This window comes from Nuphar pumila, chromosome 2, assembly GCF_984573655.1.
Source record: "Nuphar pumila chromosome 2, dmNupPumi1.hap1.1, whole genome shotgun sequence".
NCBI lineage: Eukaryota > Viridiplantae > Streptophyta > Magnoliopsida > Nymphaeales > Nymphaeaceae > Nuphar > Nuphar pumila.
In genome coordinates this window covers 48,991,982-49,064,070 of record NC_143250.1, presented here as the reverse complement: position 1 = coordinate 49,064,070, position 72,089 = coordinate 48,991,982, and the positions used below count along the sequence as shown (strand labels likewise).

General features: G+C 37.5%; 1 protein-coding gene across 3 annotated transcripts; it reads left to right on the top strand.

The window, feature by feature from the left end:
* Positions 1-35,248: 35,248 nt before the first annotated feature.
* On the top strand, positions 35,249-69,843 carry LOC149845430 (transcription factor KUA1-like). 3 transcript variants are annotated; one of them, XM_089995746.1, is made up of 4 exons: positions 35,249-35,634; positions 37,140-37,348; positions 37,867-37,938; positions 38,028-38,509. In XM_089995746.1, exons 1-4 carry the CDS (start codon positions 35,334-35,336, stop codon positions 38,046-38,048), a joined length of 603 nt encoding a protein of 200 aa, XP_089851872.1. In that variant the 5' UTR covers positions 35,249-35,333; the 3' UTR covers positions 38,049-38,509. The 3 variants fall into 3 exon arrangements, with proteins under 3 accessions (XP_089851872.1, XP_089851871.1, XP_089851870.1); XM_089995745.1 differs by lacking the exon at positions 38,028-38,509 and adding an exon at positions 69,674-69,843 and having other exon boundaries at positions 35,250-35,634; positions 37,867-37,983; XM_089995744.1 differs by lacking the exon at positions 38,028-38,509 and adding an exon at positions 38,565-39,208 and having other exon boundaries at positions 35,254-35,634; positions 37,867-37,983.
* Positions 69,844-72,089: the final 2,246 nt, after the last annotated feature.

Genomic DNA, 72,089 nt, shown 5'->3' with positions numbered 1-72,089 from the left:
GTCCAAAAGATCTACCACCTAGGACAATATCTGGTAGTCTCATCCCCTAACTCTGATGACTGGGGACACCGAGTCTTTGCTTGTAGAATGGTTGTTAACAACCTGTCCATCGAAGTGTGTGTACCAATCCGTCCTCTACCTTGACAGACAACAAGAAAACGAATGGGTGTGTCAGGGGTTACTTAACCAACAACCCATTCTATATGCTCTGGTCCCAATCGAGCATCATAACTGTGAAGGCAATAATCAATCAATCTGTAATGTGGTTTATCAATGTGCTCATAGCACTGGTCGAGGTCGAATGACCGTCTCAACATCTATCGTATTACTCGCATGCCATGCATGTCTATAAGCACGTTACGAGGAAGGGTTCTAGGTCCTCAATAGGGGCTTTAACAACATAATTTGCAAAGATATAATGTCATCATTCTAAACTTTTGAAATGACCAATATCATGTGCCAACTTATGGCATGTGATTTTCTCGAATCTCACATTCGTTATCGTAGTGTCAACATGCAACACCAATTTGACACTGATAACGATAAACGATGAATGCAAATTTCGCATAAGAAAATTACGCTCACCAGCTTGCTCGAGTCCCGGATTTTGGGAAAACTTGAGATGCGCCAAAAATACTAAACAGAGTAGAAAAACTACTCCTTCCGAATGCTTGATTCAGGATGATCCACTGCGATGCTTCAAAACCAACATTATTTGCAGAACCATATGTTTGATACAAAAGGACTCCTTTCATCCATCGAGATTGCAAATTTTAAAGACAGAAAGTAGCAAATGCGAAAGCAAAAGCCTGGGCGCAAAACGCGATGACAAACATAGAACAAGTAATGCGAAAGCAAAGGACAAGGATCGCGAAACCGCGTCCTTGAGCTAAAGACAGAAAGCAAGAAATGTGAAAGTAAAAGCCTAGGCGCAAAGCGCGGTGGCAAATTAAAGACAGAAAGCAGAAAATGTGAAAGCAAAAGCCTGGAAGCAAAGCGCGGTGGCAAATTAAAGACAGAAAGCAGGAAAATGCATAAGTAAAGGACAAGGACCGCGAAACCGCGTCCTTGAGCTAAAAGCATACTTATATACTTATACGTATATAAATATATATTTTTTGTTCTTTCAGTCTTTAATTATTTAAGCTAGCTTCAGTTATTTAAGTCATTGTGCAATTTCCCCTACCTTAAGGTATTGCGAGAAAGAGGTCATCTACGAGCATAGGTAATTCTCGGTTCGGTTTGCAGGGCACGAACAAGCTTCATTGCGCAAACTGCAAAAGTACGTTGTTTAGCATGCATAACACGAACAAGGACAGGGAGAAAGGTAGGGGCCAAAGTTCCCTGCTGAAATGATACGAAGGGCAAAGGCCGATGGCCTCTGCCATGAAAATGAGCAAAGAGAGAGAGACACAGAGGCCTAAGGCCGCCTGCAGCTTATCAGGAGAAGAGGCAGGGGCCAATGGCCCCTGTCGAGCTTTTGCTCGACAGAAAAATGAGACAGAGGCCAGAGGCACCTGTCGGTCAAGAGAGGGGCTGGGGCCAACGGCTCCTGCTGGGTTTCCAAGAAATGAGGCAGGAGCCGAAGGCTCCTGCTTCCTTTCTTAAGGGAAGGGCAGGGGCCATTGGCCCCCACTCGAAAGAGAAGGGCAGGGGCCATGGCCCCTGACGGAAGAATAAAAAGGGCAGGGAGCGGAGCCCCTTGCTTGATGGAAAAGGGAAGAGGAAGGCACGACAGAGGCCGCTAGCCACCTGCCGGCCTTTCGACGAACCCAGAGGAAGAAAAAAAAGGGGGGGGGGGGACGAGAGGAGAAAGGGGGTTACGTGGGCTGCCGAGGGGAGCTTGTCGGAGGGGAGGGAGGTCGTCGAAGAGGGGCTCACCGACATCGGCAATGAGAGAGAGAGATGGAGTCAGAGAGATGAGAGACAGGGACAGAGGGGGGAAGAGACGAGAAAGAGAGAGAGAGAGAGAGAGAGAGAGAGAGAGAGAGAGAGAGAGAGAGAGAGAGAGAGAGAGAGAGAGTCGGGGGAGATGAGAGACAAGGACAGAGGGGGAGAGGCGAGAGATAGAGAGTCGGGGGAGAGGCTCAAACGCCTCTCCTCCCCCTCTCTCGCTCCTTTTGTAGAGGCCGCAGAGGTTGGGCTCCCCCCTGTATGCCGCCTCTTGCCAGCCCCTGAAAGCCTGTTCGATGGGTTGGGGCTTGCTCGGGTATGGATTCGGGTCAGGTCCAGACCCAACCCTAGTCCTTTTTTTTTAAACACTGGGTTTTACATCCTACCCTCCTTAAAATAAATTCGTCCTCGAAATTAGATTGAAATTATCGCTCCAAGTACAAGTCAGGGTATTTCTCCCTAATGTCAGAATCTGACTCCCAAGTATATTCTTCTATCCCATGGTGCTGCCAACGCACCTTGACAAGGGATATCATCTTTGACCTAAGCATTTGATCTCGATGGTCCAATGTTTCGATTGGTCTTTCTTCGAAAGTCAAGTTCTTCTGAATGTCTACATCATCATAATGGATGATGTGGGACGGGTCGTGCACATATTTCCTCAACATGGATACGTGAAAGACATTATGGATCTGAGCGTATTGAGGAGGTAAAACCACACGGTAAGTTGCTTCACCAATTCAATCTAGGATCTTGAATGGTCTGACGAATCTGGGTCTTAGCTTTCCCTTTTTTCCGAACCGAAAAATGCTTTTTGTGGGAGATACCTTAACAAAAACCATATCTCCCGTCGAGAAGGTGAGCTCTCGACGACGATGATCCACACAACTTTTCTGTCGGCTCTGGGCAGTACAGAGTTGCTTCCAAATCAACTGTACTTGCTGAGTGTAGTGTTGTAGCACTACCGGAGAAACCAATCTTCGCTCGCCGATCTCGTCTCAGTAGAGAGGTGATCGACAGGGCTTTTTGTATAAGGCCTCGTAAGGGGCCATCTCGATGCTAGCGTGATAACTGTTGTTGTATGCGAATTCTGCTAGATTGGTATGAGAATCCCATTCTCCTTTTCAATCCAACATGCATGCACATAGCATGTCTTCCAAAGTCTGAACTGTGCGTTCAGACTGCCCATCGGTATGAGGGTGGAAAGCAGTGCTAAACTTCAATTTTGTACCCAAGGCTGACTGCAATTGTCCCCAAAATCTTGAGGTGAACCTAGGGTCGCGATCGGAGATGATGGACACTGGAACACCATGCAATCTTACAATCTCTCGAACATAGAGGTCCGCCAGACTGTCGAGTGACTGACTGAGGCGAATAGAGAGGAAATGTGCCGATTTGGTAAGTCGATCGATGATCACCCAAATTGCATCATGCTTTCTTCGAGTCTTTGGCAAATCGACGATAAAGTCCATAGTGATGTCTTCTCATTTCCATTGTGGGATTTCAATCTGCTGCACTACTCCGCCAGGTCGTTGATGCTCGATCTTAATCTTTTGACAAGTCAAACACTTGGTGATATACTCGGCCACGTCTCGCTTCATTTCACTCCACCAATAACCTCGTTGCAGGCCTTTGAACATTTTTGTGCCTCCTGGGTGGATCGTGTATCTGGATTTGTGAGCCTCTGCAAGAACCTCGTTTCTCAAAACAGGATCATTTGGGACCCATAGGCGATTCTTATGCCATAAACTTCCTTCTTCCTTCAGACAAAAGAGGGTATCAGGTTGATGTGCTTGAGCCTTCAGCTTTACGTATTGCGCATCAATCCTTTGCGTAGCAAAAATCTTTGCTAAAAGCTTAGGTTGGGCCACTAGGCTGGAAAGTCTGATAGAATGCTGCGTGACCGCAAATGGTTTCCAAGAAACTAGATCCTCAAAAAGCTTTCAATCAGCATATAATAGATTGAAAGAAACACCGGAAGCCTTGCGACTGAGAGCGTCAGCCACAATGTTTGCCTTCCTTGGATGGTAGGAAAGAGTAAAATCGTAATCCTTTAAGAATTCTAACCAACGTCGTTGCCTCATGTTCAGCTCTTTCTGTGAGAATAATTACTTAAGGCTCTTATGATCCATAAAAGCCTCGAACTGTTCCCTGTATAAATAGTGTCGCCATATCTTCAAAGCGAAGACCACGGCTGCTAACTCCAAATCATGGGTCAGGTAATTCTTCTCATGGATTTTGAGTTGGCGCGAGGCGTAGGCGATTACTTTCCTATTTTGCATCAGAACAAATCTCAAGCCTGTTCTTGAAGCGTCCGTATAGATCACGAAGCTGCCTTGTCCTGAAGGCATGGCCAAGATAGGAGCGGTAGTAAGTCGCTCCTTCAGCATCCAAAAATTGTTTTCGCATGTATCGTCCCACACGAACTTAGCCTCCTTCTTTAACAGTTTTGTCATAGGTAGAGAGATTTTGGAAAAGTCTTGGATAAATCTTCGATAATATTCAACTAATCCAAGGAAACTCCTGATGTCACGAACATTCCTCGGTTGTTGCCAATTTAGTACGGCCTCCACCTTGGCAGGATCTACAGATACTCCTTTCTCAGATATAACATGACCCAAAAACATAACTTTCTTGAGCCAAAACTCGCTTTTAGAGAACTTAGCGAACAAACACTCCTTCCGCAGGGTCTCCAAGATTATAATCAGGTGTTTGTGATGTTGATCTCAGGTCTCCAAGTACACCAGGATGTCATCGATGAACACGATTACGAAGGTGTCTAAAAAGGGTTTGAATACACGGTTCATGAGGTCCATGAAGGCTGCAGGAGCATTGGTGAGTCCGAAAGGCATGACAGTAAACTCGTAATGCCCATACTTGGTTCGAAAAGCTGTTTTGGAGATATCATCTCCCTTAATTCTGAGTTGATGGTATCCAGATCTAAGGTCAATTTTAGAGAATACCCTAGCCTTCCTTAGCTGATCAAAAAGATCCTCGATGCGAGGAAACATATACTTATTCTTTATTGTGGCCTGATTGAGCATTCGATAATTAATGCACAATCGCAACGATCCATCCTTCTTTTTAATGAATAGGATAGGAGATCCCCAAAGCGAGACACTAGGGCGAATGAAACCCAAATCCATCAACTCCTGCAATTGCTTCTTGAGTTCCTTGAGCTCAGCTGGGGCCATTCGGTATGGAGCTTTAGAAATCGGTGTGGTACCCGATAGCAACTAGATGTTGAATTCCACTTCACGAGGCGAGAGAAGTCCTGGTAACTCCTTTGAGAAGACGTCTGGAAAAATCATGAACAACCTCTAAATCTCTGATTGAAACTTGCGATGACTCAGACTGGACAACACTGACTAAAAAGGTAGTGCATCCCCTTCTCAGGTAGTTTTGCGCTTTTAACGAAGAAATTATCTTGCTAGCTCAAACCGGACTCACGATCTTGAATTCTACCTTAGGCATCCCTGGTGGAGACAAGACAATTCTACTATACCGACAAAAGATTTTGGCATGGTACTTGTACAACCAATCCATGCTTAGGATGACATCAAATTTTGTCATCTCAAGCAGGATAGCACGAGCGGAAAAGTGTCGATCGACTAAGACTATGTCAAGAGCTGGTACGTAGGTCGCACAAACTGGATTATACACGTCAAGAACATTGTTCAAAGGACTAATAGGTAAGTGCAAGTGTTCAGCAAACCTTACGAAAATAAAGGAATGAGTGGCACGACAGTCAAAGAGTACGAAAGTTGCTTGGTTAGCAACCAGAATGGTACCTTGCACGAGCTCGCCCATGGTCAACTGCTCGACCGTGGCGGTGTAGACGCACCCTGGTGTCTTCTTCTGACCGTTGGATTGCGGATGTTGTGGTTGTTGCGGTTGCTGCAGTGGTCAAGGAAACAGAGGTGCTTCGTTGTTTCGCCTGAGATTATCAATCACCTTTTTTGCGGCATTCACGGATGTAGTGGCCCATTTTGACATAATATAAGCATCCACCAGTCTCACGAGGGCATGCATGTCCAGGATGGGGTCGCAAGCACTGGGGGCAAGCATCACTAGTTTGCTGCCTAACTGGAGGGTTGCCTTGAAAGCGCTGACGCTTGTGAGGAGGAGTCTGCCTCCTTCCTCCCTCCCTTTTTACAAAAAAGGGCGTCTGCTTGGCTTGGCCGTCGGAAGGGGTCTTTTTCTGTTCTCCACCTACAACAGGTGGCTTCTTGGCCTGGGTGCTCTTAGAGTGCTCCCAGTCTTCGCTCAAGAGGGTGGCAGTCGCAACTGCCGCGGAGAAGGTTGAGGGCATGCTGGTGAGGACCCTAGGTCTGAGTCCTTCCCTCAATCCTCGAACGAACTTGCCGGCCTGTTCGCATTCACTGTTGAACAGGCCGGGGCAGTAACGCTCCAGCCTTTGAAAATTGGCGATATAGTCCGCCAATTTGGAGGTTCTCTGGCAGAGTTCCAAAAATTCGAACTTCTTCTTCTCTTGTGCATGAGGAGGAAAATAATTTTCCAAAAACGCTTTTTTGAAGGCTTCACAAGGAATCACAAATGAATTTGGGAACTGAACATCTTGGGTCGTGTCCCACCAATTGCGGGCGTCATCCTTCAATCAGAAGGTTCCAAACAAGGTCTTCTTGTCATCTGGGACATCCAACACTCGAAAAACTAGTTCCACCTCTTTAATCCAGTTTTCTGCCAAGTCTGGATCAGTTTTGCCAATGAAAATGGGTGGATCAAGTTTCAGAAATTTCTCATATGTGACCGTCGTATGATGGCTTGGCTTGGAGGAGGGTGCATGAGCACGCATTTGGCCTCAAATTGCATCTGCCAAAGCACCGAGGGAATCTATGACAAATCCTCGTTGATCTGACCAATCATCAGACGAACCTTAGTTCATACCTTGCACCATCCTTAATATAAAAAGATAAGTAAGTCAAGATTCAAAGAGACATAGTGAAGAACCCAAAATATCGTAGTATTTATAAGTGTCAAAGTTACAAAAACCCAGCAGTGCTGGTACAAAAAGACACTTTACAAAAAACAACAAAGTACACAAACTCTGGTACAAAAAGTTACTTGTTAAACAAAAGGACAAGCAAATAATAAAATGAGTCCTATATCCTTTAGGGTCGTCGAGAGTACTTCTTCAAGTACGCTCTTGTGATACCCAAATGTCTTATCCCTCACAGAGGGAAAAAATGATGCAAGTCTTCATTTGAGACTCCTTGACCGTAAGGAGGGGTCGTGGGAGTGTAATGCGGTGAACCATTTGGCGCATAAGGTGGCGAGGTCAGAGTGTATTTCAGAGAATCGGCTGAGTATTGGGATGAGTAGGAGACAGATGTGTATATTGGCGAGTTGGGCGGGGGTCTATAAGTGGGCGAACAATTGCCCTGAGCACCCTGGATTGAGGAAGTTGTGTCTTCCAAATCTTGGGCTGCAGACACCCTCTTGTCGTATGCTTCTCTAAGTTGGCAATTAGTCATTGTGTGCCCGTATTCACCACAGAAAATGCATTCCATCAAAGACCGCCAGGAAGATTCCACTTTTGATTATTCCAAAGTGGTACGATGGTTAAGCAAAACGTGTCTTAGTATGTGACCATTTAAGGGAACCCGCATTTCGAGAGGCACTGGCTCATCGGGATGGTTAGCATAAACGTGCCGTGGGACGTGGCCCCTATCCTGACAGTGCACTGATGCCCAAGTAGTGGCTAGTGGTGCTTGGTAAGCATTTGGTAGAGTAAAGCCCCAAGGATCCGCAAAAGTAGGAGGATTCAGCATTCTCGCCCAAAACATAGCTCAGGACCCTTCACGGTCGTGACGAGAAGTCGTAGGGTTCCTTCCCCTTCTTGAATGGCAATGCATCTGTCGTGTGCCTCTGCCTGGTACATACTTTGCACCGTCTGAAGGTTTCATATTCTTTAAGAGATCCCAATTACCTATGTAAGGTATGCTAAAATTTAATAGTAAAAACATAAAAAAAAGGATTACTTACAGCGCGATGCGGATGTCAGTCCATGCAATATCTAACATAAACAACAATTTCTTAGACATCATATGTAAAGCAAAGGAAGTGATTAAAAATATGGGTGACCATCCTACGGGGGATGCGTTTCACATTATTTTTTTATGATTTGTGGGGTTGAAAAAATAAAGGAGAAAACCGAAGAAAATGACAAAAATTTGTCATGTTCTATTTTTTTTTTTGAGTTACATTGCACAACTATTTATATAAGGTAACTTAAATATGTTTACCAACCAAATATGTTTACTAGTATGAACCAATATTTTCATTAAGTTCTTTTACTTTTTTTCAAAAATTTTACCGTACGGATGTTATCTAGACGCATGGTTTTATAGAAACATACTCCTGGATAATCCAACTACGATGTATAAGAAAGATCTTTTAAGAGTTGACAATCAATAGCTTAGAATTTTTATAAATATTCAAGCATAAAAAATCTCATTTATAGATCCAATTATGACGATCCAACAGTCGATTCCTAGCAAATGAACTACACCGAATGCATTAAAATCATTCATCAATTAAATAAATTAACAAGTATTTTAATTTAAGACTAATCTCAGATCTAGTATTTGATTCTTGGTACCACCCACAGCATCCCGCCATCGCTCTAGCTTCTTATTTATTACCTAAATGTTTGTAACGTAGGGGTTAGACTCAGTAAGTCTTAGTAAGAACACAATAACATTGCATATGTATAAAAAAATAAATATACATGAAACATACATCTTTCAAAATTCATAATTATATCATAATGCATTCAGTTGGACAAGTATAACAAATAAATGCATTTAACATATGACCAAAACATGCATGCATCAAGATGATTAAGCATGTGAACGATTATTAAGGCATGTTTTTAATACAAGTTTTCATAAAATAAATATGTTCAAGTATAAGGTTTATATTTTTCTTTCTTGCCCTCTTCAAGGTAAACCCAAACTAAATGGGTTATCAGGTCCTCTTTATTAATAGTAAGATTCATTGCATTTTATCACATGTGTCATTTTGCATTCGACCCTTCCTGGCCAAATAGTTCGAGTACTTTCGTCTTTCGCTCCAAGGTAACTTATCAACAATTTATTTTTCGGCATAAACATCCTACCCCCGCATATCGATCTGAGGTAGTTTTTAATATACCCTCACTTACTACTCTAGGGTATTGACTTTCAAGGTATGAGCATCCTACCTCTGCATACCGCTCTGAGATAGTTTTTAGTATACCTTCACTTACCACTTTAGGGTATTGTCTTTCATGACATGAACATCCTATCCTCATATACCGCTCTGAGGTAGCTTTTAGTATACCTTTGCTTACCGCTCTAGAGTATTTTTTACATATTTTATTTGCTTATTTATGTTGATAACTCATTTAGAATGCTTTCGGCATGCTCTTCTCTGAGGTATCTTTATATTATTTAACAACTTTGTGCACTTTTAGCATTAAATGGGTTCTTTCAACCGTTTATTTAATCATGAGTGATTTTGTGTGCATGCATGCTTTTTACACTCTATATTACATTAACATCACATGTTACATAACATATTTGTGCACTCATGGCACTACATTAGTTCTTTTGAACTATAAACTCATTCATCAACATGTGCATGCATGCATTTCATGCATTACAATACATTATAATATAATCGTATGCAACATATTATATTTATGCACTTATGACACCACATTGGTTAATTGAATTATAAGTTCATGCATTAACATTTATATATACATGCATTTCATGTCTTATATTACATCATAACAACATATAATATCATGCTACATATCATCACATAATGTGACACATTAACACATCTTGTAACCCATTATAACATTATAACAGAAATTTATAGCATAACATTCATAACATGTTCACAAGTGATGACACAATCACACAACCTTAGTAAGCCCACACGCGGTACGCCAACAGGTCATGTGTTCATCTCGTTTGCTTTCAGAATCAAGTCATATTTATCCAATTCACTTTTGGAACCACAACATGCATTCAAACACAAATTCCCATTTTGAAACAAATAGGACATAATTTCTTAGTCATTAAAAATTCTATCATGAATCATAAAAAATGGTTTTAGCTCCGGAATTTTTACTGTAGATTCATGCCATGTTTACTGTCTATAGAAAAAACCCAGACCTAATATGATTTCAGATCAAAAAATAAAAATTCCAAAAGCACCGACTATTTTTTGTTCACAGAACAATCTTGTTCGGTTTAGTTTTTTCAAAGAAATTGCAGCCACCAATTATACATAATGAAATAAATGTTGCAGTTTTTATTGTAGTTAGCTTGGTGTGTCTAACACAAGATCTATACAAATTAGAACTAAATTACTTTTCAGCAGAGAATTAAAAAATATGCAATACAGTCTATTTATGTTCTTTGGCAGACTATGTTACAAAAAATTTAGGTTCTAAACCGATCTTTCATGATTTTTAATTTCCAAACCATATTGAATCAATATAAAAGATTTCTATCATGTGTTCTTCAATATACCAACTAACAAACACAAAAATCTTAGTCATAAATACTGAATATTTTGAGAGCAATAAAATTTACAAAAACATGCAACATACAATAGATTTTTGTCGAGACAAAAAATCTGTGTCAACTTATAAATGTCATATCTTTCAATCCGTAACTCAGTTGTGTAATGCCCCAAAATTTCGAACTAGTAAACCTTTTGAAAATGGTTTAAAGGCTAGAAAATCCTTTTTCTTTTCAGAGTTTATTTATAAAATCAGCGGAAGCATTTCTTTTAAAAGAAAAGAGGGCAAGTCGACAATCTTGGGCATGTTAGCTAAAAGTGCAAAACGACAAAGGCATAACTTGCAGATATCTGGATGAAAACATTCGTATTATAAATAGTTTTTAAGTTGTACAAAAATTGGATTTCCTTAAGAAATCCGTATCAAAAACCCAAAACGATCAAGACAAGAGCTGCCAGTGGTAACAGTGGATCCTGAAGACATCTCGCAATCGCGCCATCGCCTGCTAAGCACCTAATCATCACCTGTACCCATAAAATGGGTTAGTTTCGTGAAAAACTAGTAGGTGCACAAGTAGACAGAAATGTCTGAAAGAAGCATAAATAATTAACTATGTGTGATGAGTAACTAAACAGTTACTGAACTAACATGAGCAGTTTATTAGCATAAGTGAAAGTCTAACTAGCACATGTTGCACGATGTAACAAAATATTTAATAATGAATTGAGATCACTGAGCATAAAACACAATTCTATGATTCATCAAGTGGAGTGCACAAGTTACTTTATGTTCCATCATTAACTTGCTTGCGGGTACGCGCAGACGCGACTCGTAGAAACAACTGAGACTAGTTCGGGCGTCTATTATTCTATGTATTTTGAATAACCCGAATAGCTAGTTGAGTCCGTTCCTAAGGGGACGGCCGTTAGCCGAGAGAGGATTCCTCAAAGGCGTTTCTGGCTACGGATGCATCCTACTTCTGCAAAAGTTCAAAAGGTCTACCACCTAGGACAATATCTAGTAGTCTCATCCCCTAACTCTGATGATTGGGGACACCGATTCTTTGCTCGTAGAATGATTGTTAACAACTTGTCCATCGAAGTGTGTGTACCAATCCATCCTCTACCTTGAACGGGTGTGTCAGGGGTTACTTAACCAACGACCCATTCTACATGCTATGGTCTTTTGACCCAATCGAGCATCTTACCTGTGAAGGCGATAATCAATCAATCTGTAATATGGTTTACCAATGTGCTCATAGCACTGGTCGAGGTCGAATGACCGTGTCAACATCCGTCGTATTACTCGCATGCCATGCATGTCTATGAGCACGTTACGAGAAAGGGTTCTAGGTCCTCAATAGGAGCTTCAACAACCTAATTTGCAAAGATATTGTAATATCCAAAAATTTCTAAGTTCTTTTCTATAACATTGTGAAATGTCTTGAATTTTGTGCCAATATAGAACCCTAATTTCTTTAAAAATTAATGCTCGAGTATAATTGTAAGGCTTAGGGGGTTTAATAAGGTTGAATTGTAGTAAATATAAACCCTACATGGTTTGAATAATTGAGAAAATCCTAAGTGATGCCTAATTGAAAATGTCTCTCTTAAAAAGAAAATGTTGAATTTTCTTTAAGTAAAGATAATTAAATAATATGAATTAACAAAAGTAGGTTGTGAACATATACATATTAATATGCTTAATAATTTTTAATTAGTGGATAATTAATGTCTTTACATTTTATATGATTTGTGCTTGTATAAAACAAAAACGATTTTTGTTGGAATTCTATGTTTTTGTTAATTATAGTTTAATAAAATAGATTTTTGTTATAAATTAAACCCATTTTATTAGTTTAGTAGGAGCCAATAGGTGGGCCATCTCATCCTATGTGGCATCTTACTTTAAATTTATTTTGAAATTTAAAAGTCTAGTGAATTTTAAGTTTATTTAAAACTTGAAAATCAAGAAGGAGATCAAGGGCTCCAAATGGAGTTTCATTAAAGTGATCAAGGACTGGAATTAATTCCAGCCCATAACCTAGCTTAAGAGGGTTATAAAACCCTCTCATATCCCACGCCCCCCTCATTTGAGCTGGAAAAAAAAAGGAGAGCTTCTCTCTCCCCAAAAAACTCTCTCTCTCTCTCTCTCTCTCTCTCTCTCTCTCTCTCTCCTCTCTTTCCCCTTCCCTACTCTCTTCTTTTTAGAGTTTCTTTTGGTCCTTGAGTGCAAGATCCAGACCTCAAGGGGTGTGGTGAGGATATCTAAGGTCCTCACATTGCTGGAAGGAGGAGTTGATCGGTGGATCGAGCGAAAAGGGCCGTTCATCCATCAAGAAATACATTTTTTTCAACAAAAGGTAGGGTTTCTATGCTTTTCTTGCAAGAACAGAGTTCTTGGCATGAATTTTGATGTTTTTTCATGAGTTTAGATCATGATCAAACCCTCCTAACCGTGGGTTTGATTCAGATCTAATGATTCATGGCAAAAACATGTTTTCCTTTAAAGAAAACCATTTTTGAAATCAGGTTTATCATAAAAATTGGTTTCTTAGAAATAGATTCGTAAAATATATTTGTATTTGATTTATTCCATGATTTTTATGCAAATATTAGTTTGGATTGATAGATTATGAAGTGTTCCATCTATTGTGAATATTTTAGAATTTTTAGAATTTTATTTCATGCGTATTCCCTATTTCTTTTAATTTTTCTTGGGATTTGGGTGACTCGGTTTGATTCACCCAAATGCAAATCTCGGAATTCCAGGTTTTCCACTTGACCTCAGTTCAGTAAAATGGTTGTTTCTCCCTCATCCAGAAGAGTTTTGACAAACGGATTATTGCGTTGGAAAGCTAACTCCATTGTGCATCTACTGTAGAAATTGGGGCTCTGTTCATGGACCGAGAACGTCTCTGTGATAGTCGAAACAAAAACTGATAGGTTTGTAGTAAAACATGCATAACTCTCTTATACAAAAAAGTTTTTACAAACGGTTTGTGGCTATGGATAGATGACAACAATTACTATATACTGTGAAAATTTCAGCTCTGTTAATGGAGCCAAAAATTTTCTGTGAGCTCTGTACCAGTCGGACAGAGTTATGAAATTGGAAAAATTAGGGCAAATTCATAAATCAAGGCTCAAAGGGTGCATAGTATATATGTTTTTATTCAATTTCTTTATAGAATTAGTATGCATTATGTGAATGATTATGCAGGTCTGATTTTATCCAATCTTATATGATTATGGCATGAATTGTAAATGGAAGGTTACACATTAAAGATTTAGGATCAAAAGGTCCAATGAATACAAGTTTATGTTTTAAATTCTAAAAATGTGTTGACTACATGTATGTCCATGATATCGTGATGATATGATTGTTTCATTGATATGGATGTTCATATATATTCTCCTTGTTTCATTGGCCATGTACATGCATATGCATTATGATGTGTGAAAATGAATAAGATGTTTATGCTACGCATGTGCTCAAATGTCTGTTACAAGTTTAATTATATGACTTTGTCCAATGCTTTATAAGAATGCATGCATGACCATAAAGTGGTTTAAGTTTGATGTTGCATAAAAAGTATGACTGTAATCAAGTAATCATGTGACATTAAACTCAAGATACTTGCTTGGAGAGTAGCAGGTGATACAAAACTTCGTGGGGCAAGTTCTGTTACGGGCACGGAAGGTTGCTCCTCCCCTCCCACGATTTTAGGGGGAAAACTTTTGCATTAGACTGTAGCGTAGAGGTTATAGTACTCATGAGGAAAAACTGATGCATCGGGTTGAAAGGTGTTGGGAATCTCTCTCGTATTAACGTCCCTCACCCCGTCTTAGTGAATGGACCTGGCCAGGCTAAAGTCACCCCTGTATATAAAACACGTCCTGTGTCATGGTCCTGATCTGAGAATGTCTGCCTGTGTCGTATCAGCAGGACTAAGAAGTGATAACTTAAATGGTGTGTGCATTAATTTGGCATCGCATGCATCATCTAATTAAGAAAATATAACTAAAGATAAGAAAATGTGCATGCATTGAAAGAGCTTCTGCATATGGTAAGTCGTGCATTTTGTATTTTGAATGTATGGATTTATGTTTTTCTGTTAAATATGAAAATTCTAAACATGCATGATTTGTTGTATGATTGTTTAAGTTAAATTAAATGTTAAACCATGAAATTTCTATTGAAATCCTTATCTTGTTATTCTGTCTTACAAGTTTAGCATAATTACTCTACTGAGACATGTTGTCTGACCCTATATGGTTTAAAAATTTGCAGGTAATGAGTAGGTACTTACGTGCGAAGGCGAAAGGTTGCGACGGGGACTGAGCCTACCTTTCCTCTGCTTCATGAATTCTGAACTCTGATTTTACTTTAATTCAATTCAATGACAAATGTGATAAATTTTGGATATTATGGAACTTGATTTTATTTTATGCATGGTTAATTAGTTGTTAAAGTTTAAATTCCATAATTATATGGTTGCAAGCATTCATCTGAAGTAGCACGCTAAGTTTTATGCCCAATGTGTTTTTCCGTTGTTAACTGCTAAAAGATTTAAATGTATTTCAAAAAAAAAATCCACCAATTTTGGGTTATAAAAATTGGGGTGTTACAGATATAATGTCATCATTCTAAACTTTTGAAATGACCAATATCATGTGTCAACTTATGGCATGTGATTTTCTCGAATCTCATATTCGTTATCGTAGTGTCAACATGCAACACTAATTTTGACACTGATAACGATAAACGATGAATGCGGATTTTGCATGAGAAAATTACGCTCACCAGCTTACTCGAGTCCCGAATTTTTAGAAAACTTGAGCTGCACCAAAAATACTAAACAAAGTAGAAAAACTTCTTCTTCCAAATGCTTGATTCAGCATGACCCACTGCGATGCTTCAAAACCAACATTATTTGCAGAACCATATGTTTGATACAAAAGGACTCCTTTCATCCATCGAGATTGCAAATTTTAAAGACAGAAAGCAGCAAATGCGAAAGCAAAAGCTTGGGCGCAAAACGCGATGACAAACATAGAACAAGTAATGCGAAAGCAAAGGACAAGGATCGCGAAACCGCATCCTTGAGCTAAAGACAGAAAGCAGAAAATGTGAAAGTAAAAGCCTAGGCGCAAAGCGCGGTGGCAAATTAAAGACAGAAAGCAGAAAATGTGAAAGCAAAAGCCTGGAAGCAAAGCGCGGTGGCAAATTAAAGACAGAAAGCAGGAAAATGCATAAGTAAAGCACAAGGACCGCGAAACCGCGCCCTTGAGCTAAAAGCATACTTATATACTTATACGTAATTAAATATATATTTTTGTTCTTTCGGTCTTTAATTATTTGAGCTAGCTTCAGTTATTTAAGTCCTTGTGCAATTTCCTCAACCTCGGGGTATTGCGAGAAAGAGGTCGTCTACAAGCGTAGGTAATCATCGGTTCGGTTCGCAGGGCGCAAACGGGCTCCGTTGTGCAAACTGCAAAAGTACGTTGTTTAGCATGCATAACACGAACAAGGACAGGGAGAAAGGTAGGGGCCAAAGGTCCCTGCTGAAATGATACGAAGGGCAAGGGCCGATGGCCCCTGCTGAAACAGAAAAAGGGGCTAGGGCCGATGGCCCTTGCCATGAAAATGAGCAAAGAGAGAGAGAAACACAGGGGCCAAAGGCCCCCTGCGGATTATCAGGAGAGGAGGCAGGGGCCAATGGCCCTGTCAAGCTTTTGCTCGACAGAAAAACGAGACAGGGGCCAGAGGCCCCTGTCGGTCAAGAGCGGGGCAGAGGCCATCGAACCCTGCCCCTGTCGGTCAAGAGCGGGGCAGAGCCAATGGCCTCTGCCCCTGCTCGACAGAAAAATGAGACAAGGGCCAGAGGCCCCTGTCGGTCAAGAGCAGGGTAGAGGCCATCGGCTCCTGCTTTCTTTCTTAAGGGAAGGGCAGGGGGCATCGGCTCCTACTCGAAAGAGAAGGGCAAGGGCCATGTCCCCTGTCGGAACTGTAAATAGGGCAGGGGGCAAAGCCCCTTGTCTGACGGAAAAGGGAAGAGGAAGGCATGGCAGGGGCCGCTGGCCACCTGTCAGCCTTCCGACGAACCCAAAAGAAGAAAAAAGGGGGGAAAACGAGAGGAGAAGGGGGGTTACCTCGGCTGCCGAGGGGAGCTCGCCGAAGGGGAGGGAGGTCGTTGAAGAGGGCCTCACAGGCGTTGGCGTCGGCAATGAGAGAGAGAGATGGATTCGGGGAGATGAGAGACAGGGACATAGGGGGAGAGACGAGAGAGAGTCGGGGGAGAGGCTTGAACGCCTCTCCTCCCCCTCTCTCGCTCCTTTTGTAGAGGCCGCAGGTGATGGGAGGCCCCCTGTATGCCGCCTCTTGCCAGCCCCTAAAAGCCCGTTCAACGGGCTGGGGCTGGCTTGGGTATGGATCTGGGTCGGGTCCAGACCCGACCCGGGTCCAGACCCGACCCGGGTCCAGACCCGACCCGGGTCCAGACCCGACCCGGGTCCAGACCCGACCCGGGTCCAATTTTTTTTGTTTTAAACACTGGGTTTTACAGTTGAGTTTAATTTTTTTTAGATTGCTTCCATATGTCAGAAACATTCTCAAAATTTTTGAGGATTTATAGGTTCACCATTTTAGAGAACCGTATTTATTTTTTAGGCTAGTCAGAAATAAAAATAGAGAACATGTAATTTTCAAAGAACATATAAAGAACTTCATGTTTTTTATTAAAAACACAAAAAACATGCATCTAACTATTTTGATTTATCATAAACACATCATATACATACTTATACACATCTAATCATGATGAAAATACAAAGATCTAATTTATATCATGAATCAAACACTAGATCTAGTATTTTTACTTAATAGAACATGTTTTTCTCAAAAACAATTTTCTAAAAAAGGATTTTCAGTTTATTAAAAACTGTCATGCTCAAACCATATCAATTCCTAGGTGGATCTAGAATGATGTGCATGTTGATACACATCCGAGAATCATCTACAACATATTCATGTATCTAGCTTCATAAACACATGCACGGTTATGTGTACCTACCTCAAAATTAGAAAAATAAATCAGAAAAAAGACTCTCTTGCAAGCGTGAACACCAACCGAATCTTCTTCTACGTATGCACCACCAAGATGCAGTCACACCAACACCAACACCTTCTCCTTCCAAGAGAGGGGCATGTGGGATGAAGAAGGAAGAGAGGAGGGAGAGAGATAGGAGGTAGAGAGAGAAATAGATAGAAAAACCTAGGGGGCATGTGGGAGGAGATAGTTTAACGACCTAGAATTTCTAATCGAAATTAAGTGTAAATTTTTTATAAATTTTTTTTAATATATAATCCAACTCAATGAGAGTACCAGTAAACAAAAAAATTTGTTGTGGTTTAGATTAGACAACTCTGGGTAAGTTATAGATACTAACAAACTAAACTGGACTAGATCAAATTCCCTTTCGAGCTTGGATCCATGTCCATACACAAGGGATTTCGTGGAGAATCTGACTCCCAACTGACATTCCAAACTTAAGTTAAAAAGCATCAATATTTAACATACATGTTCAAAATATAAAAGATAAAATGTTTTTATCTAACTGAGATTCAAAATTCCTAAGATCGAAGAGTTGATATAGTATGATATCTCGGTCTTGCCACTATATTGCGTCATTGCACCATTGTTCACTGCTCACCTAAACAATCCCATAAAACGGGCCAGACTTGTGAAAGTCTGGTAGGTGAATACACCAACCACATGTGAATATCACAATCATGCATCTCACATTAGTGCATAGCATAATTATGCAATTGACATGCAACAAGATACTCAAACATGTATATTTAAACAAGATATCAACATGCATCTCATCATTCAGCAACTTAATTAAAAATTGTGCTACTAAGTCATTATTTTTCTCAATTATCTATCCTGGGTACTCAAGAGTCAATCATTAGAACAATTGAGACTACAACAAGTGTTCATTATGCAAAATATTCTTTTATTTCTTGAAGTATCTAACTGACCATATATCTAGAGTGGGCGGTCCATAACCAGGACTATTTCCCACAAAGGCATTGTTCAGAATAGGATTGCAATCTAGGACTAGCTGCAGTAGTTGGGATCCATCATCTAAGATATATTTATAGCCCCGATCTCTTAAACCTCTAAATGCCTGGAGATCATCTGAGATGTCATTGCTACTATAAAACATGACATGTCACTAAGGCTATACCACCTTACCCCTCCAAGGTAGGTATAAAAATCTAAATGGGATATTGGGTTATTAATTAAGTGAAACATAATCAAGTTTGCCTTAAATCATGAGGCAAGTCAGGGCTCCTTAGCCCAAATACCCCCTTAAGGTAATAAGTGTACGAGAATGCATGCATATTTACCTAACCCAATTCAGTATGGTCTGGCACCTTAGGCCTATATGAGCACTTCACTTGTTAAGGCCAATCCCAAGTTATGAGTAGGCATAAAATAAATAACAAAATTGGGTATAATTTACACCCAAGGGTTCGTCTTAGAACGAAGCTCGCATGAGAGCTAAACATAGTACAAGCATGCTAAATGACTTACAGTACAATATAAAGTATAACTTTTCATGCCACACACACAGAGAGATACATGTCCAAACATTATAACATTCTTGATGTATACATAAAACCTTTATATCAAATGACATTTCACTAATCAAGTAATGTTCACAATGTTTATGGTCATACCAGACACAAGCATGCATTTAATCACAATAAGACAAGAAGAATATATTTTTGATGTCACCTCACTCATATACAATCTCATACATAAAGTAATTCAAATCATGAATTTATAGAGTCCACATACACATGATGTCCGGATTTGATCAAAACAATTATGTATGTTCGCATGTAGTCTAGTCTTGACCATCCATCATATTTTCAGTCACTTGCTTTGGTGAATTACGAACTTAGTTTTACCAGTGTTTATGTGGTGTGGATTTAAATAAGGGCATGCATATACGCTTTTTTTCTTTCTCATCATGCATTTAACTGTTCATGAATATGTCTTTCACATGGATATGGTTCATGAAGGATCATACCCTTAATATATTTTTTTCATGCATATGGCTCAATAATAATCATCAACATGCCTAAATATATTTTTCACATGTATATGGCTCATTCACATGCATAAATATTTTTTATATGCATATAGTTCAATCACATGCATATAGTTCTCACATTTATAAATATATTTTCATATGCATATGGTTCAACAATAAACATAAACATGCATAAATACATTTTTCATATGCATAAATATATATAAACAGGCATAAGTACATTTTTCATATGCATATGGTCCATAAATAAATATAAACATGCATAAATACACTTTTCATATGCATATGGTTCAATCACATGCATAACTATATTAGTTTCGCATTTTAATAATTGGTCTCTCACAAGTGCACTTGGTTTCGATACATGGCCTAAATGGTTATGCAAGGCCTAGCTGGTTTTCTTTTTGAAACACCGTGGGCATAATAAAACATTATACTATGCCTAAGTATTTCTTTTCAAAAAATCACAGTTATACGAAAATAACTTTTTCATGGCTTAAGTGTATTCTGAAATATTGCAGAGCTTGAGGAATATATTTTTTTTCAAGGCTGAAATGTTTTTCGAAAAAAAAAATTTGTTGGACTAGAGATGATCCTTCTACATGGCTTAAACCAATTTATGAAAAGGGTAGATATAGGAAATATATACTTTTTTTTCAACCAAGTATGGCTCAACAAATTTATGACAATCGCATCACACAATACAATTGTTTTTGAAAAGGGCGTTGGCTGCCATGCTCGGTTCGACAAAATGGACCATGTATGAACCATGGCTTAAAAAAAACTGTCAAAACCATGTATGACTCATGGTTAACAAACAAGAGCTAACGTTTTTACAAGGTTTATATAAAAAAATACGGACATTAGGAGTTAACGTTTTTACAAGGCCTATACATTCTTAAGAAAACTTAGTGGGAAACGTGCATATGCTTAACCCAATGCACAAATTATAACAAAATGGATTACATGATAACAAGCCTAGGTAATTAATCTAACATACACAACTCCAAATGAACAATGGTAAGAACCTTACCCATGCTGCACAAAAACCAGGTTGAAATATATGGTACTATTCTCACGTTAACTACTTTAAAAAAAATATATCTAGCATTCAACGGATTTCGTAAACCTTACTTATGATGCACAAAATCAGGTGGACTATGAATATGTAGCATCTATTCCCACGTTAGCAGCTTTCAAAATAATTTAGCATTCATGGAATAGAATAGATAAAAAAAGAACTTTAATACAATGTAACATATGAACATCTAAGAAAGCATTCTCTATTGACTTCAAACAACATAAGTGAACCATTCTCATTTTAAAGTGTATCTTACAAGCATAAAATGTACTTGTGAATCTACATGAGGGAAGTGTAATAAAATCTACCTTTGAAGAATCAAGAAACCAATGGATTCAATACAAACTTTTTCCCTCTAATATATGCAATGTGAAGTCCCTAAGTGATAACACACACTACACGAAGGAGGCTGGAAGTGATGCTACTCAAAAACCAAAGAAAAACGTTGAGAGAGAGAGAGGTGAGGAATGCCTCTTGCTCTCTCCAATTTATAGGCCTTTAAAAGGGAAAGACAAGATGAACGGCTCACCTTGCTCAATGGAGACGAGGGTTGAGGAAAGCCAAGACCGCCTCCTCTCAAAAAGTGAATTCAAAAGGAGTTTCCTTGCATCAATATGGCAAGGACAAGGGTAGTAAAAAACATAAGGGTTTTCCAAAAATGAAAATCTATTTTTGAGAACCAAAGGGGTTCCTTGGGATCTATGGAGGGTCTCTTGGGACTACCTCCACACAAGTCCCAAGGCCCTTAAAAAAATTTATTATTTTTTATATTTGTCATTATTCTTTTATTCTCTCTATTCTTTTTTACTAAAAACCCTTCTTAATTTTAAATAATTCCATGCTAGTACATTGGGTTCCCAATTGGGTCCATACCCAATCCATGAATGATATAATAATAATAATTTATTAGCACATGGCCAATACTTTTCTTATTTATTATTATTATTTTTACATTCTCTACTAAGCACAGTTAATTAACCTTAACAGAGTAGTAATCTAGGTTAAGTTAGATCACATAATTGGCATATAAAACCAATTAAAAAAAATTCTAGAGATTTATCTAAAAACAAATTACGAACATACCAATATTTAAATCTCATAGGGCAAATTTTGCCAGAAACAATACATATATAATGTTTGGAAAATCTAAATTCCAAAAATTTTATGGGTTTTAAAGATAGAAAGACCTTTCTTTTATAGCTTTCATATGGGGTTTCCCAATCTCATAAGAAAACTTCCTCAAGTCTTTTTTTTAAATTACTATTTTCTTTAAATTAAATGTACATTAAAAATCTTATGCTAAATTGGATTCCTACACAATAAGGAAGCTTTTAAATATCTTAGTCAACTAGGTTCCTTAATTAATTATATAAACTTTTTATCTAGTTAAACTTTGGCCAACATGTAAATTTTATGAAAAGTAGGTAGCACCCACATGGTTGGGGGGCGGGGGGGGGGGGGGGGGGGGGCATCCCAACCTATGGATCCACTTTTCTTAATTTATTTAAAATTATATCCATATTAAATTCAAATTCAAACTTAAATTTTAAATTAAATCCACATTGAATTTCATTCTAAATCAAAATTTAAATTAAGTTCAAATTCCAAATTAATTTTAAAATTGAAATCCAATCTAAATTCATTACCCAATTAAATTCACATTGTAATTCAAATTGCAACTCAAATAAAAATTGGAATTAAATCTCAATGTGAAATTTAACTCTAAATTGAAATTAAATTTCAAATGAAATTTGACTCCAAATTAAAACTAAATCTCAATTGAAATTCAACTCCAAATTGAAAATAAATCTCAAAAGAAATTCTACCCCAAATTGAAATTAAATCTCAAATAAAATTCAAATTAAAATTCAACCCAATTTTGAGATATAAAATTATTCTTTATTCATTAAATAATTATAAAAATTTCTTAGGTATTACAAAAAATTCCATTAAAAAAGAATTTCAAAATGTTGCATGTGTCCCTATGGACCATATATAAAAAGATAAAACTTGCATATATTGGTAATTGACTGTAGGTAATGATGGGCCTTAAGTGCATGTGTTGTGAGAGCGTATGTCATCGAGACATATACATATGGAATGTTTGTGATGTGTATTGATATGTATGCAATGACTACATATACATGAGAATGTTTGTTTGTACGCGTGTGCCCGAGGTGTAGATTTTTATTGCACTCATTTCTAAAGTCAAGCTCTTGTTATGACTTATTTTTTTTTGTGAATTATGTCCAAGTAGGCTAATATACACTCGCGCATGTACTCAGGTGGCCCTTCTACTAATTAGTTTGATTGATGCATCACCTTCGATAAGACTTGTTTCATTAGAAAAAATAGAGTGAATGAGGACATTCATGTGGTACATGCAATTAGGGTGATTTGCAAATATTGAATATCGTTGTAATATGATACGTACGTATGCATTTGAGACATACGTACAATAGTTGATGTGTTATAATTGATGCACAGGCAGTTGAAGCATACATATGAATGTTGTTGTATTATGATTCATACATGTACATTTGAGGCATACATACAAATGTTTTTGTATTGTGATTTGTGCATGTACAGTTGAGACATATGTTCAAATACTTACTTATTGTGATGTGTGTGTATACAACCGTTATGCAGACAAATAAATGCAATGTATGCTTATTATTATATACAATTTATAGGGTGATGTATGAAATGAGACGAAATGTATGGATGCATGAATTAGAATTAACTGCATAGGGTTGTTTGCATGCATTAAAAGATATTTGTTAGGGTATATATATATATATATATATATATATATATATATATATATATATATATATATATATATATATATATATAGGGATGGCAGTGGACCGGGGGACAACGGGGCTTCACCCCGCCTCGCCTCGTTTGGACCGGGGATGAAGGGCATGAAACGGGGATGGACTTACGCCTTTCCCCGCCCCACCCCGTTCCCAATCCTTTAAGGAATGACTATAGACTAAGGAGAAACGGGGCCCTACCTCGCCCCCGTTTGGACCGAGGATGGAGGACATGAAACAGGGATGGAGGCGGGGGTGGAGGTTCGGATTTTGAAACGGGGTAGGGGTGGAGACCGTCTCCCCTGCCCCTGCCCCGGTCCACTGTCATCCTTATATATATGGGTAGATGACATATCTGTATGGTTTGACATTTTTATGTAACAGGCATTGATCCCTTACAATGGTTTTAAATATAAAACCTTGTGATGCATGTTTGACATTTACGAATGTGGCAAATGGTGGGTTACAAAGGTGATGCATGTTCGAAAGACATGTTTCATATTTGATATTGACCCCGATATTTGTTTCGTATACTAAAACTGTGTTCTATTAATTAAATCTTGCAAGTATGACAAATTTGATTTATGCATGGGTTGCATGATCGAATAGTATGAATTTATGGGCGTTGACCAAAGTTATTGTTTGGTGTGTTAAATTTTTGTTATTCATGTTTTAATTTATAATTTTTGCATATGTGATGCATGATATGTATGATTGAATAACGTTAAATTTATGAGTATTTATCTGAGTGTAATTGTTGACAAAACATTGCTCAACATGTACGTTTACTGTGTGAAATGACATGCATTGAGAAAAAGTTTTCAAAAATTAAGAAAGTTGCATTATGCACCACTCTAAAAGATGGGGTGATATTGACTCGTATTATTAAAGTCGAGCAAGTATGTGAAATGTGAACCTACGTTTGCACCAACCTTGTGAGAATTGTGATTTTGTCAGACATGAACAATTGTAGTCCCGTTGGATCAAATATGAACTCTTCCCCTACCACGGTGGTTTAAGGAAACTTTGTGCTCTGATACACATGGCGTAATTTGAACTACAATTATATGTCGATAGTAGTATGCCTACGTTGTTGCAGTCAGAGGAATAACGTATCTTAGGCTCTTATGCTAGTCTCTTATTTTCTTGGAGATTAAAATGAAAAAATACAAATTGTATGAATGAACACCCCTAGGGAGGACTGAGTACCCATAGTTATCCAAGTGTGGTGCCCTAGGTTAACATGATGAAATTTAAGTTTTGATGTTTGTAAGCATATCATGAATTACAAAACAAGGTTAATTAAAAGAAAAAAAACTACTTATGTATGAAGTAAGTTATGACATGACTGCATAGTTGTATGCATGAATTGTTTATGAGTATGTTTGTATTTTAAATTTGATACATGCATAATTATATACATAGAATACGTGTGAGCATGACTACATGCTTAAATGAGATAAATGCTTAATTGTTTGTATTGATTGGTATGTGAGAGTAAGTTTACGCTCGAATGACTTGTTTGCATAATTATATGCTCGAATAGGTACATATGATTATATGTTTGAATTGCATGTGTACTTACACAAAGATATGCATAAGATTGTATGTTTAATTACACATAATTGTATGCGTGTATTGTATGCTTAATATACACACGAGAGCGTGTGTGAACGGTTTCCTTACGAACTCATCAAAGCATGCATGCATTGTATGTATATGATTTTATGCTTACATCATTATAGGATGATGTAAGAGGTCATGTAGATTATACTATAACTGTTATCTATTGTATTGTTTAATTATTGAGATATAATAAGGGTCCGTGGAATCGTGCTAAGACATGATGTGTCGCATGCTTCATTTCTTTTCTCTTTTTAGTTTCTCTGGAATAGGCAGATGGATGTCAAGGGATACGAAGGCTGTTGTGTTGGACTGAATTGTACCCTTATGTTTCTTTTTGTGTTTTGTGTATAAACTCTGAAATTTCATTTATGATATAGATGAAATCATTTTGTGATATTTGAATTGTTGTAGTTTGATTTTAACTCTATGACGCATCCGAGATTGGGATGATTTCGAATTAGTTCAAAAAAGTCTTCTGGTGTGTTTCAAAAAAAAAAATCTTCTTGTCGAGGCGGGTCATTGCATAGGTACTGTGCGAGCACTCTATCTTTACTAATATATATATATAGGTTAGCATTTGCTCATGTCGCTATTACCTATAAATGAGTTTTCATTGGTATTTTATTTGTATTTTTTATTTTTCATGAAATTAACAATGCACATATGATCTACATGTTTAGGTTAGTGGAAACTGGTTCTTAGATCATCTGATTACAACATGTACGCATGATTTTATGATCATTCGATTATGATATTATGACATTATATATATATATATATGAGAATTGAACATATTAGGCCTCTTTTCTTATTCGGCCCAGTTAGACCCCATAGTTTGAAGTGTTTTATAATATATCTAAATAGTTAAATGTGTTTAGCATGCTCGATTTAGTGTGAATCGACTCTTAGATCATGCTTTTTTGACAAAAAAAAATATTTTTATGAGCAAAAAAAATTGATGCCTTCATAGCCATTGATTTTAGATCACTGAAAAAACCTATATACAAGTCAAATTTCGTTGATCCAAAAGCCGGTTCTCACTAAACAAAACCTATAGATCACATATATGGTGTTAGATGTGAGAAAAAAAATACAAAAAAACTATGGTTTTTTAAGGGGCCTATTGGGATAGAACGAGAAAAGGGGGCAAAACCAACACATTACTTGCTATATATAGTCACCTATATCTTTCAACGTAATCTCTCGGTGATGGTTTTTTTGGAGACATTTTTATAAGTGTGTATTTCTCCAAAAAATCTCCGGAGTTTCAAAATTTTTAAAAAATACAAATAATAGTGAAAAAAAAAAGTTTTGCAATAGTTTTTTTTTATATAAAAAACAAGTTTTAAAAATATAAAAGAAACAAAAACATAAGAAATGAAAACTTAATATATAAAAACAAAGCTTTTCCTCAAAAATTTCATGACATTTTGACTTCTATCAATATTTTAAAAATATCGCATGGTATTCTTAATATTATCGGTTACCTTGAAAAAAATGTTATTAAAGCGATATTTTCAATATATCACCAGGTAACATTGATATGGCTTGATCGTCTGAATCAGCCAAAAATTATAGGTGCAAATCATATTTGACTTAATGGGACCTCATAGATGGATTTAGCATGATCCAAATACTAAGGATCAACTATTGGATCGTGTTCTCTGATGAAAAAATATGATTTTATAAGTCAAAAATATATTACCCATGTAAGTCATTGATTTTTCAAAGCTCACAAAATCATACCAACATATTGTAATCCAACGATCTAAGAGCTGAATTTCACTAACCAAACCGTGTAGATCACATCTGCAAGATTAATTTTATGGAAAAACAAAAACACAATAAACAATAAAAAAATTCATTCAATGTCATGGCAACCTGCCCAATATACATGTTCTTTAGCATATGAAATTAACATGCAAAATGGGTTTTTTTTGGCACTTTTTGAAACCCAATTCTATACATATGTTCGGCATGATCCATTCAATGTCATGGATAATTTGTTTATGAAAATTGATTTTTTAAGCCTTGAAAGCTTGTGACAAACTTTTAGGCTGTTGATTTTCATCAAGCCCTATAAAAAGCTATAAGAATCGGATAATCCAAGAGCAGATCCCTATGAAAGCAACACTGAGATTACATCCGTATATTCATAGTAAAAGAGAGCAGATCAGGTGATTTGCACCCTTCACAAATTGCATAATGACTGTGGGTCCTCGTGGGATGAAGCAATGGACGGTAAAGATGTTTGCATATTTCATTTCACATAAAAACTGCCTCTCCTAAGTCTCTTGATTAAGTCAAATCCTTGCTCAAAACCGAAGATTTGTAGCTGTACAAAATCATAATAGCGTAAATGAAAAGTGCAATCATTTATTTCTGTCAAATTAATCATCGTGCGATGAAAACGTGACAGAATAGTACGGATCAATACCAAACCATCACGTCAAGCAAATAAATTTTGAGAGAGAGATGTGATTGGGAACCAAATGATGTAGAGAAAAGTTTAAAATTATAACGTAGGTGGAACCAGACTCAAATCAGATTTGAGATGATGGTATCAGGTCCAAACCTGGGACTAATCGGGCCCATCATAACAGAAACCATACCCGGATCCTGTAAAGACCATGAACCAAACCCAGTAAAATAATACTTTTTATCATTTACATTGAAAATTATGGATCTTAATTGGAACCCGGGTCTGGTATAAAATTTCACAAACCATACCCGGCTTCATGTATTAATCGGACCCTTCGTGTCTGACCTGGATTCTAATCAGGTCTTCTTATTTATCATCAAACCCTGACCCTATAGGGTTTGGTACCAGTCAAACCCGACCCGTTGGCAGCCCTATTTCTAAGGGTGTGTTTGATACTCACACGGTCACACCTGTGGGGTGACCGACAGTCCATACCGGAGGCTGCCCCTTGTTTGATATGTATAGCGTTCAGTATAGGACAAAACAGAGTTCAGTACAGACACTTTATAAAGCGTTTCACAGGATGCACCAGCGACTGGCAAGTCCATTCTGCCCACATGGAGAACCTAGACCTGGATCTGAATGGTTCACAGTCATCTGAAAGGGCATGTAAAGCAGAACACATTTTTATTCTGTTTGGTATGAGTCAGGTCTATCCTTCTTTGCCCCAGTTCCTTGTGAGGACTTGATTTGCTTGGTTCAGGGGGTGGTGAAGATTGACAAGACTGCATTTTAAAATCGAGATAAGTTAATTATTTGCCTGACTTGAACATGTCTTCCTCTGCAGTCTAAGATTAGTTTATTGTTTGGCCCAAACCATAAAAGGCAGACTGAGTGCAAAGGCAATCATGTAGACTAGCTTCATTCAATGTCCTGATCAAGTTTCCACACACCATGTCCATGTGCCTTATCTGTGCTATCATATATATATATAATTTTCTGATGTTCTTTATACGAAAGCTTTTATAGTTTCCATTATCGATATTAAAATCTTTAAGATGTATATGTGTGGGCATGAGAGAGATAAGGGTGTCAACGATGAGGACCAAACCGTATAAGGTCTGGGTGACAAATAAGAAGACCTGAGTCAAGACCCAAAGCTCCAATTAATACATGAATCAAATTATAGTTTGTGAAATTTTATACAAGATCCGGATCTGACTCAAGTTTCTATGAAGACCCATAAATTTTCAATGTAAAAAAGATTAAAAATTTATTATTTTACCAGGTATGGTCGAGGTCTAGTTCATGTATTTCTTATCGGATCCGGGTGTTATTTCTCTGATAATAGACCCGATTAGACCCGGGTTTGAACCCGATACCATACCTAAAAATCTGGTTCAAGTCTGGATCCACTTAAAACACCAAACCCTACCTGGAAAGAGAGGTCTCCTGCATGGTCTTAGCTCATAGACAGGAGTGTCTCACACGCCTTTTGCAAGGAAAAGCAGGAGGCTCTTTCGACGTTGAGACTTGGGAGGGCACTCACGAAGCTTTATGCCATTGGAATGACCTCCTCAAAGGGGCGTTTGATGGCACCGAAATTTCTCTTTCTCCTGGAGATTTTTTTTTTTTTTTTTGCTTTTTGTGTGGGACCCACGCACGCCATGTTTACTAACGACCACAACTAGTAAACATGCTTAGATGTTGCAGAAAATTCGGATCTCATTATGGAGACCAATTTTTACCATTAATGGAATCCAGTTTCCCAGGGAAACACACAAAATCCAGTACAGATTCAACAGGCCCCACCGTGGCATGGCAAACAAGGGATGCCACTGAAAATGCATAATCTCTTGGACGTTTCAGTGGATATCCAAGGTTATTTTTCATCGGGTTACAGTTTAGATGATAAAGAAGTTTCTAGATTCAGAGCAACTCCTTCGAGAACTCTGGTGGCTACGATGGAAATGCTGCCATATAATTGTTGAATTAACGGAGGTGGTAGTGGACCGAGGGAAAATGGGGCCCTGTCCCCCCTCACCAAATTTGGACCTGGGGTGGAGGACATAAAATGGGATTGGAGGTTAAAATCAAAACTCGTGCGGGATGGAGACGGGGATGGATTTACGAATTCCCCCACCCCCACCCCAATTCTCTTAGTAAAATAATTAAAATGCCCTACGACGGTTTGACCTTCTTATTTAAGGATGGCAGTGGATCGAAGAGAAATGGGTCTCGCCCTATTTGGACAGGGGATGAAGGAGATGAAACAAGGATGGAGGCAGAAATGGAGGTTAAAATCAAAACCCGTGCAAGAATGAAGGCGAAAATAAAAGGCAGAATTTTGAGACGGGGCGGGGGTGGAGACCTCCACCGCTGCATTGGCCAGGTCCACTGCCATCCCTATGTAGCTCCGTTGTACAAGCTGCTACAGGGCGGGAGAAGAGATGTTTGTTTACTAATTTACCCCCAAACCACGATAGGAAATACGGTTTGACTGACCGCTTTCATCTCTGCTGTTTCCAACCTTATTCTACCAAACTGTGTAAGCAATCTCCCCCGTTATTTTTCTCGTAGACTAAAATGCCTTCGGTCCCTTCGTCAAACATCTTAACCTCTGGGTAGTTGATCCCGTACCTCAGCCAACTGTATTCGCGACAGTTTTTTCGATAATTATCTAGTAAGGTAAGGGAGTTTTGGTCTTTTACAAGGGACGCTTGTCCTATTTTTGTAACGCAATGCACCGACCACATATACATTTAATTATTTTTTAAACTGTGGCTTACCAAAATATGACCAAAATACCCCTGTTGTATCTCAAATTGCCTATAGAGTTTAGAGGTAAACGGTTCCGATTAGGATTGGATGTGATCAAATACCATATTCGACTAATTAGATGTTGGCTAGTTGGATTGGAGTCCATATTCAGATTCAGATGGTAAAAAACTCATACTAGATCCACATTTTTTTACTTGTAAATGGATTCGAATATCCTATAATATTTGTCAGATTTGGTAGTAAAAACTCAAAACCATATCCACATCAGCATCGGATTATAATCTGATATGGTTTTGGCTTACCAAATGCAACTAAATGAAATTGAATTCCACCGGATATTGGATAAAATCTGATTCACTGACATCCCTAGGCTTTAGTTGGTGGCTGGGTCAAACTCCCAAGTTAAAAAACATTACTTATGGGTTATGAACTTATGATTATTTTGGAAGCTTCAAAGTTTTATATCAAACAATTTAAATGGATTACAATTTTATAAAAGTTAAAATTAACCTTTTATATCAAACAATTCAAAAGCTAGGACTCTCACCTTGAGGGCCTATGCTGAGCTTCAACTTGTGCAAAGGGTAGTGCCCATAGGAGTCAAACGGGCAGTCGAGCCCCCACTACGCTATACAAAATATTTGTTTAGTAGGAGTAGCTAGTGTACGTTACCTTGTGTTGGGATGTTACAGGTTCAAACCCCAATGGTATAATTGTATAACTCCAGCTTGCCTTTTAAAAAAAAGAATATTTGGATTTGAGTCAAGTTGGATACTCACACAAACTCGAATAGTTGAGGCTACTGACTTGAATTAGGACCTAATCTCATTCTTATAGAAAAGTTATAGAAAACTAGTTTGTGAACACTTTATGCAATAGCAACTAATACAAATTTGCATATATACTTTTCTCAATAGCTACAAAAATATATTTATTTATTCTTAAAACATAATTCGAGAAAAGACTTGTCAAAACACATAGTTAAGTTAAAAATTCATGAAAAATAATAGTGCAAATAAAAAATACAGCAACATTGGTCTAACTAACTAATACACAAATGATTTGGGTTGGTTCCACCAAAACCCAAGCATATCAGTAACAAAATTGTACATATTTTATGTATTTTATTGCAAAATTCACTCAAGAGTCAACTCTCCCAAGCTCTAAACTAAATTGAGCTCTTGGGCTAACTGCACTTTAAACGACATAAAGGAGTCGACTCTCCACTTCATAAGTTAACTCACTGCATAAAAGAGTTGACTTTTTTTATAGAAAGAATTAAACTTTTACACAAGAAAGTCAACTTTTTTTTAGAAATCAACTCAATCACGAAGGAGCCGACTCTTTTGCTTCACAACAACTCTAGCTAGAACATGCATGACCCTTGGGCTAATCAGAACATGAAAATGCACAGTTGTTGACCTAAAGATGCATCCTAAGGCATTTTTAGTTTGATTCCTAACTTTTAAAACTTAGGGTTCGAAGCACCTAACTCAAATGAAACTCAACCCCAACACATCTAGGGGTGTTTCAAAACGATTACACACATCTTTCAACAAAAATAACACCCAAAAATGATCTTTTCAACATATTTAGAACATTTTAAACATGATTCATCATAAAAACCACAACACAAACTGCATGCAATCCTAGCATGCTCACTACCTACGAAACGGAGATTAAGCACTTACTTTGCAATGCTATTTTCGACAAGAATACATTCACTGTAACACAACTGGAACACTCCCAAAGTATCTATACATGACTCCCATTCGAACTATGGAGTTGTCCACACCGAACACCTCCCAAACACGGGTTGGGACACCTCCAAATGGCATTCCAACTGCGGCAAACCTCCCACAAAGGTACAACTTCACTACAGGGCAGAGGTGGAATAGGTTGGTCATCCACCAAGGGAGAGAGAGAGCAAGAGAAGAAAAATGACAACTCGTCTCTCTTGAACTTAAATAAGTTTTTAAAAATCCAAGATCTGAGTTAAAGTAAAATGAATCCAAAAAGGTCTAGATCTGATTGAGTTTCAACCAGATCCCAACAATAAAAAGGTGTGGATTTCTAGTTAAATCACTAGTTGTGTTAACTAGGTTTTCACCTAGTTGACCTAACCAAAAGATAAACAACCCAAAAGGAAAAACAACCAAGTGACAAGGTCCAACTAGCCCTAGTAAGTCTGACCTGCTGTGGTTGGCTGAGCTGAGCACTAGCTGCCGTTGGTGCCCTAGCTAAAATAACCAAATTATCCTTAAAAAATAAAAAGAGTCTATTTTGTCCTTTTTCTCAAACTTAAATCACAAGAATGCCATTGAACCAATTCAAATAATCTCAGATATGTTACTTCACCAAGTTCATTCGCCTGACCAACTCAGAGTTGGACAAGTATGTTCTTCAAAACAAAAATACCCTCAAAATAATCTAAAAATAACCAAAATGCCCTCAAAACTTATAGAACGTGCTATAAACTCATTTTAACTCCGATTTCGATGAAACTAAGATGGTTCTTAGTGAAAAAATCATAAGAACGTTACTAGACATGTCAATTGTATGGAAAATCTATCTATATTATTATTTTTCAAAAATTACAACAGTAAAAAAAATGACGATATTAAAGATAAGGTGCGCATGAAGGCAGCTGAAAAGCACGACAAAATCTTGGAAATATAAATGGAAAATCCAAAATTTCCATATAGTTGTTCTAGGACCCAAAAGAAAAAGAAAAAATGGCTTTAATAATTGTCATCCAAGTGAAGAATATTAATGTGGCCAAGAGTCCAAGATTTCCTAGATCCTTAATATTCCTTGTCACTATCATTATCATCATCAAAGGCTTTTCCCCATCATCTATTTGGGACATTCTAGCAAAACTTTTTTGAAAATCTAAGCAAGCTTGAGACTTTCGCATTACCCAAAGTCCAAAATAATAGCTTTGCTGTTCATTATAATACTGATTTAAATCATGGAGTCCGACAACTTACTACTACACACGTCAGGTCGAATGAGACTGCTGGAGGGTTAGGTTGCACTATCATAACTGAGGAGTCTCAGTGTTCAAATCTCACCGCGGGCTATTCCCCCAGCTTGCTTATCAAGAAACATACTAAGCATGTTAATATTATATTCCTTCAAGAATTGTTTGTTCGTGGCTGCTTTGGCAGCAGATAATTTTGCAATTCTCCTCCCAACATTCACAAACTGCACATTGCAAATTTTAACCTATTAAAAAGTGCATCTTATAGCTGTGAAAAAAAACTTTTAATTCCTTGGTCCAGGTGAGAACATGGACCAGTTCAGGCTGGATTAACTTATATTTGTTCAACCATCCGGCCCATTAAGTTACCCGGTTCTCGGTGAGGGTTTTCCTTCGTCATCTAAAACATTGATAAAATTTCATGTATTCAAAATGCGGTCAGGTTGGCCCAAACCAGACCCGTACCAAACCCTATAGGGTCCGGGTTTGGTGATAAATAAGAAGACCCGATTAATACCCAGTTCCGGACCTGAAGGACCGACTAATACATGGATCTGGGTATAGTTTGTGAAATTTTATACCAGACTCGGACCCGACCCGAGTTTCGATTAAGACCCACAAAATTTTAATATAAAAATGATAAAAATTAGTATTTTACCTTGTATGGCCTGGGGTTCATGTAGTTCTTATTGGGTTCGATTAGACCTGGGTCTGAACCTGATACCATACTCAAAAATTGGGGCTAGGTCTGGTTCCACCTGGATCCGAATCAAACCCGACCCGTTGACACCCTTAGATGTGGTTAATATTAGATCGAACTAAATAGATGTTGGCTAAAAGGATTCCAATTCACATTTAGGTTTAGATGGTAAAAAGCTCATACCAATTGGATTTTTTACATGTAATTGGATTTGGATATCTAACAAATTCGGATATACGTCAGACTGGGTAGCGGAAAAACAAAACAATATCCATATCTGATTATAATGGGATATGGTTTTCGCATACCAAACCCAACTAAACATAATCAAATTGATATCAATAAAATCCAACCCATAGACATCTCTATTTGCGTCTTGGCTTTCTACTACCTTAAAAGAAAAAAAAAAGGTTGTAGTTGGAAGCTTTCGTTACTCTGTTATTCTTTAGCCACTCTTGTTCCCTCGTTTTTTATAGAAATTTCCAATTCGGAGCCCCAAATTTTGATGCAAATGAAGTGATATGCCAAATCACCAGTCCTCTATGTTTTACTATCAGCACCATCCATTCAAATGATCAACAGCATCCAGTGGACCACAGACGATGGTGTAGTGCGAGCCGAACAATATATGACCCACTATTTGCACAGTGAACGTCTCATTTTGAATGTATTGGACGGTAACGTTCCCCAAATTAAAAACACCGGCAATCGGTGATTCAGCGTATCACCTGATGCAATCCCCCAACATGCTGTGGGCGATAGGCTGTCTCAATATCAACGGGAGCTCCTGGTAGGAGCAGCTAGTGCACGACACTGTGTTGCGACGTTGCAGGTTCAAAACCCAACGATATAACTGGAAAAGAAAAGCTGCCTCAAAATATTTACCGTGCCCTGGCCTACAAGCGCTCCGCTCTTATGGTAGGACAACTTGTGAATGCCACCAAGTTGACGGAACGTCACAAGTTCGTCACACTGATAGCGTATCTTGCTGTAAGGTCTAAGCTGGGTGCACTTTATGGTATGCAAGGAAGCCTCAAAGTTTTATCAACTGAAGGTCTGCCATTGTGCGGTGGGTGACGACTAAGGGGTTTTTTTTCTTGAAATATCTAAAGACATATGTACCAATGTAAAGGGTTTTTTTGGTAATTTCGGTTACGGATGAGGGATTCGGGGGATGGGGGGGAGGCAATTTGATCAACACGAGAATTACCCTTAGTACTACTACCAACCATATTAACCCAAAAATCCAGGGGCATTTTGTTGGGGACCCTCTCAATATATGCCCCCACCGTTTCCGTTCCTCAGAACGGGTTCTTGCTTCTCCCTTTCTCTCTAGAGAGAGAGAGAGAGAGAGGATGGCGAAGGAATCGACGGTGAGGAAATGTTCGCACTGTGGGAACAACGGCCATAACTCGAGGACGTGCAACACCATGGGCGGTTGCGAGAAGGGAGGAGGTGGAGGAGGGGAAGGGCTGATGCTCTTTGGCGTCAGAATCGGTGGCGGAGGTGGTGATGGCGGAGAGGGCGAGATGATGAGAAAGAGTCAGAGCATGGGGAATTTGGTGTCTTGTGTGGAGCAGAGTTCCGGTGATCATGGGTATCTCTCCGATGGTCTTGTTCATTCCTCCACGAATCGGAGGAATGAGAGGAAGAGAGGTTTGTGCTCTCTCTCTCTCTCTCTCTCTCTCTCTCTCTCTCTCTCTCTCAAACAGTTTGCCCTTGGTTATTTGATCCAGTGATAGTTTTTATGGTTGTATGTTTGGTTGGATTTTTCGTGAGGAATTGTATGTATTGTTGGAAATGGTTCAATCTGTTTATTTATTTGGTTTCTTCTACGTGTAATTGAGAGATTGGAAAATGGGTTAACCATCCTTTTTAAATTGGTGATGGTCTATGGTTTTCTTTATGAGCGTTTTAGTGTGATGTGGAATTTTGCGAATTCTTAGATGGTATACGTGTTGGTAATTTTTTTTTCCATTTATAACTCGAAGAAGAAACCGCATCGGGCACGGAGACCTGGTCGCCCTGGCTCAGCCTGCCATACCTAAGGTCGTCATGCTGGAGGCGTAAAACTCCGAGGCTAGGACCCCTGCCCCTGGGGCATATTCTGGATTCTTAGATGGTATGTGTTGGCATTTATTATGGGATTTGTTTATATGGAACTTAAAGGATGTAAAGTTTCCAATGCTTTTTATCTGGCTTCTTTTTTTTCTCTGAAAAGTAATATTTTTTTCTTGTTTCCTTTTTCGTGCTTGTGTTTCATCTGTGTTGATCAACGCTAAATCAATGTGTTTCGTTCTTTATAAATAAATTGTTGAAATGGGTCATCGGAAATTGATTCTTTACTCCGCAATTCCTATGGGTGTTGAGAAATTTTCTCTTTTTTCTTGTGTTTTCCTTTGTAATTTTGGGTTGATGAAATGGTGCCCCCATCTGTTTTGCTTTACTTGACGAGGACTTTTGTTTGTCTAATTGGTTTGATTGTACATGGGGATTGAATGTCCATGAGATTTCCATCAGCATTTTGGATCTCCTGTTTTATTTCTTTTTGGTGTTATAGAATTGTGAATTGATTGGACTTTGGTTTTTTTCCTGCCGGTGGAAAGTTATATTTAGCGGTTAGATTGAGATTCTTTTACGATTCAATTAAATTTGTTAATAAGCAAGGTTATGTACTTTCTATATAAATCTGGTGATTGCCCTTTTTATGCTTTTATTACATTTTTTTGTTGTTAATTGTCTGTTGAACTTACCAATGACTGGGGGCTCCATTTATAAACAAAAGTATGAATTAATACAAATACTTGGTAATTTATTGATGTGAACTCATGTTGGACCTTTGTTGATTAATATTAAAAACAAAGAAGTGCAGGAATGAATGAGTGGAAGTGGTGCACGCAAACATGAACTTTTCTGATGGAACGGATGTGTACATTCTTTCTATATAGGGAAAACTATTGACAGAACGTGCTTCTTAATCTGTTTATTGAACAAATTCACTTTTGATTCCAAATTCTTTTATACTCTAGAGGCTGCAGCAATTAGGTTGGCTTATCTTTTGCAACCCACTTGTTTCTGTTACCATTTATTGAACTCAAAAACTTTCGATCTTGCTTTGTTCATGTTATTTAGGCTTTGAAAATTTTCTCTTCCTCTTTCAGGTGTACCGTGGACAGAAGAGGAGCACAGGACCTTTCTTGCAGGATTGGAGAAACTTGGAAAGGGAGACTGGAGGGGAATTTCAAGGAACTTTGTCACTAGTAGAACTCCAACGCAAGTGGCCAGTCATGCTCAGAAATATTTCCTCAGGCAGGCTAGCTGTAAGAAGAAGCGCAGATCCAGCCTTTTTGACCTAGTGCCAAGAGACATTGTAATTCTCCTCCCTTCTCTTAGAAAGCAGGACTCCACTATTTTTGCTTCCTGTCCCTTCTATTCATCATCGGCTGCTTCTGAGACTTCTAATGGAACGATCGCATGCTTTCCCTGTTATGGAAACACAACAAAGATGTCGAACTTTATAAATCAAGGAGCTAGCAAGGGAATGTCTTAGGATATGAGGCAGTTTTTCCCCTTGCAATTATCAACTCATTCTTGGCATGACCTGGTTTTAGTTGTTGAGCTGGATGGATCTGTTTTTCCTGGTGCTTTTGTCTGATTATTAACTCCTTGTGTTTCCTCTGGAGGAATTGCATCTTTTTCGTTAAAGTTTCTGTGTGATTTCTTTGTACTGATGTTACTGCATCACATAGTTACATGTTTTCTCTGGAGGAATTGCATCTTTTTCGTAAAAGTTTCTGTGCGATTTCTTTGTACTGATGTTACTGCATCACATAGTTACATGTTTTCTCATTAATCAACAAAATCATGATTTATATTATTATTCCGCAGGGTGGATCTTCAAGTGGCGTGAACAATAAAGCAACAGATGCAGTCCCAGATGCTTTCCCAGCCTTACCTTTGGTCATGAATTGTGAAACTTTTGATCCTGATTATACAAAGTTGATGGTAAAATATCTTCACATTCCTGAAATTACATTTTCTTATTGCAGATTTGCAGTATCATTCTGTAGGAGTCATACGTATGAGCTGATCCTGTCTTGACATTATTGCACCTCAACTGTTGTAAACACAGAATTGTTCTGGGCTCTAGCTATAAATACGAGGGTGGCTGAGTGTCCCTTTTACCGTCTCTTGGGGCCGGGAAAATGAATGCTTTTGCCATCATTGTCTCATTTGGGCAATGAACATTTGAGGGGGGAGCGTTCCCAGTGTTTTCTGTGATTCTTTGATTCCAGCACATTTTTGTGGATTTTTTTCTCCCCTTCACGTAGTTGGAAGTGCAATGTTGTTAATGCAAGTTCAGTTGGGCTTCTTGAAGGATGTGAAACTCTAGGATGAAATCATCTTATATGGAACTTAACGTTCCCGTGCCCCCTTCCCCCCCCCCCCCCCCAAAAAAAAAAAAAAAAGCTTGCTGTGTATAGGAATATCGAGTACTTGAGATTGTTGAATGAAAACATGTGAAACTCTAGAATGGAATCATCTTGATTATGTAATTACTTTTGCTAGATTTGATGTTTTAACAGGAGGGATCATCTTGTGGATCTGAGGCTTCGCTGCCAACCTTATCACTTAATTCAATCGGAGAATCTCCCAGCCAAATAAGTCCAATTTACCAGAAAACCTGTCACCAATCCTCTGACTTCACCTCCAATCTTCTCCAGCCTTCCTTGAGTCTACTGTCACTGCCCTGCCCGGAAACAGTGACAGTTCGGCCACCTCTGGCTGTTTCCAGCTTTCTTCCTGCTTTCTTGTCCAGTCCATCACCTGTCGATGCTTCCGATTTGGAACTCAGAATCATGCCTCCGCAACCCCTTGATACCGACAAGTTTTCTTCATCCAGCGGTAACTTATCTGATGCCATCAGAGTTGTATAATCCTTGCAAGGATTGAAGGTGTGTCAAAAGGCTGATGGAGCCTCTGTTTTATCTTCTATTACAACATGAACATGTATAAACACTGGTTAATGGGTTGGTGTAATGAAGGGGTCTAGGTGGGGGGGCTGCTCTTTTTTCTGTAATCCTGTGAGGTACAGTCAGAGCTGTCAGTGCTGCTGTATTTGGAGGTGTTGGGGATGGAAATAAAGAGATGGGGTCCATGTCTTGACAAATCTGTTCAGTTTTGTTGGGTTCATTGCCTTTCTCTTAAATCTACTCATTTTCTCCAAAAAGTGCAGATACCCTGTGTTTTCTTTTGAGTTTTGGTTATTAGGTTGGAGGCATTTCTGAATTCTGAGGATCCCCACCTGTTATGACTAATTCGGCAGGATTCACTATATTGAGTGGTCCAAACGGTGGGAATTCTGTGGCTCTCTGTTGCTTGGCCTGCAATGAAGGGTATCATCCTTTGGCCGAGGTGTTTTGTCTTATCATTGAAATGTTGAGCAAATACGACGTAATATAAGTTCGTGCAATGAAATAGTGCCAGCTGGGCAAGGATAACCTCTTCGCAGATACTGATCTTAAAATTAGACGTGAATCTGTGTTCGGACAGGCTTTTCATGAATCTGGATTTTGATTTGAACAAACTTCTCCTATTGGATTTTTTGTTGGTCCTGGATTTAATTCGATCTATTTTTGCGCTTCTTTCATGTCATCCAATATTGCTACTTAGAGATCGGATGTGTATTCAGCTCGGTTATATTGGATCTGGTTTGCATTTGCATTTGGATTTGCTGGTTAAATTTTGAAGTTGGTTTTGTATTTGGATCATGTGGTGGGGCACGTGTCACATCGGGAGGGGTATTCCATGGATCAGATGGCAACATTGGAAATGCTTGTTTGGTGAGAGCACCATACTTTTGAGGCGGGATGTAAATGGTTCGGATTGGGATCTGATGTAGCCAAATACCATATTCGACTAATTGGATGTTGGCTAAACGAATTCAATTTCGGATGGTAAAAAGCTCATACCAGATTCTTGTTTTTACGTGTAAATATCCATCAAATTCAGATATTTGTCAGATTGGATAGCAAATAATCAAAACTGTATTTACATCGGATTTGATTATAATCAGATATGGCTTTGGCTTACCAAATGATATTACTGACAACATTGAAGCCAACATTCCTGATTGATAAAACACGTGAGGTCCTCCTGCCCACTGGATAGCACTCTCCAATTGATAAAACCTTTGAGGTCCCATTTACATGTAATTTAGCCTATAGTGACAAAAGTTAAAAACGGCAAAATCTTAGGAGTAAAAAACTCGGGAGATTTTGAAAATTTTCATAAATCTTGTGTTTTTTTCGGCAAAATCTTGGCAATAAAAAAAATTAAAAAGAAATTTTATAGAAAACTATAAATAAAACACATTTAAAAATGAAAATTTTGTGATAAATATCTGCTAAAATGGTAAATATCGTGATATTTGTCACAGATTGAAAATCTCGCGAGAATTTGCCATTTTAAACTTTCAGGCAATTTCTCATGATATTATCACGAGATTTTTATAAATCATATTATCGCAGGGTTTTTTTTTATAAATCTCGTGGTATTTGTTTCAGAGCTTTGGCGTGTCCATTTGACATAGGTTGCCAGTAAATCCTGACCGTGTTGGATTTTAGATTTTGCCAATCACCATTTCACTTGCTCATCTCAACGTACCAATCATGCTTCAATGAGTAGTCGATGCCCACCATGTGAGGTTTTCAAACTTTAGAAGACCAAACTGATCGGATGTATAGCAGCAAGCAAAGCAGGTTATATGTCCCCCCCCCCGAACAGGGTTGGTACTGAGATCTCATGTTCGGGGGTTCCAAATAGCGCCACGTATAAGATCCAGACTGGCATGGATCCCGATGTCTGTCCGCATCATACTGCATCGTAATTTGGTGCCGCAACAAAGACTTAAGTACCCTTTACCGCCATTCGCTTCATCTTCCTCGAACGGACATAAATGCCCTCCTTCTAGAAAACTGAACCGTCGGTTCGTGAAAAAGACAAAACTGTCCTCCATCGTTATCGCGCCAAAATGTTTCGCAGAGTTTGCGTATGTAGCAAGCGTTATGTTGTAGGATTCAAATAGTTCAAAACAATCCATTCTCGCTCTAAGCACTCTACCGGAGATTCTTTGCTTTCATCTGGAGTCGTCAGAGCATCTTTTTCCTTTGTTCCAGAGCATCTGTTTCCGTCTTACGCGTAACCGCAACATAATAACCATCTTCTGTTGCGTATTAGTTGTTACCACTGCTTACTCTACAGTTGAAATATCCAAATTCTCATTGTTTCGGTGAGTTTCGTGTAAGGTTTCTTTCTTCAATCTGAAGATTGTTTCTTATACAACGATTTGTTTCTTATGAACCCAAATATTTCGACGATTTCTAATCATGATGATCGTGTAATGTGTTGTGCAGGTTAGCAATGTCTGTGCCTCATCAGATTAGAGATACCCCGTCGTTCTATGGGTTGTCTATTAGAGAAGTGATCCGCCAATCCCATTTATCTAAGGTTTTTGAAAGATACCAAAATATACTTAAGATTGAGAATGATGAAAATAGGGAAAAAGCCTTGGAATCGTATTATGCGGAGGATTATCCATCAGATATCGAGGCTGCGGATCAAAGGAAAAACTCTGAATTACGAAAGATGCAGAACAAGGATGACGAAGAGAAGGCAAAGGCAAGAAATATTGATGAGAATATAAATAGAAGGCGGAGGATTAACGCACAGGTGATGGAAAAGATGAAGAAGAATGTGGAGGAGTTTCAAAGTTATGTTAGATATTTAGTGGATGAAAGTGTGGCACAATGTAAGAGGAGAGACTTGGAGCGCAGTGCAATGTTTAACAAGGCATAGCTACTGAAGAAGGAGGAGGAGAGGCGAAGGCAAATGAATAAGGAGGAGGAAGAGAAAGAACAGAATATTCCTCAGTATAAGGAAGAAAAGGAAAGGCGAATGAGGGAGAAGGAGTTTGAGGAAGCTAAGGAAATGCAAAGGCAGGAGAAGGAGGAAAAGAATGAAAGGAAACGGAAAGAGAAGGAGGATGAAGAAGAAAAGGAAAGAGAAAGGAAGAAGCAGGAGGAAGAATTTCATGAAAGAAGGAAACAAGAACTGGAAGAGAAAGAAAGGCGGCGGAAGGAGAATGAGGAGGAAGAAAAGGAAAGGGACAGGAAGAAGCAGGAGGAGGAAGTGCAGGAAAGGTTAAGGAAGAAGTAGGAGGAAGAGTCGAAAAGGCAGAGAGAAAGGAAGCAGAAGGATGAGGAGAGAAAGCAGAGAGAAAGGAAGGAGAAGGAGGAGGAGACGAAAAAGGAGAGAGAAAGGATGCAAGAGCAGAAAAGGGAGAGAGAAAGGAAGCAGAGGAAGGAAGAGGAGAAAAAGGAGAGAGAAAGGAAGGAGAAGAAGGAGGAGGAGAATAGGAAGAGAGAAAGGAAGTAGAAGAAGGAGGAGGAGAAAAGCGAGAGAGAAAAGAAACAGAGGAAGGAAGAGGAGAAAAGGGAGAGAGAAAGGAAGGAGAAGAAGGAGGAGGAGAATAGGGAGAGAGAAAGGAAGCAGAAGAAGGAGGAGGAGAAAAGGGAGAAAGAAAGGAAGGAGAAGGAGAATGAGAAAAGGAAGGATAGAGAAAGGATGGAGAAGGAGGGCGAGAAAAGGAAGGCGAGAGAAAGGCATGCGATGGTGGAGCCGGTAAAGATGGAGATTGAAAGGCAATTGGAGGCAGTGGACCCACCAGAAAGTCACAGGTTGAATGGAAAACAGGAGAAAATAGCGACCAAGGTAAATATATCCGTTCTGTCTGTGAAGATTTAATAACATGTTTAGCGATTTTGGTATAGCGATTACTGTGTTAGGTATTAATATGTATAGCGATTACTGTGATAGTATGTCTGCAACCAATATTATTTATAGCGGTTAGTAGAATAGTATTTATAAGTACAAATGGAACTAAATTACAATTGGTAGGAATAATATGTTATTTTGTGTTACAGGGAGTTCACAGGAGAAGTAGAGCACCAGGTGAAAAACTCGGAGGTCGGTGTCAATGGCCTGTAGTTCTGTCGTGGTATGGTCAGCTGAGTGCATATCAGAAGGACCGATTACGAAATATGCACTTCGGTGGCCTTTTGGACCAGCAATATTTTGAAACTTGCTGGAATACCATGACCCACCTGGTAAATAAATGGAATGATAAGACAAACACATTCTGGTTTGATTCTTTTGAGATCACCATGACTCTAGAAGATATGGCGAGGATCACTGGCCTTAAGTGCGATGGCAGTGTTGTCCTGTTACGACATTCAAACTATAACGCAAGGGAGAAATGCACGGCCCTGTTAGGAATGTCGATGGACGAATGAAGTCAATGTATTTCTGGTGGAATAAATTTCACATCAATGAAAGTCTCATTTTTTCGTAATAAATGGGAAGGCCACTCCGCTACTTGTGCATCTGAAATAGCTGACCAAGAGTTGTGCGGCTTCCTTCTATATTTTTTTGGTCTTACATTATTTTCCGATTGTTCTGGTTCAAGAATAAGTTTCATGTGGCTGCAGTACCTGACAGACTTAGACGAAGTCAATAACTATGCCTGGGGTGCCTCTATGCTCGCACACTTGTACAGTCAACTCCATCGTGCGAGTAACGGTACGAAAACAATTGGTGGATTTTGGCCATTTGTTCAGGTATTTGTTGATTACATACTTAGTAATTGTAGAACAATCTCATTGTAGGTTGTGGTGTTACTAATAATATTGTTTTTGTTAGGCCTGGGCGTTGGAACATATTATCCCATTGCGTCCACGTTGTGGTCCTCCGATTTGTGGTTTTCCAAATATCGGTCACTGGGCTAGAATAAACGTCGCAGTTTATAATGCTAAGTCCATTTTAGATGGGCTGCAACTAAACGAGGTAAACGTTCTAAAATTGTTTACAATCGCGTCAGCATTTACCATTAAGTATTATAAATCGTTGTAATGTTCAGCATTCTTAAGTATCCATCGCTGCAGGATTGTCTTCCGTAGTACATATCGTTGTCATATCATGCGTAAATAAATTTTAATATATTTGTCATTCGTTATTAAAAAGAATTACCAATGTACAGGTTTTGTGGAGACCTTATGGATATGGGGAGGACGATGATGAAGACGTTGTTGCGGAGACTGCTAGATTGTCTGACCGCGATTTGTGGCTATTCTGCAATTTTGAAGCCGAGTTGCAGCAAGGTAGTCGAGTTCTCCTATAATCTGGCTTGGGGCAGTCTATCCCAAATAAGCCTTTGGAAGTAAGAAGGAAGATGAATAGTGGTGGGGGCAGGAACGTGAATTGGCATGATCGCTACAGGGACGAATTATTAAATTGGAACTCAGGTGGTTTCACTGTCGTATCGTATGATCATGAAGGACGACAATTTGATCCCTTCTATTTCGAAAGGTATTGGGAACCAATGCGGCGAAATCTGAAGATTGAAAAAATTGTGAACCCATGCCTCCCAACTGCCCCTTCTCATGTTGCAGCCCAGCCTCTACAACCAAAATGTCGTCTCTCTCCGGTTACTACGACTAGTCCTGAAATTCCACTAGAGGGGGGGTGAATAGTGAAATATGATTATGATCGATAAAATAAAATAATTAAGCAATAAGGCACAACACATAAAACACAGAAGTTATACTGGTTCGGTCAATATCCAGACCTACATCCAGTCCCCAAGCAAACCACTTGAGATTCCACTATAACATCCGAGTTACCGGATAAATAGTACAACACCCTCTTCCCAAGAGGTCTTCTTCTCTCAACAGAGAAGGGGCACACCCTCTTCCCAAGAGGTCTTCTTCTCTCAACAGAGAAGGGCAACACCCTCTTTCACAGAGGTCTACTTCTTTAAACAAAGAAGGAATACAGTGAATAACAGAGTTACAATACTTCTTATAGAACCTTCAGAATGATATGAATGCACGAATGAAGGATTCTAAGAATGTTCTATTTGTCACTCAGAGGATACTCTTTGTCAAAGAGCTGGACTTGACTTTTTCTTTTTTCTTTTTTTTTATTTTTCTCTTTCTTTTTCAAGACTCTCTTTTCAAATCACGAATAGAAATTTTTCTCTTTATAAGCTCACACATCTATTTCATTCCATTGTTGAATAGTTTATTTGTGTGTGTTTATATAGCTTATAAAAAGTAGTCGTTACATTTTTGGAATTATAACTTTTTGAAATGTGAAATGTTAGGTCATTTCAAAAACATCTTTTAGAGAAGTTCGAGAATGCCTTTTTCCATAAAGGTGAAATAGAGGGTACACTAGTCGTTGTAATATTTTAGGTAATACATATTTTATGTAAAAAGTCTATTTCTTACAATAGTACATTGAACGTTGGGTTGCAGTTTTATCTTTATTCTAATTAATGATTTGAGGTACATTAGTACTTCTTTACTTTAAAAGAGTGTAAGTACTATGAGTGCTTTGAGATATTTATTTGTACATAGTCATGTCAAGTGTTTTCTTTATGTTGTGTATTTCAAAGTCTCCAGAGAGAATGAGGACCAAAAAGAAGGTCGACATTCTTTGAGAAGGATATTTAACAAGGATTTGTTACAGAAGGCATTTAATGCTTTGTAGAGAGAATGATGACTTCAAGTAAGTCGACATTCTATGGTTATGAAAAAAGGTAACTAGAGAGAATGATGACTTCAAGTAAGTCGACATTCTATGGTTATACAAAAAGGTAACTAGAGTCCTTTTAAAAACATATTTTATTTGTTTTTCTTATGTGTAGCCGATTTATGTTTTTGTCTTCTTCTTGTATTAAGAAACATTTCATTAAAGAAGATAACTAAAGTCTTTTCAAAAACATATTTTATTTGTTTTCTCCATGTAGTCGATGTTATGTTTGTTTGTCTTTTTCCTACATTCCTTTTTTCATGTTGTCTTGTATATAGTGTAAGGTACAATGACAAAATGTCTTTTTCATAAAAGGTTGTAAGAAGGTACAATTATTATATGACAAAATATCTTTTTCATAAAAGGTTGTAAGAAGGTACACTTATTGGTTTTCAAAAAGGAGTTTTTTTTAAAACTATTGTATACTTTTATGATATAGTGTTTATGAATGAGTATGTAATATGCAATATGCAATATGCAAGTTCCTGAAGGTTCTGTTACATATGACTCTAAAGAAGAAAAAAATCTTCATCTTGAGGTAGCCGATCTCTTCATTTGAACTTTAGGAAAGCATGGCTCATCAAGCTTTTTCTTCAAGGAGTATGATTGCACCATAGTTGTACTTGAACAGGAAGTCTCCATCCTTATTGGGTGAGATATCCTTGCATCAAATACTCGTTAGATTTATGGCAAAACATATTCAGTCATAATATAACATTATTTCAAGAGAACATATTTTCATATCATATAAAATCAAATGAGACTGTGTATCATATTATGTGACATCAAAACCGAGTTTCTCAACATTCTCCCACTTTTTGATGATGACAAAATATGCTCCCCCTGTCAAAAAGACATTATGCATAGAAATAATAATATGATAAAAAAGTGAAATAATGTTTAAAGAGAGAATATTTCTCCAATAATGGAGACAGGTTTTCTCCCCCTTTGTCATGGACAAAAAGGAGGGATCAGAGTAAGAAAGTTATTACAGACCAAATATATAAAAAAAATGAGTCTATCTCGAAGGTGGAGAAGGTGAAGGTGGTCGGTTGGCGCGATTCCGCTTGCGAGTCTGCTGCAACAGGGCTTGATTACGAAGGATTCGATCCTGAGTTTGCTCGATATCCATCATAGCAGAAAATTAATTGAAGGAGGACATTGGATCGGCTTCATCAGAGCCGGGCATGTGCAGGGACCTTAGATTGAAGGTGGTACCATCGAGGACGTGAGAGGGACGGAGGATGACTTCGTTGTGAAGTGGTACTTGGAAGTATTTGAGAATGGGAGTTATAAAACACCCAAAAAGAAGAGGCTCAAATTTCTGATAACGAATAAAGAGGTCAAAAATAATGGATGACCAATTTATCGGAAGAGAAGAAAGGATTGCGTAGATAAGAAGAGAGATTTTTCGAGGAACTAATCCCTGGCGGGGACGCTTGGGATAGATGTTGTGGAGAAGAATCTGGGCAAGTAGCTGAGCATGAGGTTGGAGATTCCTCATGTGCCACGGAAGTTGGTAGCAGTTGGTGTAGAGAAGTATTTTTCGAAGTACCGATCGGTCGATTGGTACTATGGTGTTAAGGTCGGTACCGGTGGAAGGTAGGTTTAAAATTCTTCCTAGGTCGGAAGCATCGAAAATCATCAGCTATCCTCGGACTTTGCTGGTGATTGAGGTTTGTTCATGATCAGTAGAGAAGTTGGTATAAAACAGTCGGACTAGTTCGGGATAATAGGCAGCTGGAGATGAAGATCCTATGAGAGGTTTGAGTTCAGGGAGATAGGTGTCTAAGTCGAAGAACATGAAGTCGTCAAAGTTGATCAATTTTCCTTCATGAATGAGGCGAGAGCAGAGTGAGTTGTAGTTGTGAAACAAATCAGGATACCTTAGATCGGCGGAGGTGATTACATTGGTAGAGGAGGAAGCCATTATCGAATGTCTTGAAAATAAAGCACTAGGAGAGAAAGGAGCTTGAACCGAGAGAAAGTTTGTAGAAGGATAGAAAAGTTCGAATGGAATGGTAATAGATGAACCAATTGATTAAATAGAAAGAAGAAAATAATTGTTGATATGAAATGAATGACATTGGAAGTGAGTAATTTTTAGATTTTAGTCAAATAAGGAAATCCGTGAGTAGTAAGGTAAGAGACTTGTGAATGATAAATCAAATCAATGTTTTGAGGATAGTGTATTATATTAGATTGAGGAGGACATAGTATTGAAATATATAGATTTTACTATGGGTGAGTTTATCGACTAGTGAGAGAAACCATTAATAGAGTATGGGGTGTCATGTTGAATAAAAAAAAATGATTGATCTTGAAAATAATGGCCTAATAAAACAAACAACTTTTTACTCTATGTAGAGGGATTCTAAATACGTGAATGGAGAGTTAAGGACATAAAAAGATGATATGGATATGTAGAGAGGAGAGAAAGGTGATAAAGGACAACATTTACTTGATTAAGATATGACATAAAGTAGAGGTAGAATAAATAAAGGTTTGCTTGGAGACAAGACTTTAATGATTCTCGATTTTAGTGAGATATACAATAAGAGAGAGGCAAGGTCACGGATGGAAAGAAAAGTCATGATTGCTTATTTAATATAGAAATAGTGTTTATGGAAATAGGTCATAGGGTGATCATGTGATGTGTACTTTGAAAGATATGACATTTTAAAGAAAAGAGTGCCTTAAAAAAAATGTTTCATGATTAATGTGTTTTCATATTTGTAATTTTTATGAGTATACGTAGATATGAGAAGGACGCATTTGGACTTTAACTAGTGGTAAAAGAGATGATGAGACAAAAAGGAGAAAGAGTCAAAAGTATATAAGAATTGATAAATGATAGATTAATAATAAGAATAGTCATGGAGGAGTCAGATTCAAAAATATATAATAAAAAAATGTATTCGAGAGATGAAATGAGGAGACAAGGAAATATTTATGAGTGAAGAGTAATAATTGTGAGTTGTCATAGAGAGAAATGAGATGACATATATGGATTTTTGTGTAGGATAAAGAAGTAATAAAAAAATGATTGATGAAAGACATAATGTTATGATTGATATGAATTATTGTTTATATTCTTAAAGAAGCTCGATTTGAGGAAGTTCATAGTTATTAGAGAATAAGGTTAAGTTTTAAACAAGAATGGAGGCTTAATTTGTATATGAGAGAGATGACAATAGAGTGTACGTAATCTATGATATATCAAATGATATAGTAAAGGCAATTTACGTGAGAATATAGCAACTAGATCTTAAAAAAAGTAAAAGGACCAAAAAAAAGTCATTCGATTCTAACTAATGAAAAGTAAAAGTTCTCATAAACTAAGTAGAGAGGTGAAACAATTTATCGTAAGACAAGTTTTCATAAAGGACAAAAATAATAAAGGAGTTGAGTGATGTGAACATTGTTATGATAGCTTTTAATATAATTAGTTTTTATGGATATGAGAGAAAGGAGATAGGACAAGGAGTTATAATGGATGTGTACTTGAAAGATGACAAGTTGAAAGACATAAAGAATGTGTCTTATAAGAATACGTGAATATGGAAACTTAGTTTGACTAACTAAAAATCGATAAGAAGGAAAGCAATTTAAAATAAGATTTAAACAAGACTTATAAGAAGTATTATAATAAGTGTGATTAATTTATAAGTCACTTAGTTTGCATATTCCTAGTTCTCTTCTAATTCGTGTGAAGTCTTCATGTTTTAATGGTTTAGTGAATATGTCTGCTAACTGTTGATTAGTGGGTATGAATTCTAGTTTAATTATGTTGTTTAAGACTTGTTCTCTTAAGAAGTGTTGTCTTATTTGAATGTGCTTAGTTCGTGAGTGTAAAATAGGATTCTTAGATAGGTTTATAGCACTCGTATTATCACAGAAAATAGTTGTATTTTCAAAAATTAAACCAAAATCTTTTAAAGTTTGTTTCATCCAGATGACTTGAGTACAAGCTAGGCTAGCAGCAATGTATTCGGCTTCAGTAGTTGATAATGATACACAGTTTTGTTTCTTACTGAACCATGATACTAGTGAGTGCCCTAGCATGTGACATGTTCCACTTGTGCTTTTTCTGTCAGATTTACTTCCAGCAAAGTCAGCATCGCTGTATGAGATTAGATCAAATGTAGAGGATTTTGAATAGAATAATCCAAAATCAACTGTGTCTTTTAAATATCTCATTATTCTTTTTACAGCTTTAAGATGTGATTCTTTTGGATTTGACTGAAATCTAGCACACAAGCAAACACTAAACATTATATCTGGACGGCTAGCAGTTAAATAAAGAAGTGATCCTATCATACCTCGGTATACCTTTGTATTAACAGACTTACCATCTTCATCTTTGTCCAACACAGTAGTAGTGCTCATAGGAGTAGATTTTGAAGCAGTTGAGTTCATGTTGAACCTCTTCAGAAGTTCACGAGCATACTTAGATTGGTTGATGAAAACTCCATCCTTGGTTTGCTTAATATGCAGTCCAAGAAAGTAGGTGAGTTCTCCCATCATACTCATTTCGAATTCCTTCTGCATGGACTTAGAAAAATCTTCACAGAGAGTGCTGTTAGAAGATCCAAAGATGATGTCGTTGACATAGATTTGAACAATTAGGGTATGATTATCCACTACTTTGACAAATAGTGTAGAATCTGCTTTGCCAACAGAAAAACCAGTTTTTAATAAAAAGGTTTTAAGTCTTTCGTACCAAGCACGAGGTGCTTGTTTTAAACCATACAAAGCACGTTTGAGTTTAAAAACATGATCTGGGTACTGTTCATTTTCAAATCCTGGAGGTTGTTTTACATAGACTTCTTCATTTATAAAACCATTTAAGAAAGCACTTTTAACATCCATTTGAAATAATTTGAAATCCATATAGCTTGCATATGCTAAGAGCATTCTAATAGATTCAAGTCTAGCAACAGGAGCAAATGTTTCATCAAAGTCAATACCTTCCTCCTGGTTGTATCCTTGAGCTACTAGTCTGGCCTTGTTTCTTATAACATTACCTGTTTCGTCTAGCTTGTTTCTGAAGATCCATCTTGTCCCAATGATTGGATGATCCTTTGGTCTCGGCACAAGATCCCAAACGTCATTTCTTTGGAATTGATTCAGTTCTTCAGTCATGGCTAGCATCCAGAACTCATCAATGATGGCTTCATCAATCTTCTTTGGTTCAAGTTGAGAAATGAATGCCATGTTTGCAATCCGTTCTAGCTGAGCTCTAGTTTGAACCCCCTTTGTTAGTTCTCCCAAAATTTGCTTTTGAGGATGATCTTTGATATCGACAAAGGTTCTTTGGTGATCATCTTCATTAGACTTAGTTGTGTTATCTAAAAATAAATCTGTACTTTCAACATCATCATTAGTTTGTATATGAACAGATTGATCAATAGATTCACAAAAACTAACATGCATAGATTCTTCAATAGTATTATGACACTTATTGAAAACTCTGTATGCTTTACTATGACTTGAATATCCTAAGAATATGCCTTCAACAGATTTAGCATCAAACTTATCTAGGCTATCTTTTGTGTTTAGGATAAAGCATTTACATCCAAAGACTTTGAAGTAGTCTATTCTTGGAGTTCTGTCATAGAATAGTTCATAGGGAGTTTTATTTAATAAGGGTCTAATGAGAACTCTATTTGTTATGTAGCATGCAGTATTAACAGCTTCTGCCCAAAAAGATTTTACAAGATTATTGTGTTGGAGCATAGTCCTGGCAGATTCCTGAAGGGTTCTATTCTTTCTTTCTACTACACCATTTTGAGGTGCAGCTCTAGGGAAGGCAAAGTTATGAGAAATACCATGCAAGTTACAAAAATTTTCAAAGAGTTCATTTTCAAATTCTCCTCCATGGTCACTACGGATTTTAACAATAGAACATGATTTTTCGTTTTGTAATTTTTTACATAAGATTTCAAACTGACAAAACGTGTCACTTTTGTTTTTCAAAAATATTACCCAAGTAAATCTTGAGTAATCATCTACAATGACAAAAACATATCTATTATGATTAAGGCTAGCTACCCTAGAAGGACCAAAAAGGTCCAGGTGGAGAAGCTCTAAAGGTCTTTTACTTGAGATGACATTTTTTGATTTGAAAGGAGATTTTGACAATTTTCCTAATTGACATGCATCACAAAAATAATCCTTTTTAAAAGATATGTTGGGTAACCCACGTACTAATTTATTTTTAGCTAGTTTGGACATATATTTTGAATTGACATGGCCCATTCTCATGTGCCATAGATGTTGAGTGTCATTATTAGCTATAAGACAATGTTCTGTGATGTTTTCTAGGTATAGTTCGTATATATTATTCTTTCTTATACCTTTTAAGATGATGTTTTCATTTGTGTCAGCTATGAGGCATGCATCATGATTAAAGCTAACATTATAACCTGTGTCACACATTTGACTGATACTTAGTAGGTTATATTTTAATCCTTTAACAAGGAGAACGTCTTTGATAAGAGGTTTGTCTATGTTACCAATATTTCCAATACCAATTATCAAACCTTTGTTGTTATCTCCAAAGGTGACGGTTCCTCCTTCTTTATGATGAAGAACAGCAAAAAGGTCTGGATGTCCTGTCATGTGCTTTGAACATCCACTATCTAGTATCCATCTGTTCTTCTTCTTTGGAGCCTGCAAAACATTAAGTAAATCTTCTTTTTGGTACCCAATCGGGTCCTTTTTTGTTAGACTTTGGAACCCATATCCATTTGGATTTGGGTTTGTCTATCTCTTTAGAGGAGTTAAAAAGATTATTAATATAATACTCCTTATTTGGTTCAGATGAACTTTTCACAAATGTGGTCTTTTGATTTATACAAGAAGGTTTTTTGAAATGAGAATAGCCAATCCCATTCTTGTAAAAGGAGACCTTCTGAGAGGATAAGAGTTTATCCAAGTTCTCTTTACCCTTAGTAAACTTGAAAACCGTTTTCATAAGGTTCTCAGTTTTACTTTTTAGATCTGAAATTTCTACTTGCATATCTTTAGTTTTGGAGCTAGTAGAAGAAATTTCAGATATAAGCAAAAGATTTTTTTTTTTCAACTCAGAATTTTCACTGCTGAGTTTTTCATTCTCTTGAGAAAGCTCTAAATTTTCAGATTTTAAAGCTTTATTTTTGAAACTCAATTTTCTAGATTCTTCAAATAGTTCTTGAAAAGCATCTAGAAGTTCTTCAAAGGAAAAATCAGAGATTTCACTTACCAAACTTTCGTTTGCCATGAAGCACATATTTGCAGTTTCGGCTTCATCATCACTTGACTCTTCACTAGTGGATGGTTCTGAATCATCCCATTGAGCATGCAGAGCCTTTTTCTTGAAGAACCTCTTCTTTGGTTCCTCAGTCTTGGACTTTCTTTTGAGAAGGGGACAGTCACGTTTTAAGTGCCCTGGCTTATTACACTGAAAGCACATGGGATCTTCTTTAAGATCTTTTCTTTCCTTGTGCCTGTTTGGAAGCCGATTCCTTCTCATGAAGCGCTGGAATTTTCTGGTAAGTAGCGCAATTTCTGATTCTTTATCTGAGTCTTCATTCTCAGATAGGGCTGAGAAAGCTAGAGTTTTCTTTACTGGTTGCTCTTCTTCCCTTCTTTCTTTCATGTGGACTTCATAGGCCATAAGATTTCCTATTAAGTCGTCCAATGTAAGCTTAGATAAATCTTGAGCTTCTTCAATAGCAGTGGTCTTTCTCTCCCAATCAGTTGTGAGAGATCTCAAGATTTTCTTCACCTTTTCAGTCTGGGAATATGTTACACCCAGAGATTTCAGATCGTTGGTGATGTTGGTGAATCTGGTAAACATCTCTGTGATGGGTTCATCTTTGTTCATTTTGAACAACTCATATTTTCTAACAAGAGATGATATTTTGGCTTCTTTAACTTTGTTGGTTCCTTCATGAATCACCTCCAAAGAATGCCAAATGTCATATGCAGATTCACATATAGATATTCTGTTGAATTCATTTTGATCAATGGCACAATATAAGGCATTCATAGCCTTTGCATTTAAGTTTGCCATTTTCTTTTCTTCATCAGACCATAAGTTATAGTCTGCGGATGGAGATGTGTATGGATGCTCAACAATTTTCCATACAGCAAAGTCTATGGATTTGAGAAAGATAGCCATTCTGCACTTCCAATATCCATAGTTGGAGCCATTGAAGAAGGGGGGACGAGATGCGTGTTGACCTTCAATATCACGAGCATAAGAGGTAGATGCCATTTGTGCTGGAAGACTTGTTACGTCGAAACCAGCAAACCTGCTTTGATACCAAATGAAATTCCACTAGAGGGGGGGTGAATAGTGAAATATGATAATGATCGATAAAATAAAATAATTTAAGCAATAAGGCACAACACATAAAACACAGAAGTTATACTGGTTCGGTCAATATCCAGACCTACATCCAGTCCCCAAGTAAACCACTTGAGATTCCACTATAACATCCGAGTTACCGGATAAATAGTACAACACCCTCTTCCCAAGAGGTCTTCTTCTCTCAACAGAGAAGGGGCACACCCTCTTCCCAAGAGGTCTTCTTCTCTCAACAGAGAAGGGCAACACCCTCTTTCACAGAGGTCTACTTCTTTAAACAAAGAAGGAATACAGTGAATAACAGAGTTACAATACTTCCTATAGAACCTTCAGAATGATATGAATGCACGAATGAAGGATTCTAAGAATGTTCTGTTTGTCACTCAGAGGATACTCTTTGTCAAAGAGCTGGACTTGACTTTTTCTCTTTTCTTTCTTTTTCTTTTTCTCTTTCTTTTTCAAGGCTCTCTTTTCAAATCACGAATAGAAATTTTTCTCTTTGTAAGCTCACACGTCTATTTCATTCCATTGTTGAATAGTTTATTTGTGTGTGTTTATATAGCTTATAAAAAGTAGTCGTTACATTTTTGGAATTGTAACTTTTTGAAATGTGAAATGTTAGGTCATTTCAAAAACATCTTTTAGAGAAGTTCGAGAATGCCTTTTTCCATAAAGGTGAAATAGAGGGTACACTAGTCGTTGTAATATTTTAGGTAATACATATTTTATGTAAAAAGTCTATTTCTTACAATAGTACATTGAACGTTGGGTTGCAGTTTTATCTTTATTCTAATTAATGATTTGAGGTACATTAGTATTTCTTTACTTTAAAAGAGTGTAAGTACTATAAGTGCTTTGAGATATTTATTTGTACATAGTCATGTCAAGTGTTTTCTTTATGTTGTGTATTTCAAAGTCTCCAGAGAGAATGAGGACCAAAAAGAAGGTCGACATTCTTTGAGAAGGATATTTAACAAGGATTTGTTACAGAAGGCATTTAATGCTTTGTAGAGAGAATGATGACTTCAAGTAAGTCGACATTCTATGGTTATGAAAAAAGGTAACTAGAGAGAATGATGACTTCAAGTAAGTCGACATTCTATGGTTATACAAAAAGGTAACTAGAGTCTTTTTAAAAACATATTTTATTTGTTTTTCTTATGTGTAGCCGATTTATGTTTTTGTCTTCTTCTTGTATTAAGAAACATTTCATTAAAGAAGATAACTAAAGTCTTTTCAAAAACATATTTTATTTGTTTTCTCCATGTAGTCGATGTTATGTTTGTTTGTCTTTTTCCTACATTCCTTTTTTCATGTTGTCTTGTATATAGTGTAAGGTACAATGACAAAATGTCTTTTTCATAAAAGGTTGTAAGAAGGTACAATTATTATATGACAAAATATCTTTTTCATAAAAGGTTGTAAGAAGGTACACTTATTGGTTTTCAAAAAGGAGTTTTTTTTAAAACTATCGTATACTTTTATGATATAGTGTTTATGAATGAGTATGTAATATGCAATATGCAATATGCAAGTTCCTGAAGGTTCTGTTACATATGACTCTAAAGAAGAAAAAAATCTTCATCTTGAGGTAGCCGATCTCTTCATTTGAACTTTAGGAAAGCATGGCTCATCAAGCTTTTTCTTCAAGGAGTATGATTGCACCATAGTTGTACTTGAACAGGAAGTCTCCATCCTTATTGGGTGAGATATCCTTGCATCAAATACTCGTTAGATTTATGGCAAAATATATTCAGTCATAATATAACATTATTTCAAGAGAACATATTTTCATATCATATAAAATCAAATGAGACTGTGTATCATATTATGTGACATCAAAACCGAGTTTCTCAACATTCTCCCACTTTTTGATGATGACAAAATATGCTCCCCCTGTCAAAAAGACATTATGCATAGAAATAATAATATGATAAAAAAGTGAAATAATGTTTAAAGAGAGAATATTTCTCCAATAATGGAGACAGGTTTTCTCCCCCTTTGTCATGGACAAAAAGGAGGGATCAGAGTAAGAAAGTTATTACAGACCAAATATATAAAAAAAATTTGAATGTCGAATCCTTAATACCACGCTCATGGTGCACTCAGTTCAACATCCACAGGCAAGGTTGGGCGGCAACGCCCTGACGAGTGCGTAGATGACATCGAGCAGATGCAAGATGAATTTGCAGTTGGGAACACTATCAGTAATTTTGTTAAGTATTTAACCACTATCAATTTCTAGGTCGTTCCGGTTTGTATGTTTTGAAGTTCGTAAATTTGTGCAACCAGATAATGTGTGATTTTGTCAATTACATCCAGAGCAACCCAAAGAGCAATACAGTACACATCATCAGCCCTTATTTCATGGTATGTCTGGTTCGTTATTGTTTTGTTTGCTTTTATGACATACTCACGTTTCTTGGTGGTTAAATCTTACTATTTCGTGCAACAGATGTACGTCCGGCGAAAGCCATACAACATTGGATTCAGAGATACACTACCTTGTTGGAACAGCAATGATGAGTGCCTAGACATTTCAAAATTTGGAAAGGTAAGTGAACAAACCTCTTCTCCAAGGTTTAGTCGTAACATCTCCATCACGATATGTCTGCGAAACATGAAAAATTATTTTATCGATTCGCAGATTTTACTTCCTACACTCTGGCAAAATCCTGACCATTGGGTCCTATACGAGATGAATTTTCTGGAAAAACAACTATGGTGCTATAACTCATTGGACTGCCACATTGGCGTAGAACGCGACGCTATGCATTTGGTATGCTTGTGCCCATAGGTGAATCTTAGCTTTTCGAGGTGGACCGGACTGTAATATATTATCCCTTTGTCACAGGCGGGATTCCTTAACGGGCTTGGTGTCGACATTGCCGAGTGGATGTTGCTCTGTGCTGACAATGCACCTTTATAAAATAATGTGGTCGATTGTGGCATATTCGTAATGAAGCATATTGAAGCAATATACAATGAAGAAGAACCTTGTTTCCACGCTGTATGAGCTTTGTATCCGATGTTATTGTTTATTCCTGTTATATATTGGTTTCACATTACATGTTTTGTTGCAGGATCATATGCCGGAAATACGGTACGAAATATGCCAACTATTGATTGAGTTTAAAAAGAACGGCAGGCAAAATATGTAAAGTGAAACCTGACGATTGCTCTTTCTGTACAACCTAACGAGTTCCGCCATCACCGTTCTCGCCCTCCTCCTCGACAGCAACCCAGTCGGTGCAGTCGCGCTGAGGATGGCCAGCAGGAGCTCCACCATTGTTGTATACACATAACCAATGCTGGTAAAAGTTGTTCTTCAGTAATGAAAAATACTGTACGACGAAAGATCTTTCTAAAAATCGCATTCCGTAAACTTATCAATAAGAAATGTTTGTTCTCAGAAATCGTTGTATTGTTGAACCTATGATAATGTACACTGATGTACACCTAAGGCAATTTCTTGGGATGCGTGTGGACGTACTTGTGGATTTATTTGAGATCGAAAAATTCGGTCCAATCGCATTGATTACTATTGAGAATAGCCCTCTGGCATGACATTGTTCAATTTTTGTCATTAATGCGGAGTGCATTAATTTGCTTTTGGTTTAATGAAACTGACGTATATACTTGAAAACTGACGGAGGGTGATAGGACGTTTCATTAATATTTGAATGACACAACACACACTTCCACTTTGCTTCGCGAATAAGGAACCGACAAATCGATAATTCCTGTATATAGGCGGCTTCGACGCAGTTGTCGTATCCATTTATACTTTTTTCATATGTCTGCAAGATCATAATTGAAGGAAACGTCATTTAAAATTCAAGAAATTTTCAAATTCTTTCACAAGTTTTCATGGTGGTAGCAGTGTAGTGTACTATTCGTAAAATACGAAAGCTACATTAATGGCTCTTATTCACCACTTTTTTCATATGCCAGCAATAAAGCGATGTTTAAGCATACAACATTTCATAGCGATGTTGAATATTATCATTTCGAACATTAGAAGTCTTTGTTCATTAAAATACATCGCAGTCTCACTCAGCGACTGTCAACCACGCGGGTTGAGCGCACATCTTTTATCAATTACAACCCTTTTAGATGCTCGCGAGGCCTCCGTCAGTTTCTCCTCCGCAATTAGATAGGATGTCAATTTTTTGCAGAGTTCTTCGCGGAATCCGGGTATATCAACCTACAAAAACAGATTGTAAAGTAGAAGCAATAAACATGCACTTAATTCCCAATAACAGAGGCGAAGAAATGGCATACAACGTCGAAACAGGGTTCTGCACCATTGTATATTGCTTCAATGTACTTCATTATAAATACCCCGCAATCAACGCCATTATCTTGTAAAGGAGCATGGTATGTCGTGCGATAGATCCACTCGCTAGCATCGACTCCCAAAATGGCTTTGAGGAAACCGATCTGAGAATAATGCGACCGACAGTAAATTCATGACCCCAGTACACGACTTGTTCCTCACATAGATATTGAAACTTACGAGATGGGAAATGTTTAGCCGTAAACCACTGTCAACTTCCAACGAATTGTAACACCATAGTTGTTTTTCGTGTAAATCCATCACGTATAAGACCCAATGCTTTTCAGATTGCCAGAGTGTAGGAATCAATATCTGCAAATACATCGAAAAAATGATGTTAGCACTTGTTATGCTGTAATATTGCACTCTAGGTTTGTTTGCTTACCTTTTCACTTGACAAAAGGTCTCTGCAGTAATTACCGTTAACCCAATAAGGTATGCCGTCTTGAAATCCACTAGAGTATGGCAAACGGCGTAAGATAGTCTGCAAACTGAAACATTGCTAACACCAACGATAACATACGAATCAATTGGACTAAATCAATAACGAAAAGCAACATAAAATAAAACCGATATACCATGAAATACGGGTTGCTTTTAATATAACTGACGAAATCGGATATAGTCTGTTTGCAACAAATATGTTGTTGTTAACGCACATACACATGGCTTACGTATATAGACAACTGCTACTAGTTTCATACTAACAAAATTACTGATCATGTTGTACTGTGCGAATTCACTATGCATTCGGTTGATGTCCTCCAGGAGTGATTGACTAAGTTTTCGCCCAACTTCGTTGGTGGATGTTCGACTGAAATGAATGCGGACATTGCAACGAACGATATTGAAATTACATTATACAGTACACAAAAAAAATCGCAAAAAATGGCATGAAACAGACGGATTTTGCTGAACATGTAGACGATGTGTAGACAATATACCCATGATTCGCCATTGTTGGTCGTGTAGCTGTCTTCGTCTGCGTCACCGACCACAACTTTGTATGTTGGAGGACGGATCTTCAGGTTTATGAAGGAACTGTCGGTTTGATTGTTGTTGTTTCACGAAGTAGAAGACAAACATAGCTTCCAGTACTCGTGCGACTATTTATTACCTAAAAGATGTACTGCTCAACCAACATGATCAATGAATATTGTACGACAAATCAAACATTTATTGTTATCCGTTGTAACTGAGTAATTCGACTTCATATTCGCTGCATAGCGAGTTGTGGTTATCGCGGGAAAGCGATTTGTGCAGCAATACTCGGCCTTTGTAAAGCGTGTTAGTCAACGCCGATTTGCGGTGTTAAACGATACTAGTATAAATTGATAATGAACGTTTGTTGATAATAACCCCACAGATCTAAAAAAAAACACGGGTTGAACCACATAGCGATTATGAGAAATTGTAGAGTACCACTCACACTTGCACTTCCACTGTTAAAGCGAACAAAGTTCCCCCTGTACCAGATGAAGAGGTTGACTTACCTCTTAAGAAATGAAGTGAGGAAGAGAAAAGACACATTCAGTAGCCTTTTATTTATAATATATGGATACAACTTTTCATAGGATAACAATAATGATTTCAAAAGGCAATTGGAGGTGTCACAAGAATCTTGTGTGGGCTATTAATTTAGTTGTCATGCCTCTTTGCATGCCCCGATCTCCATAATGCCGGATTTGTTTTTGAGTTTATAGTAATTTGTCACTGACGACTTGCGGTTCGTGGTTGGATTTGCTTTAATCGATAGATAGCGATTTTTTGCTTCTGCAGGAAGTCGATTGATGACATCACTGTATGGCGATTTGTGGTTATCGTTGAATAACGATCTGTGGCATCGCAGCATAGTGATTTGAGGGTATTGTTCGACTGTCGATCTAAGCGGGATGACAAAGGTTGTTCAAGTAATCTTTTTTTGGGCATTGAGCAAGGTTGCGCTTCATTTTATGATCTAAGTAGGCTTTCAACCGCGCAGGTGATAGCATACTTAGATCAAAAAATGAAGCGCAACCTTGCTCATTGCCCGAAAAAAGCTTACTTGAACAACCTTTGTCAACCCGCTTTGATCGACAGTCGAACAATACCCTCAAATCACTATGCTGCGATGTCACAGATCGCTATTCAACGATAACCACAAATCGCCATACAGTGATGTCATCAATCGACTTCCTGCAGAAGCAAAAAATCGCTATCTATCGATTAAAGCAAATCCAACCACGGACCGCAAGTCGTCAGTAAAAAATTACTATAAACTCAAAAACAAATCCGGCATTGTGGAGATCGGGGCATGCAAAGAGGCATGACAACTAAATTAATAGCCCACACGAGATTCCTGTGTCCCATACCTATCTGTCGAATGCATCAGAGTCTGTCATGAAACAGAAAATATTAGACACTGAATTAAGTTTCACAAGAAATGCATACCTCCTCGCAACATTGATTACATACCAAAAGACTTGTAAAACTGTAGCGATCATTGCCGAAAATCTGGTCGGGAGGAATGTAGGTTTGAACGTTTGGTGGTACTTCTGCATGGTATTGCTGCATGATGGACATTACGTGAGTTAGCTATTTGACAAGCTTCACGCAATGGGAAGCAATATAATGTTTTACATACTTGTTCATTCCAAGGGCCTTGTTGTTTTTTATTACAGGTAGGTTGTTTCTTAGTCCTGTTCTTGCCAACCAATTTTAGTGCACCCTTTGCCCTTCAACGACTGCGATCAGAGGTAGGTTTTCTTTTGATACCCTTCGCTTCATGAATATGTCCATCATAATCAACAACATTCACTACGGACTTGTTGAAGATAATGTTTACGCTTCGGTGCAACTTCTCGGGAGTGTCAAGCGAAACATGATTTTGACCTACGCTTTTCGATCCCATTATCTTCGTCTGGTATTCATTCGCTGCAACAGACTTAATGTGAATTAACTTCACGTTTTCAAGTAACTCCGTTGCAGCTTTTTTCACACATGCATAGCCTTCTTCACTTCTCGATGCCAAATCAGCAACATGCATGAATGACCTACACAGTTGTTGGTAACGGGAGGCTATGTGGCACTTCTCGTCAACACCAGATTTACTCGCATTGTCCATAACGAGCATTTCAATCTTCGCGCGGCTGGTCCATCTTCGCATTACGTAAGACTCAGGTATTTCTTGTATCTTCTCTTGATTGAGTGTCTTTAATGCATGACAGCATAGAATGCCTTTGAATTCATACATTTTGCACAAACATTCTACCCTTCCGTTGTCAACATTGTACGTGACTTGTGCTTCTTGCCTTTCCTGATGCTTTTCGCCCTGACAAAAAATATGGTATTTGTGCATATTCTCGGTTTGCACGAGTCCTTCTATTTTGCAATTCATGACATGCAACACCTCTTTCTTGATCCATTCAAATACAGTTAGTGTATACAGAGCTGCAGGTCGCATCAATATTTCCATGCCAAAAGTTTGAGGTCGTGTATTAAAGCATTTCCCGTCTTGTTCAAGCTCATTCTGTCTTAGACTGTCTACAAATAATTCATATTGTTCCATGAAACGAAACATTGTTAAACATGAATACAAAGTTTTCTTCAGGGTGGCATGCATAGATTCGGCTCTTTGTGTGCTTATCATACCTGCACAAAAGTATTGTCTTCCATATGCCAATGCCCACTTCGCTTTTTCTGCATATAAATTTTGTAACCACAGACAGTCAGTAAGGTCGTATGTCTTAATCATTTTGTCCCAATCTGAATTAAAAGTGACCTCGTCTACGCTATGAAGTACACACCTTGTAAATGTTTTGTCAAACCCTGTATTCTGATTAAATATGTGTCCTATGTTCTTTGCTGCATTTTGAAAGATATGCCACAAACATAGGCGATGATGTGCATCTGGCCACACATGAAGCACTGCAGCCGCAATTGCGTGATCACCATCTGTAAGTACAGTTTTAGGATGCTTCTCGTTCATTGCCTGTGTAAATACTCTGAACAACCACTCAAAGCTTTCCTTGGTCTGGTCATACACAAAAGCACCACCTAATATACAACTCTGTGCGTGATGGTTCACTCCCACAAACTGCGCAAATGGCCACTGTTCAGTATTAATCTTTATTATAGTATCAAACACAAGCACATCATTGAAGCATTCATAATCTACTCTAGACTTTGAATCTGCCCAAAACATATTCACAACATATCCATCTTCGTCCACTTGCATTGCACTAAAGAAACCATGTTCGTTGCTTGATTTATTCTGTAGGTAGCGAACCAAACAACATATTTCTTCGTTCTTCATGTTATCTGTCCTCTTCCTTCTCAAGTGGTTTCTTAGATCCAAAGGTGTGAATGGCACATTTTCGCGACCACCATCTATGCGGGTAAACAAATTGTATGTCTTCCTTGGTGCAATGTCGGCGCTATCGGCTATTTCAGCCATTGCAGCATGCGCTACAGTTACTTTACGATGTGACCTTAGCATAGCAGTCATAAATGATGCAGATAAATCATGATTATGATCACTGATTAAAGTACGCACGACAAATTTCCCATTCAGATGTCTTCTCAAAACCAATCTCGCCTGACATCCACATCTTGATTCTGGCATGCTCTTTGTTGGATTTCCCATTGATTTCTTCCAACCTTGCTTGGAACAGACATATGTCTTTCTAACCAAGACACCCTGTGCATTTTTTGACCAAGAAAACCTTCTCACACTGAAGCCAACTTTTAAGGCATAATCATTGTAAAATTTATATGCATCTTCGTCGTTATTAAACTGAATTCCTTCTACAGGAACATAGTCACGTGTAATTCCATGTACATTCTCAGTTCCTACGGTTTTATTAAGTGTACTGACATCAAAATCTACCTCATTATTGAATTGCATTTCTTCTCCTGGAACATTCAAGTCAAGTGTACTTCCGTGTACATTCCCGGGGCCTACACTTTTATTATGTGCACTGTCATGGTAGTCTACATCATTATTGAATTGCATTTCTTCTCCTGGAACATTCAAGTCAAGTGTACTTCCGTGTACATTCCCGAGGCCTACACTTTTTTTATGTGCACTGTCATGGTAGTCTACCTCATCATTGAATTGCATTTCTTCCACTGGAACATTCAAGTCAAGAGTGGGTCTAATGCCTGCACCCTTCTTTTCATGTGCATTGTTAGTGCAGATGTTCAATTCTTCAGTTGCGTCATAAGTATAGATATTCAATTCTCCAGATCTTTCGATTGATTCAGCTACATCGTCTTTATTACAACCTGATGATAAGCTCAACAATGTTTTAAGCAATATATCAATTTGTGTTTACAGCAAAATAGCAAACAAATCGATATTAACAAAACGTGAGTCTGTTACTAATACAACGGTTTGAGATACAATGCATACGATGAATGAATGTAGGATACCTGATGGGGTAGAGGCCCTTCCTAGCATCTGCAAACAAGCATTCTTGTCAATAGGTCCCAGCGTCTTACAAATATCGATAAGTTTCCAACCTTCGTAAGAACAAGATCTACCTGCAATAACCAAACAATGCCTTAATGGCACACAAGACGACATGCCTTCTTCATCGATCGCATGATGAGATGAAAAGCTACTCGCGCTGCCTTAATGGCACTGGATGGAATGTTTGTGCATCATTGCTTTCTTCGATAATGCCTAACAACAACGACAAATAAAAGAAGACAATGGAATGTTTTGTAAGCAATATATCAATTTGTGTTAGCAAGCGACATAGGTTTACTACGATTTAATCAGGATGCATATAACAACGGATACCACTAGGGTTAAGCAAGTCAAAGCAACGATTTAATGCATGAAAGTATCAAAGCAAGTGCAGTTTGATGTTTGCTTATACTGAGCATCGACTTATCGCTTACCATGCCAATAAAATACACATGTCGTACATGTGTGTTGACGATAACGCTCTCATAATATCCACGAGGCTCTAAAGCGAGTTTAATAGAAGTCAATGAGAGAGCAGCGATATGCATGCGAAAATCGCCCCGCCATGGGTGTAACGATGTGTTTCTGCAACCACATGTTTTCAAAGTCTGTGTACAAATATCTTACAAATACATATTAGATGAAATATAATATATAACAAAACGATATGTATGTATAGCGATTTGTAAGATATTGAAAATCGATACGGCAGTTCAGCATAATAACTTACAACTCGACGATACAAAACAATACTATCTAAAAGGTCGATAAATATATCGCACAATAAATTACAAATCGATAAGGAAGAACTTGAGCATAATAGCAAACAAATCGATATTAACTAACAAAAATGTATCTCACAAAAACGGGAGTTTGTTACTAATATAGCGGTTTGAGATACAATGCATACGATGAATGAATATAGGATACCTGATGGGGTAGAGGCCCTTCCTAGCATCTGCAAACAAACATTCTTGTCAATAGGTCCCAGCGTCTTACAAATATCGATAAGTTTCCAACCTTCGTAAGAACAATTTCTACTTGCAATAACCAAACAATGCCTTAATGGCACACAAGACGACATGCCTTCTTCATCGATCGCATGATGAGATGAAAAGCTACTCACGCTGCCTTAATGGCACTGGAAGGAATGTTTGTGAATAATTGCTTTCTACCATGATGCCTAACGACATCAAAAATGAAGAGAAGACACTGGAATGTTTTGTAACGCAAGGCAGGCACGAGAAGGCGACAGTGTGTTGTACAACAGGATAAAAAACAAGGCGGAAAGCTCGACTGGAGACCAAGAAAAAGTTTTGGTTGATAATGGGAGCAACTGTTACAGCAAATGGCGCAGGAGTTTAATGAATAGGGAACGTCTCCACTTTAAATGGTTAATATCAAACTTTCTAGATGGAGGACTTTTTTGTCTTTTTATCGACCCGTCGTTTCACAACTTTTGAATGGAGGATATTTTTGTCATTTCCTTGAACAGTCATTTCAGGGAAAGAAAAGCAAGTAAGGGTGATTAAGTCTTTGCAACAGCACCAGAGTCCGATGCAAAGTTATGTCAACTTACACGGGAATACGAGCCCCATGTGCATGAATACGTGGCGCTCATTCGATCCCCCGAACACAGACGTGGGATTCAGTGAATCATCGGGGGCGAACATACACCACCCTCTCAGCAGCAAGAGCATCATGTAGAGATATTGACCACAGAGAGCAAAAGAAAAGTCTTCATTGTCACTTTTCATTTCATGAGCACCACACATGAGCATGATGCTCTGGTACTTGAGGGAGGTAGGCCAACAGCTCTTGTCAGGATCAGTGGCTACTTTTTCTTACTGAATTGAGAGCTCGTAAAGTTGACCTCGTGATGCAGTTTCCTTCTGTTGTGGCATCCTTTGATTCATAGACTCACTAATCGTTGCATCAACAGAACAGGCGCTATGTACATTAGTGCTTCTGTCTCTTCCTTAGGAGGTGGCAGATTTGGAGTCATATCTCTTTCTCTCTCTCACACGTGTGTGTGAAGTATGTGGAGAGAATATCAAGTAATTATATTCAAGCCCTATACCGTACATTTCACTTAGAACCCTGGTAAGGCTCACAAGGGCTCCGCTCATGGGTCACTTGTGAATGTCACCAAGTTGATAGGATGTCATAAGTTAGAAACCTATGGGTAACATTCTTTGCCACAAGGTGGAAGTTGGGTATACTCCCTGATGGACGGGGACCTCAAGGCCCAAGGGTTTTACCAACTACAGGCCAGCCAATGTAGGGTGTGTTGGGAGGTGGGAGTGGTTTCCCCTTGGATTATCCAAAAAGCTTAAGAACCTTGGGGAGTGGTCACTCTCAATGGTTCGCAAGTGAGGTGTACGATGGAGATTGAATGTAACTGATTAATACACTACAAGAAAATTGTTAATTAGCGACGAAATTTGCGACGGATTTTTTCCATCGCAAATTTGCTACAAATTAGCTAGAGAAAACTTTCTTCATGAATTTGTCGCTAAGTAGTGACGGATTAGCGATGAAAAACTTTCATCGCTAAACCATCGCTACTTAGCGACGGATTAGCGACACCAATTTTTTTGTCGCTAATTCTCAATATAAGAAAACATTTTAGCGAGGGATTTAGCGAGGGAATTTTTCCATCGCTAATTAGCGACGAAAAAATTCCCTCGCTAAATCCCTCGCTAATTTTCGATTTAAACCGAGCGTGAAATTTTCTCTCTCTCCATTCAAAATTTAAACTGACCTCGCTCGATTTAAACCAACTTTGGATACTGAAGCAAGGAAACGAGAGAGAGAGAGAGAAACTAACCCGGCTTCAGACTCATCGGTCTAGTCGGCGACGAGGAACTCCACGACGCCGAGTCGGAGGCGAGAGAAGAGGATGAGAGGGAGCTCGTGATCGGCCTTCCTCTTGGGGTGGTTGGAGCGCTCGACCTCCTCGGCACCAAAAGCCGCCTTGTAGAAGGCGACGACATCGGCTGCCCTCGGCGCCTGAACCACGAGCTTCGGCCTGAGCGTCGAGAACTTCACAGCGGATTCACCACCGTTCTCTGCTCCCCTCCTTTCTGCGCCATCTCTCACTTTCCCTTTCCCTCGAATGCACGAAATGAAACCCTAGAAATGGAACCACAACGAAGAAGAGGTAAAGCGAATGCACGAAAATGAAGAAGAAAAAAAATATGAACTAAGCAAACGCCGGTTCATAGAGGACGGCGACGCCGGAGATCACGCTACTTAGCGACGGATTTTTTTTGTTTTGTTTTTAAAATTTAGCGACGAATTAGCGACGGATAATGTCCATCGCTAATCTGTCGTAAATTAGCGACGAAAGTAACGACAGATAAGGTTTTTCGCTAATTAGCGAGCAAAAATTTGCGATGGACGTTATCCATCGCTAATCCGTTGCTAAACAGTTTAGCGATGACTTAGCGATGGATTAGCGATGGATAACGTCTGTCGCTAATCCACGATTTTCTTGTGGTGATATGACCTGATGTGTGTGTGTGTATGCATGTGAGCAAGCATGAACAAAAATGAAAAGATAGAAAAAAGAACACACTCGCAATCACTCATGATAAGATGCATGCATGAAGAGAACACAAGAAAATATGTGGTTCGGCTAAACTCAGTTTAAGTCCATAATATGGCACTAGATAGATTACTCAGAGAACACTCGATAAATTCCATACAAGGTTTATATGTCCATATATATATATATATATATATATATATATATATATATATATATATATATATATATATATATATATATATGGACATATTAGGCCCTGATTCTCATTCTGCCCTATAGGTTTTATGTGTTTTAAGATAGAACTCAACTGTTAGATGTGTTTAGCATGATCGATTTAGTGGGAATTGACCCTTGGATCATGTCTTTTTTATGAAAAAACATGATTTTATGAGCCAGAAAAAAATGGTACTCATCATGCATACATTTGGCATTTTATTCATCTTATTTTATGCATGGTCCATAGAAAAATTGCATTAAAAACTCATTTTTATCGTTAGCTTTGAGAAACCGCATTTAAATAGAAATTATCAAAAAATCTTGTATTTCAAAGCTTGCCCTGAGTTTTTAGTTTTTTTTTATTAGTTTAGAATTTTCTTAATTATAGTTTAGCTAGATTAGGTTATAATTAACTAATTTTAATTAGTTTAAAAAGTTTTGTTTTTTAGATAAACATGTTTTTAATAAGAGCCTCTTTTTGAAAATTATTGAAAAATTATCGAACTCTTTTTAAAAATTAGTGTTTTAACCTAAATAGGAGTTATAAATACATCTTTTCCAGCAGCAAAACTCATTTTTGCCATTGTTGAAAAAATGCCCCCTTTTCTCCCTCTCTCTCTTTCTTCTCTCTCTTGTTTTCTCTCCTTGACGATTTCTCCCTCTTTTCTTTTTCTTCTTCTTATTTTTCTTCTTGCTTCTCTCATCCAATCTGTCGTCAACAACCTTTTATTTTCGTCGGGGAGGCATGCGTTCAGTTAGGATTAACCATCTTCTCTTCTCATCTAATCTGTCAGAAGCGGATCGTCTGGTTCTTTTCTTCTCTTCCGTTTCACCGTAGTTTAGTTTTGCATAGCATAAAGCATAGCATTGAATGTAGTTTTATTTGATTATTACATCATTTGCATATTCATATGATTTAATCTAGTTAGTTTAGTTTTCTTGCATCTAAAAAAATAAAAAGAAAAAATATCTAAATTTTTTTTAATCCAGTTAACCGTTTTCTTGATTTAAGCATTGAATAATCTTGATTTAGGTAGATTGATAGGTCTAACATAGAGTTTCATATTTTTTCTTGATTCTTGAGTAGTTCTTGATTAGTTTTAGGTCAGATCTAGTTTAGAATAGCCTATTTCACATTTTTCTTATATTCAATGCTTTTTAGATTCATTAAATAAAGTTTTTATTTTATTAATCGATATACCTTCCTTTATCCAATTACCGTTTTGTTTTAGAATAGCTTAGATTAAAGTTTGTTTGTTTTTTTTATCAGTCAAGTAGTTAGGCTTTTAATTTCAATTTTTTTTTATTTATTATCTAGATTAGAGGTAGTTATTTAAATTCACTGATTATCGTTTTTATTGAATCATTACTTGGTAGTTGATTAGATAGTTGAATGTTATTTTTAATTGTAGTTTTAATTCACGTCAGGTTCCATAAAAAAATTTTGTAATTAGATTAGACTAGTGTTAGTTTAATAAGATTAATTAGATTAGTTCAATTGAATTTAATTAAAATAGATTATAATAAAAGTAGTTGCCGATTTCCCTCTTCTATCAATTATCATTTTTTTAGATAATAAATTTTCTTTGTATGATTGCGTGTTGCTGTAGATAATATTTTTAGTTTAATTTATTGTATTAGTTAGTTCAATTTAAAATTAGATTCATGTCAGTTTTTTTATTATGTGCTTTAGGTTATTCATTAGTTAGAATTAGATTATCGTTTTCTTTAGAAATAAGTATAGCCGATTCTAGTTAGTTTTAATTCATTGAATATATTAGTTAAATTAGCCATCATAGTTAGTTTTAAGTATTTGTTAGATTTAGAATTTAATGTCGTACAACATATAGTTCATATTAATTTAGTTTAATTTGTCATTAGCTAGTTTCTTGAAATTAGTTAATCATTAGTTGTTAGTAATTAGTTTCTTGATATCTAGTTAGTTAGGTTATTTTGCTATTTTGTCTTTTAGTGTTAGGTTGTTACAAATAGTTCATAGTTAGTTCATGTTATTAGTTTAGTTCATGTTAATCATATTCATGTCTTTGTGATTTTTTCACATATTTACCTATGATTTTCTCATGGTTTCGTTTCTTGTTTTCGTGTTTTGTGTTTTTTTTCTTGCAGGGAAGCGTTTGGACGTGCGATGAACCCCATTTTGTACCCTCTAAGGTCCCTAAAAAGTCCTCTCAAAAGGCCCTTTAAGCCTCCAGAAGTGCCTCTTGGGGAGCCCTCAAAAGAAAACATGCATTACCTGATCCATTAAGGGGACACAAAGGGAACTGAAGACTCAAATATTGAAGACTTTTCTTTTATTTTTAGATTAGAATTTCATTTATTCATTCAATTGGGTCTATAATAAAACCATTTATTTATTTGTTTAAGCCCTCTGTAGGGGCAACACTCTCTTGTTTATTTAGTTAATTAATCTTTTATTTTTCAAGGTAATAAAGAATAGTTAGTTGTATGTTTGAATACAAAGTATTTTTCGTTCCCTAAGTTCGACCCGGACTTCACTACTAGTGTGAACCGGTTTTTATTATTTGATACACGATTTGCACAAACATTTTAATTGAAAATATATTTTTAAAATGCTTTATTGAAAATATTGCACCAGGTACCTTCATAAACATTGATTTTGGATCATTGAAAAAACTGGTATACAAGTCAGATTCTCGTGATCCAAAAGTTGGTTCTCACTAAACAAAACCTATAGATAACATCTACGGTATTAGATGTGAGAAAAAAATACATAAAACTATGATTTTGAAGGGGCCTAAGGAACACATTGCTCTCTCTCTCTCTCTCTCTCTCTCTCTCTCTCTCTCTCTCTCTCTCTCTCTCTCTCTCTCTATATATATATATATATATATATATATATATATATATATATATATATATATATATATATGACTCTTTGTTTCTATATCTCTTTTAAATTCAACTATCTTCTCTCATGTCTGCCTCTCATTCAAATCATCATATCCCTTCATTTCATCCTTTCCTTGATTTTATGAGATCTTACTATTAATTGTTGCCTTAGGAAATTTTGGATTGCACATGCCATTTATTTCCACAATCCTAATTGCCTTTTATTCTTGTTGATCTGCCTTCCTATCTTGATGGTCTAACATGGATCCTTTATCCTTATCATGCCCCCTTAAACTGGACTGGGGAGTGTTATCATCGCAAAAAATTTCTCCCTCCCTCTGCGAGAGAGAGAAATGATCCTGCAAGTCAAACTCGACCAAAGTTTTGAAAATTACTCACCTCGTTTTGAAAATTTGTAAGAAAATTCCGTGGAATGGGATCCGTCTGTCGGTACGAGGTTCGACCATTTCTGACGCGTTTATCAGGGGGTAATCGAACCAAAGATCAATTGTGCACTTTAACTTGACTCAAATATCTAAATCATGCTCTATTTTCCTGAAATACACAGAGAATCAGGCATGTGCTATGAAATTTTGAAAAGATGCAAGTTTGAGAAATATGATGTTTGCTTTGGAAAATTAAGCAAAATGACTGGAAATGTGTTTGAAAAAGGAATTCCTTGGAAAATCATTGAATTTTATTGGAAATCAGAAATTGTATTGGAAAATGGATTCTCTGGAAAACTTGGACTTTGAGAAAATCGATTTTGAGATTTGGATTGCTTTTCTGAGGAAATCGATGTCTAAAATGGATTTAAGAAATCTGAGAAAATCAGTTTCATAAGTAATTCAAAGAATATTGAGAAAATCCATTTTGGAATTTGAAAATTAAATTGAGAATGTGGAAATCTTGGAAAATCATGATTTAAATTTGGAAAATACTTGGAATCTCATTTGAAAACCCAGAATTCTGAGAAAATCAAATCCTGAGAAAGACTTAGAAAGTTCTGAGAAAATCAAATCCTGAGAAAGACTTAGAAAGTTCTGAGAAAAATGATTTTTTTAAATGGAATTGGGAAATGAGTTTGGAAATAATGCAAATTGAATGGATGAATATGAATGTGAAAGAGAATTCTTTGAGGAATTGGGAAAATCCTTTTGAAATTTTGAGAAATGCAGTAGATTTTTGAAGTTAGCCTAAGAGTGTAGGCTTAATGTAGCTAATACAAAGATCACAAATCTGGGTTTTCTTCGTATTCTGACTATGACCATAAATATAAATCCCACCGAGTTTGTCAACTCCCTAAGAGCTTGTGCACGTGCCATTTGTGTCAACCATAGTGGATTTGCAAAGAATATGCATGAATGATACATCAGATATTGAAATTTGCAAGAATTAAACTATATGCATTGCAACCCTATTCTATGTAGAAAATGTAAATCTTATTTCAAATATTACATTGCTTTTTACATTAAATTTAACAAAATAAAAGAAATAAAATAACTAAATCTTCTTCTTGAATGTTTCTGCAAAACTAGAAAACATGTTAGCACAAAAATGTAGGTTTATCTGGATTTATCCAAAAATATTAAAAATTGTCGGATATTATCCAAATGTAAACCCTGATTCATACCCCCTTTGATATAAACATGAGAAATAAGTAATAAAATTC

Excerpts from the sequence above, each read along its gene's own strand:
- LOC149845430 (XM_089995744.1), top strand. The coding sequence starts at position 35,334 with ATGGCGAAGGAATCGACGGTGAGGAAATGTTCGCACTGTGGGAACAAC. Across the intron at positions 37,349-37,866 it reads ACCTAGTGCCAAGAGACATT|GGTGGATCTTCAAGTGGCGT; the intron begins GTAATTCTCCTC and ends ATTATTCCGCAG. Across the intron at positions 37,984-38,564 it reads CTGATTATACAAAGTTGATG|GAGGGATCATCTTGTGGATC; the intron begins GTAAAATATCTT and ends ATGTTTTAACAG.